This window comes from Epinephelus moara, chromosome 17, assembly GCF_006386435.1.
Source record: "Epinephelus moara isolate mb chromosome 17, YSFRI_EMoa_1.0, whole genome shotgun sequence".
Classification (NCBI taxonomy): Eukaryota; Metazoa; Chordata; class Actinopteri; order Perciformes; family Serranidae; genus Epinephelus; species Epinephelus moara.
The window spans coordinates 22928019-22993581 of NC_065522.1; the positions used below are offsets into that span (position 1 = coordinate 22928019).

General features: G+C 40.9%; 3 protein-coding genes across 4 annotated transcripts; 1 reads left to right on the top strand and 2 right to left on the bottom strand.

Annotated features, from left to right (window-relative positions):
- Window positions 1-13844: 13844 nt before the first annotated feature.
- si:dkey-185m8.2 (trichohyalin) lies at window positions 13845-22415 on the bottom strand. Of its 2 annotated transcripts, none has more exons than XM_050066688.1 (3): window positions 22194-22415; window positions 21062-21838; window positions 13845-19782 (listed from the first exon to the last, which is right to left on the bottom strand). In XM_050066688.1, exons 1-3 carry the CDS (start codon window positions 22234-22236, stop codon window positions 14123-14125), a joined length of 6480 nt encoding a protein of 2159 aa, XP_049922645.1. In that variant the 5' UTR covers window positions 22237-22415; the 3' UTR covers window positions 13845-14122. The 2 variants fall into 2 exon arrangements, with proteins under 2 accessions (XP_049922645.1, XP_049922644.1); XM_050066687.1 differs by having other exon boundaries at window positions 21062-21886.
- A 7889-nt stretch (window positions 22416-30304) lies between these two features.
- f13a1b (coagulation factor XIII, A1 polypeptide b) lies at window positions 30305-46733 on the top strand. The gene is made up of 15 exons (XM_050066690.1): window positions 30305-30424; window positions 35076-35318; window positions 37429-37617; window positions 37725-37973; window positions 38062-38180; window positions 38259-38366; window positions 38615-38789; window positions 38954-39092; window positions 39496-39599; window positions 39797-39885; window positions 39971-40124; window positions 41639-41914; window positions 42153-42313; window positions 42583-42719; window positions 44772-46733. The coding sequence occupies exons 2-15, from the start codon at window positions 35102-35104 to the stop codon at window positions 44911-44913; spliced, it is 2259 nt and encodes a 752-aa protein (XP_049922647.1). The 5' UTR covers window positions 30305-30424; window positions 35076-35101; the 3' UTR covers window positions 44914-46733.
- A 119-nt stretch (window positions 46734-46852) lies between these two features.
- LOC126404713 (protein mono-ADP-ribosyltransferase PARP14-like) lies at window positions 46853-60535 on the bottom strand. The gene is made up of 14 exons (XM_050068088.1): window positions 60296-60535; window positions 60075-60199; window positions 58289-59824; window positions 57964-58200; window positions 56356-56580; window positions 56203-56257; window positions 55883-56029; window positions 52623-52685; window positions 52353-52529; window positions 51083-51265; window positions 50344-50970; window positions 49905-50041; window positions 49558-49738; window positions 46853-47554 (listed from the first exon to the last, which is right to left on the bottom strand). Exons 1-14 carry the CDS (start codon window positions 60465-60467, stop codon window positions 47262-47264), a joined length of 4158 nt encoding a protein of 1385 aa, XP_049924045.1. The 5' UTR covers window positions 60468-60535; the 3' UTR covers window positions 46853-47261.
- Window positions 60536-65563: the final 5028 nt, after the last annotated feature.

Genomic DNA, 65563 nt, shown 5'->3' on the forward strand with positions numbered 1-65563 from the left:
GGGATAAAGCACTTTATACTTGTGTTGTATTTTACATTTTCTTAAAGCAGGATGGTTGACTACTTAAAGCACATAATGTAAATACATTAAATAGTTAACATACAAAAAGACATTTCTGTCTGTACTTTGCACCTGTTTAATTTGCGGTATGAAATCCAGGTGACCAGAGTAAAACTGAGCTGAAGTGAGCTGCTAAAACATCAATTCTAAATGCTGCATTCATGTGCTTTAGAGGCAGGATGGGTGTGTAAAGATCCACCCGTTAACCTCCCCAGTTGAGAAAAGCAGAAAATACAGGGCAGGCCATGCGCCTTTCAGTTTAAACTTAGAGGTTCAGGGATTTGTGTTTGAAATTTTTTGAGCTCATGAAGAGGAGCAACACGATAAAAGACCCTAGCTGCTGCAAAGATTGAAGCAGTGATATTGCCATTAAAGGATTGCAACTTTAATCATGAGGTCATCTTACTAATTGTGTTAAAAGTGGCATTTTTTTTGCCCTCCAAACAGTAGCCTTGTCCTGGGTACGGATCCAAATGGGAAGGAAGAGTGTGATTCAAAATTAGATGGAGATTGTTTGATTAAAAGTGTCATTGGCTCTAAAATGTTTTTGTGCCATCAAATTGTGTTAGTTTCTGTCAGGTCAAGGGAGGGTTTATGCTGATTTGTAGACTACAAAGTGAGGCATGCATTTTTTTTTAACTGAGAAATTAGAGAATCAAAGGAGTAATAGAAACTACCCTAAAAACAAACTAACAATAAGCCTGCGATAAAGACTAAGGTCACTGCTTTCCCCCCAGAACTGCTTCAATCCTACTTGGAATGTTGTAATTCAAGTCATGAACTGTGTGTAGTTGAACATTGGACCTTTCCTCCAGAAGAAAAGCCTCCTGGTCTTTGAGGAACAAATAAAACTGATGTCATTTTCTGTTGCTTTCAGATAAGTGTAAAGTCTGGTGACTGCTGAGGCCGTGGAAGATGGTTCACTTTATTCTGGTGTTTTGGCAGCATGTACTGAGGCCTCAAAATCTTGAACTGTAGCAACAACACGAGCAAAAGAGGCGTACAGAAATTATCTGACCCGAAGGCATCCTTTGGTTCTCTGCAGATGTAACCTGGTGTTGATGTGGGATACAATGATGACAAACAAGTAATGAGATCATGTTTCTTTATTTTCAGTGCGCAGAGATGTCAGGTTTTGCTACCCAGCGAAGGTTGTGATTCAGGCTATGAGTCCTTGTGGCACAGGGGTGGCAGCACAGCGCTATGGTTAATCTTGTGAGTACAGTCAATTGATGGTATCTGTGTCTGTCGACTTGTGTATCGTGTTTGTTTGTTTGGCACTGGTCATGCACTGCAGAAACACCTTCATGTCTTAAAGTAAGTTTTAGATGTTCAGCCAGAAAGATTATTACCTTTGCTTGGCGTAAGCCTGGAGGAGATCATGCTTGAGTGTATGTATTTGTCTGTCCACAGCTAATCTCCTAAACTACTGGACCAATCAGCCTAATATTTTGTGCGCACACTTAAAACTGAATGCTTGAGGACCTCTCGTAGTTATGGTGATTCACAATTTTTGAAAGGCAAGTTTTATTGACTGTATTATACTGTTATTGATTGCAAGTTTTCTAGAAATCGGCTCGTCTAAAAGCAGCAAACCTTACTGTCTGTTACAGGCCACATTTTAGCCTTCGTTGTGGCTCAAAAGCAGACATCCAAAGAAAGGTTTAAGTTATGAATAACATGGATCAAAGATTTGGGTCTGTGTTAGTTAAAAAAAAAAAAAAAAAAAAAAAAGTATTCTGAATCTGAATCTGAAATCTGAAAATACATTTAATCTTCATAATTCTATTGTATCTATATTTCACATACAGTGGCTGTTAGCACGGGAACGTGATAAAAGTGCCATGGATTCGTCAAAAATAGACAAAGCTTCCTCTCACAAGTTGAAAGTACTTCATCAACAAGGAAGATCTTTTCACATGTTCTCTTTTCTTTCTTTCTTTGTTTCCTTTTTTATTTTCTGTCTTTCTTTTCTTTCCTTTCCCACCTTTGACACTATAGTCCTTTCCATTTTTACACAAAACCAAACTACGGCTGCATCATGCCACTCCTGTGTCATATTTTAGACTGCATGCCGACATGTAAAACAACAGTGTCGGCCTCTAGTGTCATGTATAACATTTGTGTTTGCAGTGCTTTACAAACAATAACAATGGCATTAACGTGGCACAGACAATCATTGACCATCCCTGTAATACGGCAGCTGATTTTGTCCTCTGCCTGGAGGATAAGGAGCTCCTGAACCTCATTGTTTCCCCAATTTGCAGTTTTAGTTTAGTTCTTCTTCGAGTTAGCTGCTAACTGCTGCTAGCTTTTTGAATCTCCCAGGGATGGGTCACACACATAACACATTGTTGCAACATCACACCTGTCCCATCTATGGCACCATCTTGGTGACTGTCCCTTTTACACAGATGTCAATTCAGTGCTGTTGCTACCTTCAAGGGCCAGTGTGTAAAATGGGTTGAAAACAGTGACATCAGTGGTCAAATTCTAGATTGCAGGGCTCACTCGCTCACCCCTCCCGTCGGGTAAATGACGGTGGCCTCGTATGGACAAAAAGCCTTGTGCACGACTTTTTCAGGAGTAGGTCTATCTAGCGACGAGGTGAATGTTTATTTAGAAATCTAAACCATGTTACGATATTGTAATGAATCCCTCACGAGCAGGAGACCAAAGGAGCGTTCGGGAAAAAGGCCCGTTTATTTGAGCACTCCAGAAACTCCGGTAACACTCCACTCTGTCCCAAACTCTGACTCTTCTAGCGTAACAGACACACTTCATAACTTTACACACATACTCGTTTACCATACTGAGTGGGGACCCCCCTCCCCTCTCTGCTCCGCCAATCTCCAGCCTGCACACTGACTGACAGCGTAGCCGTAAACAGAGCTCAGCTGTTTATTTAGCCTAGCGATATCTCCGGACTATAGTAGCTGCAATGGATGACTTTGAACGCGATTTTGTTTTGTTTTTGTTTCTTGTAGCCGACACAGACCCAGAGCCATACCTGTTTGAGCCGGAGCATACAGATGAGGAACTCCATGTGTTTGATGCTTCCGCTGTCTTCGTTGGTTCATTTATACACGCGAAACGCGTTCTCTGGCTGGCTGGATTGTCCGCTCGGTCTGCCGTACATACATGGTGGCGCAAGATGGCGACCTCTCTAAAGCAAGGCCCTTGCTATATATATATATAAAAGCATAATTATAAGGCTACGAAAACCAAACGAATTTTATTTTATAGCGATCATACACTTGTATAAACATATTAATGGGTAGAATATTCAGATTCAGATTCAGATTGACAATAAACCATGCCAAATATTACACACTGGCCCTTTCACTGCTGGCTTAAAGACGAGAAAGCTCTATCCCCCCCATTCCATGATTGTACCTTTTACAGAGATTGGCAAGCTGCAATAATGGCAAATTCATGCCTTCAGCAGGCAGTGTAAAAGGGGCCTATGTCATGCCTCTTTTATACTAAAAGAATTAGAACCGATTTTCTTGTCCTTTTTCATATGGTGTTCTTGTTATTTTGGCTTCCCCCTGTATGTATTTATTTCTCCAGACAGCACACAGGCTACAAACATAGCCATTCAAACATGTGTACACACATACACACTCTTGACCTAAGCAGCAGAATAATAGTCCTCCCAAGATTAACTTCATTATACTCACACAATTAATCTTTAATCTGCTCCTCACCTCCATCCAGAGCTGTGGCTCCCACTCTCTGCCGGCCTATCAAACTTTCATAAGGGTAATCGAGATAAACCTGAAGTGGAATAACCGCACCTTCCATATAATCCCAGAGGAAAGGTGAAAGAAAACGTTTTCAAGGTGTTACAAGGTGCCAGACAGCTCTCTGAATTAGCCTTTTCCACCCAAAGGTGCAGCTCGGATGGCCATTGGATGGTATTCAGTTTAAGTGTTTTCTGATTGAATATTCTACAGTGTTTGTGTGTGTGTCCTTGTGTGTGCGTAATAAGTTTGCATGGTCATGTAATCCCCTGCCAAGCTCTGTCAAGTGAATCTCTTTTTTTTTTTTTCACATAAAAAGCATAAACAGTAGGGGAAAAAACATACATGGACAAAACATCAAAGCATTATGCACATACAGGAAAATAAACATTGCCCAAGGGTGTGAAATCATGTATGCATGCAGCTGTACACATCTGCATGCATTAAATAATGAGCAAAACAGCATAGAGTACATACTGTGCAGATGACAAAGCACATGCTGTGTTGTATTTTGTTCACCACTAGAGAGCGCTCATCTTCTGTGAACTTTTGACCCCGGCTGCTGGGCATTTAGAACACATCACATCTGTTAGTACGTGATCTAGCTTTAATTAATTAGGCGAATATGATGGTACGTACTGACTCTATGACTGTCCAAATGAGGACAGAGTCGACGCCGGACATTTAAAGGGGTAAAGCAAACAGGACGTGTGAAGTGATGGAAATTGACGAACTAGGAAACAGAGGAGAAAGAGAGAGATGGGAACGTGGGAGGAGAAGAAAGAGAGGAGCTGACAGGAGTGGTCATAGATGCGAGTGTGTTCTGCTCGATGCAGTTCTACACTCAAAGACATGTTGCTGCACGGATGGGTGTGGATTAAAGTACACAGCACAGCTGCCCCACAGGTCTACACATCTATCATACCCTCTGCCGCGTCAGGCTTTTCCTCTATTATCCCTATCTGCCGTAGATGGGATAATGAACGGGCTTTGTGGCCATCAAGTGGTTGATTTTGAAATCAAATGGTCATCAAAAGAGACACAAAACGACCACAAATAGACTAGAAAGTACCACAGAGACTCAAAATGGCCACAAAGGGATACAATTACAAAGAGATGCAAAATGATCACAGACATGCAAAACATTTACAAAGAGATGCAAAATTACCACAAAGAGACGTGAAACAATTACAAATAGATGCAAAATGACCACAAAGAGATGCAAAATGACCACAAAGAGATGTGAAACAATTGCAAAGAGATGTGAAACAATTGCAAAGAGATGCAAAATGACCACAAAGAGATTGTGAAACAATTGCAAAGAGATGCAAAATGACCACAAAGAGATGCAAAGCAATTACAAAGAGATGCAAAATGGCCACAAAGAGATGCGAAACAATTACAAAGAGACACCAAATGACCACAAAGAGATGTGAAACAATTACAAAGAGATGCCAAATGACCACAAAGAGATGCAAAATGGCCACAAAGAGATGCGAAACAATTACAAAGAGATGCAAAATGACTACAAAGAGATGCTAGACAATTACAGAGATGTAAAATGACTACAAAGAGATGCTAGACAATTACAGAGATGCAAAATGACTACAAAGAGATGCTAGACAATTACAGAGATGCAAAATGACCACAAAGACATGAAAAACATTACAAAGAGATGCAAAATGACCACAAAGAATCATAAAATGACATAAATAACCTCAAAAGTGTGAATAAAGACACTCAAATTGTAAACAGAGACACATAATTACCACAAAAACATCAAACAACTACAAAGGGATGCAAAAATTTAACACAGACAAAACTACCACAAAGACAAACATGATGACTATGAGGAGACGCAACATGACTACAAACATCATTGGTAGTTATTTTGTTGTTTTAGTTTGTGTGTCTGGCTCCTATGTAGGAGGGTTGGGGCTGAGGCCTTTTACATGTCTGCGCCCAGGGACCCGTTGTCTTAGAATTCATCCATGTTTTCCACTCCGCTTTCCGAGGTCACATCTCCGATTTCCTCCATCTCTGCATTTCCCTCCTGGTTGTAGGCATACCCTCTTCATCCTCCCACTGCTCTCTTTTTTTTTCTCCTCCTGTTCTTCCGCCTTCAGGCATCTGCCACCATGAGCTGATCACAGGACGCTCACTTACAACCAGAAATGTTCATCATCCCCTCCTCTTGTGTCCTGACCTTCATCTGAACTCGCCTCACAGCTCCGCGGAGGCCACTGAGACAGAGAAGCAAAATGTCAAAGATGGGGTGAAAAAGCAGCAGGTCCGACTTTTTCACATCCTTTGCTGGTCTGTATTACTTTTCTGATGTCTTGAACTTGCCTTGCACCTCTTCGTTTTGTATTCCTGCGGGCAGTATACTGTAATATTTCCCTATCATGGATAGTACATTCTCAACACTGGTCAAGGCTCGTGAAGATGTTCCTCTTTGCACCAAACGTCCAGAGTGTGTTACGGCCAGTTTATCCCAGGCAAAGTGGAAGTAAAAATATTTGTAGGACATTCCAGATGAGAGGTTCTGCCTTTTGCTCGTAGTAAGAAATACAATATTTTATTCATGTTGGAAGATACACAACATGTCGCTTTCATTGTCAAAGGCCCTCCGCAGATATCTCACTGAATAAATAAAATCTATAGGTATATTCAGCGAGTGGAAGTAAGCCCTCACATCTGGAGTATGTGTTTCACTTCAATGGGACCTTGAAAAAAGAGTGAATTACAGCCCCTGAAAAATGATTCGCTTTGGAGGCATCGTAACTCATTCAGCCATAAGAGGGAAGCATAAAATATCAAATACAGTAAAGCAGCTGTAGATACAGAGTTAAATATGCTGCGTGAAATTGCTTTAGATACAGGATGACTAAAGATTTTGCCACTGGAAATTTTAAAAAATTATGGCCCCAGCATTTGGAAATAAACCACATTCCCCTCAGATACACCACCTGAAAATATGTTTAAAAAATATGTGTTGAAGAGATTAAAGTAAAGGGGAAATTCCAAATATTTAACCTTTAGTTTTTATAATTTTGCAAACCCAAAATGTTAGCCTGAGTATACATTTCACTCCGCTCATTTAACTTCTTTACTGTGTGCCATGCTGGATAAGAACACTATGAATTTTGACTTGCAACACGCTCTGACAGCTGCTTGCACAAGATTCGATCAGCCAATCGCCTCGGCCGCCGCCAGCCTCTCAGCCAATAGGACGACACAGGCCCCTCTGGGGGGTGTGTCTCATTAGCTAGATTCCAGGACCTGGCTCTGGCCCACTGGACGCACTCAGTCGGAAATGATGCAGTCCAGAGGGGGATTCATCATCTGCAGCATCGTCTCCTTGTCCTCGCTCTTTCTCCCCTCCATTTTCGGGAAAGGAGTGGGCACGGCGGCGAGAAAGTTTTAAACAAACAGAGGAGCACAAAAATGCCAGGATTGATTTGGGGTTTTTTTTCTCCTATTTTTTGTTGAAAAAAAAACTCGGTTATTTAAAAATTTCCTTATTTCACATATCCAACATCAGCCGCAGTTTCAAGCGTCTGTTCTCGCAGACATCTGGCCACCTCTTTACCTCAGCAGGAACATTTTGTGCCCCCCTCCCATCCTCCTCCCCTTGTGCTACAACTATTTTGGGCACAGATTCCAGAGGGCCTGTGCGGGACCATGGGTGGTTTATGTAACTGGTCGAAAGGAGCTATCCAAATCTAAAAAGGCTAACGTTATCTAAATATACGCCCCGGGAGGTTGTCGAGGTGGGGGGGCAGATCTGGAACTCCTCATGGTCCATCAGATCTAATTTAAATCCTTGTCCTTGAGGGACCAGCGTTGACCTTTACAGCCACGATCATGTAAATACAGTACCTACCTGTCCACCACAACGGACACCACTGCGGCCTTTGCCTGCTATTTCTTAAGCAATGACGTCTGCAGAAAAAAGGAATAATTGAAGTTAATGTCCCGAATTCATGGACATAGACTGTTTGACCACATCTGAACAAAAATCCCTTTATATAATCAACCTAATAACACAAACTTTTGGATTTTTACAGCCTGGCAGCCCAAACGTTGTTCTTGTTAATGTCTTAAAACTGATCCGTAAAGCTTAAGTAAATGAATTATTAACCACTAATAAAGGCATCAGTTACAGCTTATAAATTGTGCTGTTATTAATGGAAACAATAAAGAAATGTACATGCTTTGAGGCAAAATTGAAACAGCAGGTTGTCTTTTGTGAACAGCCATAAAAGAATAAGAAAAAGAATTTAAGATTAAACCAACACAGTGATGAAAATGAACCGTTTCATCCAAAGCCAGATACACTTTGATCGAAGCGTTCTCAAAATGACAACTCACATGTAAGAAAATCAGATTTTGTGTGACAGTGAGTCATCCTTAAACGCAGTGAGCAAAATAATAATATTGTGTTTAACGACAAAATCATTTTTATGTTTCAAAAACACTGATTTCTAGGTTTTCTTTCCTCGCAAAAGCTATATTTTTTTTTGTTGTAATGAGACCCCTAGTTTTTTCCACCAGCATCCAAACGCACAATCAGAACATGATTTATCATAAACTAGCGGCAGACTGCCATGCTAATTATGGTGAGTCAGAAATAAACCTGGAGTATTAAAGCCACTTGAATATTAATGGAGGTGTTAAAGCGGAATCACATTTATTTCCCTCCTGGGTCAAGTACTGAAAAGAAAAAACATTGTTGGAAGCACCATTATTCAAATGAGAGTGCACAGACCTTAATAGAAATCAGCCCAACCATTAACTTCTGTTTTAACACAGCCCAGTAATTTTGTTTCCAACATTTGTAGACATGATTGACTGCGCTGTTCCTGTCTATTGTAGAGCATGTAAATGTGGCCCCATCCATATTTCCCAAAAAGCCTCATTCAGGACCTTAAAAGGCTCCAAATAAAGATAAATTAGGGTTACTGTGTTGCCTTAATCTGAACTAATGCCGGCTAAAACCCAAATGAGTGCCCAAGAGTGGTTTCATCATTCGCTGTTTGCTGATATGGAGCAAGGATTCACTTTTGAACTCACGGATATAGTGGTGATTTTTGTTTCCTGAATTACCTTGGATGGAAAGAAGGAGTAGCGTGATGTGCCGTTGGGATCAAAGTTCACTTAAAAAACACATTTTGCATGCTGATACCGTCGTTCCTAAACCTCTCTGACCTTGGTGTTAAGAAACTTTTGGATCGTCAGTTCATTAAGTGAAGGTTAAGGAATGTGTTTTTGTAAAAGAGACATGGCAATGCAGTGTTTTGGATCTTAAGGTTCTTAGAAAAACACACCAAACAACCAATATATTAAAATATTTAGACACCATGTATTTTTAGTACTGCATACACCATATGAAAGTTCTGTATCCTAGATTACTAATGCATCACTTTAAAGAGATAGACATTTGGGGAAACATGCTTATTCACTTTCTTCACGAGAGTTATGCTGCATTAATGTGCCCGTCGCATTAGTTGGGAAGTATAGAGCTTCAGGTCGTAATGTGGAAACAACATAGCTGCTACAAAGATTTGTTTTATTGGGTTGCTCAGAGCATGTAAGCAACACGTTGATAACAGTTTGAAGCTTTATATTAAAAGGGACTTGTCCAGGACTTGTTGTTATACCAGTGCATCCCCAAAAACTACTTAAGTATTGCTTTACCCGACTAATGCTAATAAATAACTTAGTAACTTCTTATCTAGGTCACACTACGTGGACAGCAACTAATGTTACAACTTACAACATGCGAGCAAAAAATTCACTTGCAATATGTGAATTAATAAAAAGTTAATTGCATCAACCGAACTTTCATCCGCCCTGTTTCTTCATATATGACGTCAACTCGGCAACTCATGTATCAAAACTTGCGCCGACTTTCCAGTTGTTGTTCCAACTTGACGGGGCTTTCCCATGTAACTAATTTTTACAATTATTCCGACAGCACATGAATGCAAGGTTAGATGAGGGCACTGATAACGCTCTCATGTTTGTGTGTTAAGTCAAAATGAAGCTACAGCTAGCATCAATTTAGCTTATTTTAGCAACCTGTAAAACCACAAGTTGTTGCAGAAAAAACAAGATATATATGTTAATAAGTGCTCCCTTGAGTTGTAGGTGTGTTGTTGTTTTTTTTTGTTTTAGCACAAATCGTGCTGACTGTTTCCCTCTGTTTTAATGGTTATGCTAGGCTAAGCTAACTAGCCTTATAGCTTCATATTTAGCTAACTCTCAGGAAAAATCAAATTAGTTAGTTTATTTCCTAAATGTTGAACTTTACTATTCACAGCCTTTTTAGTTCCTGAATCAGGTTATATACCACTCATAAGTTTGTGCATTAGCAAAATATTAATGTAGCTTAGCACAACAACTGAAAACGGGGAAAAACAGCTGTCTTTGCTCTGTCTGAAGGTTACAAAATCTGCCTACAAGCACCTCTAAAGTTCAGAAATTAACATCTATATCCTGATTACTTAACCTGTACACAAAACAGCAATTTGTGGTTTTACGATGGGTCATTTGCCAAAGTCATCTTGCTACGCTATGCTAATCTATTGCTGGCTGTAACTTATACTGTACAGACATGAGAGATAAGCATAAGCTAGATGAACATATTTCCCAAAATATTTAAGAATTCATATTCACATCCTTTTAAGTTCCTGAATTAAGTTTGACACTACTCTCATATCTGCATTAGCTAAATACGAAGCTACAGCCAGCAGCTGATTAGCTTAGCATAGCACAAAGACTGGAAACAGGGGAAAACAGCAAGCCTGGCTCTGTCCAAAGGTAACAAAATCTGCCTGTTAGCACCTATAAAGCTCACTAATAAGGATATATCTTGGTTGTTTAATCTGTACAGAAATCAAAGTGTAAAAACAACAATTTGTGGTTTTACGGTGGGTTATTTGCCAGAGTTACTTTGCTAAGCTACGCTAACCTGCTGCTGGCTGTAGATATTGACCATACAGACATGAGAGAAAAGCATAAGCTAGATAGACATATTTCCTGAAATGTCGAATTATTCCTTTTAACACATTTTCTCCAAATTTAGCATATAAGATGTTTGACATTTCTGATAACATTGTACTCTTATCTAAAATTCGGAATAAAGCTTCACTCGATGCTGTAGTGTGTGTCAGGACTATCTATCTGTCCTTCTATCTGTCTGTCTGTCTCTCTGTGGTTGTTCGGCTGTGCAACATGCATTTTTAATGATGTACTCAAAAGTTTTTGTCTTGCAGCGTTGACGAAGTTAAAACTTCAAACAGCCTTTAAACTAAACCACTAATAACCATGCCTTTGAATTTCTGCAGAAACCCATCATGCACTCTGTAATCAATCCAAGCTTATAATCAATAAATCAAGTGTTGTGATACGATAAATGAGCCATGTGATGGCAAATCTAAGGATTTAGAAATGAAAACGGCGTCGCTTATGACATATTATGGCTTGAGTTTGTGTTGGATACCTGATATGTTTAAAACATTATGCTAAAATGTATGAAAATTATGTCTGCATCAACTGCAATTTGACAACTTTTTTTCTTTCTTAATTTCACCCCCAGACGCTTTGAAAACAGTCACACCCTGCAGGGATGATCAAAGAAGCAGGGATCCATCTTGACACAACACCCTCTCATCTCGCCTCTAAAGGCAGCTCACATTGAATGGACAGATTAAAAAACATTGCTGCCATGGTAGATACAGACCAGCACTCACACTCCATAATTATTAGCCTGATGATTGCACACGAGTGTTTTTGGCTGTTACATCTGGCTCCGCCGATGATGGAAGTTGTTGTATGTATCCACCCGCATTTTCCTGGCTGTCAAAAATTGCATTCTGAGAAAGCCGTACTCCTCTCATCAAGAGTCATAATTTACTTGTCAAAGCAGGGGTCCTCTCAGCGTGCGGGAGGCTCCCTGGGGTTATAATTGCGAGACGGTTTGGTTCTCCTGAAATGCCTCCAGTCAAGATGGAGCACAGGCCTGCGAGTCGGGCTTTGTGTACTCTTTCCTTTTAAAAGTAGCCATTTACACAGAAAATTGTAAACCACGTTTAAAAAAAAATATTTGACTAGCTTCACTATACTTTCACCATCAACTCCTTGTCATCAGTGACTTTCAACACTGATTACTTTGGTGCTCAGGGAGTCATCTCTACGCTGACACAAGGTCCCCATCTTGTGGAGAGAGTGTGAAAGTCTTTCTGTCATGGGGGGAGACGGTGCAGGTCAGCTCAAGTTCATCTGAGAAATCGTGTTGGATTTGCAGCACATTCAGAATTTTATATGAGTTTTAAAAGCAATTAATTAGTAGTGAATATTTATTTGAGTCATTTAGAAAGCAGGATGTTAAATTCAGTCATTCTTACGTACTGTATTCAAGAACAATTTTGTAGTTCAATGGAAACCATCTTATAGTGATCTCGTCTGTCTGGGTCAAATTGATCACTATAAACTGTTTGTTTTCTGTGTTTCTCATTCAAATTACAAGCTAATTGACACTTGTATACTGATTACATGAATATAAAGTAATGAAATGGACAGCTTCTTTATTTACTGAACCTTATTGACTGTTTCAAAATACAGTAGCTGTGTCTTACGTTGGCATTAAGGGGAAATTACGTGACCGGACATTATCAATCTACTTGACAACCACATGTGCTTTCCTCTTTCCTCGCATTCCTTTTCTGTTTCAGTCACTAATAGCCATGGTTTTTTCTCATTGTTTGTGTAGACTTCACACATTTCAAGGGTTGCCCTTGACTAAAAATGTTCCTAGTCGACCAATAGTCGTCATTTAGGGCCATTAGTCGACTAGTCGCCAGCATGTTATATTAATATAATTATTAATTGATATATTTTGGGCGGGGCAACACAATGGTTTGAGTTGAAGGTATGAGAAAGAACAGTATCATTAACATTGTTAACACTGTGCTACATTACAGAGAAATACAAAACCGTACTAATGAACCTTCATTAATATAGGCCTATATTTTATCTACAAGTGCACGTCACACACTGAGCGAGCCGCCTGTTAATGACGCTGTGGGCTAATGGGCATGTAGCTACTTCCATGTTTCAGATGATACGTCATGTTTGTAGTCGACCAATGAAGATGAGTTTACATATCACCTTGGGTTCGTCCTTCACCTTCTCAAAATGATCCCACACTTTGGATTTCCTGCCCGACATGTTATTAACTAGCCTGTGGAATAACCGCAGGTACCAGCCCTGGAAATGAATGTGACTCCTGTCTGACTGCTGAGCGTGGACACTTCCTGCATGGTCCAGTCATATAGGTTTTGTTTTTTTTCGACATGGTGCAGTTTCTAATAAAGTCTTTTTTTTTCTATGACCAAGCAGCCAGTGAAATCTTGCCAGCGAATGACCTTTCTGTTCAACTAACGTTTGGTCTACTCTTAGGGGCGTAGCGCTACATGTTTCACTGCTGCATCTCGTTTGCTTGTTTGCGTCAGTTTGTCTTAAGCTTCAAAGAGACTACGTTTCTCATCGAGAGACTTTCGTTTCCCTATCATGATTCAAATGTGCATGCAGAAGCAGCCTCAGGTAGACAGCTGGAAGCAGATACTGCGGGGCAAAGTATCATAGCAGTAAAGTAAAAAAATATATCTAGAATTACCATAGCTTTAAAATTGCTCTCTGTATGATGTCATGTATAAAAGACCTTTTCTGTGGCTTTATACTTCCACTGCACTACAGTTCACAGGGAATTATTCTCTACTAAATTAATCTGACAGCTGTAATAACTGGTTTGTTTTAGATTAAGATTTCACATAAAAGAACACAATACACTTATAAAATACAATGAATGTCTTGTTCAAGATTAAACCAGAGGTTGTTAATCATTCTGGCTACAATAAAGCAGCTTTAGTTTGGGCCTTTTTGTTACATAGGAGTGGTTTCCCTTCAGGCCCAAAGTAGTAAAATGAGCAAGTAGTTCAATAAAAAAAAGCAAAGCTCAGGGAAATGTCCAAAAAATAATAGAGATTTGTGAAGCAGGAGTTAAATTTTTTCTTCTTTCCTGCCCTGTTAGTCATCTCACGACCCCTCAGATTTATCTTGTGCCCCTTTAGAGCAGGACAGACCACACGTCGGCCCCCACCAGGCTAAAGTTACTTTATGATAATGAGATGTTGACTTACACTAAATAAAGAATCTGAGTACCTCTTCCACTACTTTGTACATTTATTCAGAGATATTCACATAAGATTAAAATAAACACTGTTTTTACATGAGGTTTTCACACAGTGGCATCACAGTTCTCCACTGTTGGAAGCCACCATATCCTCCATCTTCTCAAACAGTCCCTCAATCATAGAGTTGTCCTTGCTCAGCACATGATACCTGCCCCCACATCTCTCCACGAGCCCCATCAGCTCCCCGTTCCTTAGGATGTGCTGCTCAGCGCTCTCCCCTAACATCTCCCCCCATGTGAACAGCACCAGTGTGAGCCGCCAAACGTCTTCCCCGAGCAAACTCATGTGCTCCTCCACTGCTCTCCTGCACTTCTGTGTGCAGGTCAGGAAGGCGGGCATGAGCAGGAGGACGACGTGAGGTCCTGGGTGACACCAGGAGATGCTGTCCAGAATGCTCTTCCTTTGCATTGTGTCGGTCGGATCCGGTCCGTCTCTCCACCTCAGACCTAGTGGTTCGGCAACAGCAAGGTGACGTCCGGCAACCTGACCTCTCCAGGGCCTGAATGTAGACCCGACGTGCTTGAATGCCTCTCCGCACAGGATGGTGACTCCAGCTGGGGAGCGAGAGGACCAGGACTCCCCTAGCACCACCACCCTTAAATCTGACACAGGAAGGTCTTTGTTGTTTGAGCGTCTGCGACCAGGACTTGCAGATAAAAACCTAAAATCTCTAACGACCTTTGCCCTCTCCACTTCCTCCCTGCCTTTTTTCTTCCTTGTCTCCTCTCCTCTACCTCTCATCCCTTCCTGTTCCTCAGCAATCTCTATCTCTTTTAGTGTTTCAAGGTGACAGTTATTGCTCTCTATAGCTGACGATGCTGTTTCCATCCTCTGATCCTTTTCTCCTCTATCTGATTCCCTTCCCTTTTCCTGTCTCTCGCTGACCTCTCTGTACATTAAATGTAAGTCATGTTCTGAGCTCTCAACTGCAGCTGTCAGATCAAAACAATCCGTCTCATCAACACTACCATCAGCCTCGTTTTGTCTACTCCCTCTTTTGCCCAACTGTTCCTCCCGTTCTTTAAGATTCTGCTCCCACTTTCCTAATTTCTTAAGCGACTCCTTAAATTTTTTCTCTTTGTTGTGAAGCTCCTCCTTCAGCAAAGCCAAGTCTCTCCCCATCTCGTCTAGCTGCTGCGTTTTCGAGTTCACCTGCTCGTTCTGCATCTGCAGCTCTGACTTCCAGTTGAGCAACTCCTGCTCTTCGTTTCTTAAGTAGTACTCCTTATCTTTCAGGCCCTTCCCGTGATCTTTAATCCCCTTCACCTTCTCCTGGAGATTTTGACCGTGACAGTTCAGCTCCCTCTGTTTGCCCTCCAGAGCTCCAAGCAAGCTGTCCAGCTCCCTTTCCTTTCTCTCGATAGTTTTCACCCTCACATTCACATCTTTGTCTCTTTTCAGTTGCTCTTTATGTTTTCTTTCTAGACTCTCTTCCCGTTCACTAAGCTCTTGTTCCTTACTTTCTAACTTCACCTCCTTCTCAGCAAGCTCCTTATCTTTTGCGTCTAGTTCATGTCCTCTTTTGCTCAACTCCTCTTCGTTTCTACTCAAAACTTCCTTTTTGCTTTTCAGAAATTCTTCATCCTTCTGGAAATGCTCTCTCATTACATTCATCTTCCTCTCTGCCTCTCCTTCTCTCTCTTTCATCCTCTCTATCTCTACTTGCAGTTTGTCATTTGCCTCCTTTAATCCCTCGACCTCCACTTCTCTGTTGTGTATCTCTGCTTCTTTGCTCTTCACCTGCTGTTCATAACCCCTAACATCTTCTTCGCTCTCCTTCTTCAGCTCCTCGCACTTTATTTTGAGGTTGTTCGCCTCTTTTCTCATCTTCTCGTTTTGCTCCTGCAGCTCCTCAGCTGTCCTCCGACTTTCCTCGTAGCTCTCTGTGACTTCCTCTAAGCGACTGATAGCGTGATCCTTCTCCTTCGCGATGGATTCTATGCTCTCGTTCCTTCTTGCGATCTCCTTTTCATAATTCTGAATCATGCTCGTCATCTCCTTCTCCATTTTGTTGGTGAGCTCCTTCAGCTCGGACTTCGTCTGCTCGATTGTCAGCCTCAGTTGGACGACCTCCTTCTCGTTGTCTCTGTCCCTCTGCCTCAGTTCTTCTTCCTTCTCCTGAAGTTTTTCCATCATTTCAGCGTCTTTCTTCCTCTCCGTCTCTGCATGATGCTGCTGTATATCCATAATACTTGACATTTGGATTTTGTTGCTTTCTTTCAGCTCTTCGATTTCTTTTAAGTAGTTTGCACGTGACTTTTTTGCTTCGTCAATCTCGCTGTCTCTCTCCGCAAGAAGACATTGTGTTTGTGTTAGTTCATTTGTTTTCTGCTTTATGATTTCTAACAGTCGGTTCAGCTCGTTTTCTGCTTTCTCGTCCTTCTTCTTCTGCTCTTCCCTCCATCTCGTCTCCCTGGAGTCGGCTTGTTGTTTGAGACTTTCAATTTCGGTTTGCTTGTCTTTTAGTTTTCTTTCCATGTCGTTTGACAGCTGCAATTTCATCTCCTCCATCTCTCGTTCTCTGTCTTGCAGTCGCTGCTCTGCCTCTTTCTTTTGACTGAGAATGATTTCTCCTCTCTCTTCTTCTTTCCTCTGCAGGATTTCGTCTATATCCTGTATATGCTGGTTCAATTTTTCTATCGTTCTTTTATTTTCTTGGAGTTTTTGCTCCATCTGTGTCTTGTAATTTAAGCGATCTCTTTCTCTTTCGTCCTCTGTCTGATGCAGTTGTTGCTCAACTTCTTTTAACTGTTCTTTTATCACCTTTGTTTCTCTTTCTCTTTCCTCCAGCCTTTGCTCCATCTCTTTCTTGTAATTTAAATGATCAGTTTCTTCCTCTTCCTTTTGTTGCAGCTTTTCTTTCATTTCTTTGACATCCACTTTGATCTCCTCTATCTCTTTTTCCTTTTCCTCCACCCTTTGCTGCATCTCCATCTTGAGATTCAGAGCAAGCCTTTGCTTTTGCTCATCACTTTCCCGCATTTTTTCTTTGATTTCATTAAAATGCTGCCGTTTTAACTCCTCTATTAGTCCGTCTCTCTCTTGCATTTGCTGCATGATATACTTCTCATGATTTTCATTCATCATTTCCTTCTCCTTTTCATGTTCTAGCACCTTTTCTTCTAGTTGGGTGGCATGCTTTTGCTCCAGCTCTCTTATCTCTCTTTGTCTTTCCTGCAATTGTTTCTCAACTTCTTCAAACTGTCGTTTCAGCTCTGTAATCTGTCCTTGTCTTTCTTGCTCTATGTCTCTTATTTTATCATTGTACTGCTGTTGGACTCTTTCAACACCTTCCTCCTTCTCTTTCACTTTTCTGTCTATTTCCTCCCTGTGTTCAGCTCCCCTCGCCTCCATTAGTTTTTCAATTTCGTTCACTTTTCTTGCCATTTCTTCTTGATGCTGCAGTTTTAAGACTTCCACCGCTTCTTCTTTCTCTTGCATCCTCTGTGCTAAGTCATTTTTGTGACTAAGATGAATCATTTCCTTCTCCTTTTCACCCTCTAGTGTTTTTTGTTCTATTTGAAGAAGGTATCTTTGTTCTAACTCTGCTATCTCTCTCTTTTTAGCTTGCAGTTGTTCCTCTGTTTCTCTAGCAAACTGCTCTTTAAGCTCTGCGATCTCTCTTTGTTTTTCTTCCTGCGTGTCTCTTATTTCATTTTCATGCTGGTGTTTGACCCTTTCCACGTCTTCCTCCTTCTCTTTCACTTTTCTGTCTATTTCCTCTTTGTGCTCAGCTCCCCTTGCCTCCATTAGTTTTTCCATTTCATTCACTTTTCTTGCCATTTCTTCTTGATGCTGTGTTTTTAACACTTCTACCTCTTTTTCTTTCTCCTCCATCCTCTGCGCCAAGTCTTTTTTGTGATTAAGATGAATCATCTCCTTCTCCTTTTCATTTTCCAGCATTTTTTCCTCTATTTGAACAAGATACTTTTGTTCTAACTCTGCTATCTCTCTCCTTTTTGCATGATTTTGTTCCTCTCTTTCTTTTGCAAACTGTTCTTTCAGCTCTGCGATCTCTCTTTGCTGTTCCTGCTGTCTGTCCCTTATTTCATTGTCAAGCTGTTGTTTGACCCTTTCTATGTCTTTGGCCTTGTCATTCAGCATTTGATCAATTTCTTTTTGGTGCTGACCTTTAATTGTGTCCATCATTTTTTCTATTTCACTGATTTTCCTGGCCATCTCTTCCTGATGTTGCAGTTTAATGCCATCTATCTCTATCTCTTTCTCGTGCATTTTTCTCTCTATCTCTTTCTTATGTTGTGATTTCATTTCTTCAGCTTTCCTCTCCATATCCTCTAACACTTTCTTCCTCTGCTCTTCCTGCTCTTTGTTCTTTATTTCCATCTCTTTTTTAAGTTTTTCTTCTGTCTCTGCCACCTCCCTGTTTTTTTCTTGCTCCTTTCTCTCTAGAATATCATCATGTTGTCTTTTAGTCTCGTCCATTTCGGCTTTTAAAGAATCAACTTTTTGCATCCACTCTGCGTTCTCTTTCTTCTGCAGCTCTATGTTTTCTTCCAATTTCTTAACCTGACTCAGCCACTCTTGTTTCTTTGCTCTTATGGTGTCCTCTCTCTGTTTTCTCTCATGTTCGTTTTCGACAGCGGCACATTCAAGGTCGAGCAGCTTCAGTTGCTGCTCGTCAATTCTTTCTTTCAGCTCCTCGATCTCTCTGTCTTTCAGCTCCAGGTTGAGCATGGCGTCATCCCTTTCTTTGCTGCTCTGGTTTAGCGATGCGCGGATTCTCTGATTTTCTATGCTCAGATCCTGATGTTCTCTCTCCTTATCCTCAGTCAGCCATCGCATCCTCTCTTCCAGCTCTCCAATATCATTCTTCCTTTCGTCCATCCTCCTCTCCTCTTCCTCTTCTTCCCTCTGAATGTCGGCCTTTCCAGGTGATTTCACCTTTTTCTTCCTGTCAAAAAACCACCTGATTCTTTTCATCTCCCTCTCCCTCATATTTTTCAATTCATCCTCCTGACGAAGCATCTTGTCTGCCATCTCTTTCAGGCGCTGGTTGAACTTCTCGTTCCTCTGCCGGCTCATATCCCTGACTTCCTGAACGAGGCCAGAGAACGCCTCACACCTGTTCATAGCGGCCATTTTTTCCACCTTCTGCAGGAGCTCTGTCATCTTACTGGAGCTGTCGTTTCCTCTTCCTCCTCCATCTGTGCTGCTAATGACGTGGTACCTGCTCCTGCACTTCTCCATCAGCCACTGGAGGTCCCTGCCCCCACCCTGGATGTGCTGCTTGATATCCACCCCCTCTCGAAGCTGATCCCCATGTGTGAACAGCAGTATCGTGTGTCTCCACACACCCTCGCCCAGAAGCTCCAGATGTTCCCTCACATGTGCCGCCCTCACCAGAGTATCCACCCTCAGAGTCAGCAGGAGCGCGTGGGGCCCCGGAGGACACAAGGACACGCTGCTGATAATCTCCCTCTTCACCCTCTCAGGTGTGGCACCGGCAACGCCTCCCTCCCAGCCCGGAGTGTCCACTACTGTCACAAGCCGCATGGCTGACTCCGCTTGCTGACGGATGCACTCCTCAGTTACTGCACCAGCTTGGAAGAAGCCCATTTTGCCCAGGATGGTGTTGCCAGCAGAACTCTTTCCTGTTTCACGCTCGCCCAGGAGAATCAGTCTGACCTCTGGTAAACGTCGCGGAGCCTTGGAGAACGACTGGTGGGCGTCTAGCTCAGAGCCCTGAAGATCTTCACCTGGAAGGGAGAAAGGTAAACGTATTTTTTAATTGGTGTGTGATCATACAGAGTTGATGTTAAAGCTAGAGAAATCCATTTTGACAACTAGGGGCCAGAAAAAAAGACAAGCCAACAGACACACAGTCACTGCTAGCTTGTTGGCTTGCAGTGCTGGTCTTTTTGTGCCCATCCACTGTAGCTGACATGCGAGACCTACAGTAAGCACCTAAACAAGACTAGTTCGAACATTCATTATGGTACAGCTTTTGAACTATGTTCTTTCTTTCTTCTCTCCTCTTCTCTGTCTTTCTCTTTCTCTTTCTCTTTCTCCTCTTTCATTCTTTTTCCTCACCAAAGGACCAATAAAGATTGTCACAAATTCATAAACAATACTCAGAAACAAATAGTTTGGCTGGACCGCAGCAGCCATATACTTTGGTTTGGCCTAGTCTTGGTTCCATACTTTTCAAACTCAGATATTCGTAATAGTCAGGCCCCTGTGCATTAGAGATTCATAATTATGCTAGTTATTTCTCTCAGCTGTGAATAGATGTTTTCCTTTTGTTTAACACAGTTAATCAGTGGAATTTTTGGTCTTTCTTTGGGATCTGTGTTTTAAAACAAGTGTGTGAAACCAATAAAAAAGTGTTAATGCATCTGGAAGAGACGACCTCTGCTGTGCTAAGAAGGTGATGATGAAGATCAAGTGAATCCCAGTTTCATTGAGAGTGTCATAGCAATCAAGAAAAGCTGTAATAATTGTTATTGCTAATGTGTTAGCAAACATGTTGCTTACACATGCATTTTAAACTTCATATTAATGGCCACCTGATGTTTTCAAATCTAATATTCACTCTTCTTTTAGCTTTTGGTCTCCACCATTTCTTGAAGGAAATATCTGTCTCTTTAGTTGCTAAGTGCTCCACATGTTCATCAGCTGGTGGCTAACTTTGCCTGTCTGTCTTTTGGTGCAAGGCAGGTAGTGTACAGTGGGTATATTATAGTTTTTTGGGGCTGAAAACAGCTGCCTGCTGCTTCTGGAAATGACACCAACAGCAGTTTCTGGCTTAAAAGCCAAGATAATGAATTAAAAGACCCTTACACACTTTATAAAGCTCAAGGGAACTGCAGAGCCACATGATAATTCTTTATGGGTTTGACACTATGTGCATAGGATTTTCTGTTAATATAAAATATAGATTAGTGTAGCTTTAAGCACTCATTTATATCTGTGCCCAATTGTGATGTGATTTCATGTATTTGAAATTGTTTTACAAATCGAACACACTAAACTCACTCATTAGAGCAGCCTTGATGGTCCCTCTCTGCAACTGCGCCTCCATCTGCCTCTGCTTCTTCCTCCTCTCCCTCGCTCTCCTCTTCCCGTCTGCCTCCAGACCCACCAGGACTGTGTTATCCATCTCTAAGTAACTGCATCCACCCTTCTTCATCGCCACCATCTCCTCCAGCTTTCTTATCAGCTCTTTAACTTGTGTCCCATCTCCTTTACTCCGGTTATCCACTACATGGTATCTGTTCCCACACTTCTGGAGGAGTTTTTGGAGTCCTAGGCCGCTCGTCAGGATCCTTTGCTCCATGGACACCAGGCCCAGTTCGTCCCCCCTGGTGAACAACAGCATGGTGTGCTCCCAGACTCCTTTCCCCAGCGGCTCCAGGTGCTCCTCTATCTCATTGATGTAGTCATCTGTTACCGAGGCGCAGGCTCGCACCACCAGAAGCACAGCGTGAGGTCCAGATGGGCAAAGCGACACACTCCGTAGAGTCTCTCTCCTCACCCAGTTCGGGGTGCTGTTGAGCGGGTAGTACCACTCCCACCCCGGAGTGTCCACCACTGTGACTTTCCTCCCCGCCACATCGCCTCGCCTTTTCACACACTCCTCCGTGGGCTTCCCACTCTCAAAGCCTCCTGCTGCTCCCAGGATGGTGTTGCCTGCGGCACTTTTCCCTGCTCCTTTCCTGCCCAGGAGGACCAGTCTAAGCTCTGAGAGAGCAGGAGGCGCGCTGTGGGAGGCAGGAGGGTGATGTGAGTCCATGGCGGCCTGCACACTCTCATCTGTGAAGAAAGGGAGAAGTACTTCTTCAGTGCACCGCACCGGATAAGCTGAATGACACAGAACACAGAAATATAACAGTAATCAGTCATTGAGTCTCTGCTTTACACTTTATCACACATTTTTTACACACAATATATATACTTCTACTACTATATACTTCAAGAACCATAAGTGGATTGTTTACTTGCAAAATAATATAATTATCATACAATAAATAAACATTAAACTACATTTTCCATCATAAAGTACATACTGTACTCTTCACTTCACACACTGAGCTTAGTCTAACAAGCTTATTTCAAATTTATAATCCTTGAATAACCCAAGAAAGCACAAGCTCTACAATAAACTCACCACCATTCGTGACGATGACCGGACTGTCATCTGTCGTGTCCATCACCTCTCCGTCCGCTTTCGTCCTCTTGTCCTTCCTCTTCCTCTTTTTGGTTCCTGCGTGTTCTTTCACAGGAGGAGTTTCTTCACAATCATTGTGAAAGAAACACAAACACTGTTGTCGTGAATCGATTGAAAATGAAGATTTGTGCCGCACAAACTGAGCGCCGACAGCGTAGGACTTGTCGCGTCACGTGACCAACCTGTGGTTTTCTAACGTGCACTTGTTCAAGACGACAGGAAGTTGAACAATGGCACGGTGAGCTTAACTGACACTTTAATGTGAACATGCTTGCAAAACACACATGTGCATGCAGCACACAGTTGCAAAGATTCATCCGTGTGTGCACATAGAGAACACGTATATACATGTTGAAGCACACATGCAGGCGTCATGATGAGAGCTGCAGACGCTGTCCTGTGGTAAACGTGTGGCACTTCTGTTTCCTTTACCCACAAGTTAAATGTTACAGAGCTAAATTGGCCTGTGGTAACAAGTTCCTGCCTTGAATGCTGCTGTCAGATGACTGTAAAGGACAGACAGGAGTTAGCTTCATACAAAGTGCAACTTATAAAATGCCGCAGTAATATTTGTTTTAACTAGATCTTTAGTTTCAGCATGCAGAACTAATTTTAGGATCAGAATGTCACGTAGTACACAAACTGAAAGTAACAGCAACAAATGAGGAAGAGCACCTTTCTTTAAGTTTGTCAGACATAAAAATTAGCTGTGTGTTCCTCAATTCAATCACAGTTTAGATTCACAGTAAATTAAAGAGTGCTGTTTCTCCTGCAGTGCTCACCTCCCTGTATTTACATCACACATATTTTAAGTTTAAAAGTTCATTCTTGACCTTGGAAACAGGAGTAGTAAAAATTGTAATCATCTAAAATATGTCCTCACAGCAGAAGTTAATTGTTGACAGATGATGTACATTAATCCAATAGTTTAAAATGTCCTTATATCTGCTTACACCCACATCATAGTGTCCCAAGTCCTCAGCTTTAAGTTTAGAGTCTTAAACAAGTCATACTGTGCTCTTCAGCTATTATAATGCCATTTTAACTATGGACTGATAACATTATAAGCAATAGCCCTCTAACTATGTTAATGTTAGCCTGGACTTACCGTTCTTGTGCATCTTGAATGTTACACAAAGTTGTCACAGCAAACTGTGTTTTGTTGAACACCGCATAGTTTTTGTACACAAACAAACTTGTCTTTGGGATCATTTTTTCTAACTGGTGCTCAGTAACGTAACAAAAGTTCTAAATTCTTCTGTCCTACAACTTGACCAGAAGTTTTGACTTGCTGGGAATTAATTGTGTTAATGTTATTTCAAGAATGAAGTAAAGATAATATTTAATACAGAATAGAGTGTACAGATTAACAGATGATTTGTGCTGATTAGATTTAAGCTTTGGATTCAGAATCAGAATTGGTTTTATTGCCAAGTAGGTTTTCACATACAAGGAATAGCAGTAAGATGAGAGGCTGACATAGAATGTGTGTTGCTGTGCTATTGGTTGATTGTGAATCAACTGATGACTCAGTTGACCTTCCCAGACAATCACATCTAGAAACAGTGAGTGAGCTTATGTGCAAGGTGTGAATGGCAGGGTGAGAAAGAATCTTACAGCCTGAGCATGAAAAGTGTTGTCTTCCTGACTGAACTTTCACTGGAGCTTGAATTAATGAAGGGAAATGAATGGATTCATGACACACTTTTTAAATAACATACCTTTTAATCTTTGGGCTTTGGGGAAGGTATCAGGTGTTTTCAAGTTAAAAGGCTCAAGTCCAAGTGAAGTCACCAGTCACTGGTTTTAAAGGGGCAAAAAGCGAAATCGTTTCACTGCTAGGTTCGCTGTTGTGCACTGCCTGTAGACCAAAACAAAGTGTGTCATGAGCCACAACTCCCTCTACCTCTGCTGTCCAACACCCCCCCCCCACTTGCCTCGTCTAGCAGTTACCGATGTCTCGGTCTCTGCTGTGTTTAGCTATTCCCCTGCCTGCTTCAATGATGATGGTACCTGTAATAAATGTAATATATTTTCTGAGATGGAGGCGAGGCTCAGTGACTAGAGGAGCTGGTAGAAGCGCTCCATNACTCCTCCCTCTACCTCTGCTCTCCACCCCCCACCCCACTCGCCTCATCTGTGCAGCCGAGGATGCAGCCTCTCCACGGACTATTACATCCAGACGGTCCCGGTGTTTCTTCCACAGGCTCCACTTCACTCAGCTGCCCGATATACCCGCTGCTTCTNTAGAGCCATCGCCGGATCCCGGCTAGTGCTAACACCGGGAGCTAACAGTAATGTTCCTACTCTTCTCCGTGAGTGAGAACGATGTTTTAGCCTAGCGGGCAGCTGGCTTGTGGGCTGCTCAAGCTCCGGACATTAACCCATCCCGGTGTTTCCTCCGCAGCCTCCACTTCACCCAGCTTCACTCAGCTGCCCGATATACCCGCTGCTTCTTCCCACATTAACCTGAATAACAAACCAGGGCTTGGTGCTCTGGTTGGATCCAAACGGAGAGCTGCTAGCTGGGAAGCTAGCGGAGGCTAACTGGCTGTGCTGGNGAGCCGGGGCTAGTTGGGAAGCTAGCGGAGGTTAACCGGCTGTGCTTCCCTCCGGTCATGCTGCGGCTAACGCCTCGCCAGCCGCTCCCAGCTACTCCGGTTTGTTATTGAGGTTAGATTCACATGAACGCGCAGCCAGACCGGCTTGTAAACAATGGGCTGGAGATCAACACAGAGAGAGGGTGTGTGAGGTCATGCTATACTCCAGATGAAATTACACCTCTAGTTCTTCACATAGCAATTTTTTAATTCCTTCAATCTAGAAATGATGAATTTCGCTTATGGCTTCTATGGCTCCAAGTTGTAGCTTGGTCTCAGCCCATGTAGGGCTTTGTATACAAGGAGGAAGAGCTTAAAATCAACTCTAAATTTAACAGGAAGTCTGATGTGCTCTCTCCTCTTGGTTGAGAGCAGAGTTTTGAATGAGCTGAAGTGTCTCAGTGGTGTTTTTGGGGAGGCCAGTAAAAAGTGCGTTAAAGTAGTTGAGTCGGCTTGAAATAAAGGCATCAATCAACTTCTCTGCATCTTTTTAATTAAGAAATGGTCATACCTTAGTGATGTTTTTGTTTCTGAGGTAGAAAAGTGATGTTTCTGTCACCTTGTTGATGTGGGACTGGAAGCTTAGGTTTGAATCAAGGATCACACCAAGACTTGTAACTTCAGATTTAATCCAGGGAGTTAAATCCCCCAGATTATTAAGCAGCAGTTCTCTTTTTGTTTTAGGGCTGACAAGCAGGATTTCAGTTTTGTCTTCATTTAACTTTAAGAAATTATTGTTCATCCATTTATTTATTGCCAAGAGACAGATAGTGATGGAGTCCACATCTCCGTTTGACTCGAGTCCACACCTCTGGCAACGATATTTTCATAATGGACGATTACTTTCTTGATTAATCGATCAGTTGTTTGGTCTTTAAAATGTCAGAAAATAATGAAAATGTCAATCAAGGTTTCCCAAAGCCCAAGATGACATGTTTAAATTTCTTGTTTTGTCCACAACCCAAAGATACTCGGTTTACTGTCATCAAGAGGAAGAAAGAAACCAGAAAATATTCACATTTAAGAAGCTGGATTTTCCCCTTAAAAAATTGCTCAAACCAATAAATCGATTATTTAACTAGTTAGCGATGACTTTTAATAGTTGACAACCAATCGATTATAGATAAAATGTTGCAGCTCTAGTTAGAAACTATCATAAATGCTAAATAGGAGGTTAAAGTGAAGTTGCACTCATCACTTTTGTTTTTCAGCTCTGCATCTCCTTCACAGTTTCTGTTTCTATGAAAACATTAGATATTTATTTCCCCTCTAAGTATCAGGGAGCCTAAATCAACACTGCCAGCCAGCGATTGATGAGTTTCTCAACATGATACATTTATTTTTGAACAGTCGTTATATTGTGTGAAGAGCCAGTATCCTTTCATCATGCCTGCCTGTTGTCACTGCAGCTCGGCCATGTGGTGTTCCCCTGGCTGCATACATGGTACATGTTCTCATGTCCAGTCCCAGTCAGACCCATGAAAACACACACACACGCACAACAGCACATTAGATCATGCCCTTTATGATTCACCCTTTCCTTCAGCACCAGTCAGGGTTAATAAAAACAAACCCTGTTTATGGAAAGGACTGAATCAGCCGTATTGATTTGGCGCCATTAACCCGAGCAGAGTTGTTTTTGAGGTCTGTTAAGTGTTCGGTGAATATTACCATGATGGATGCCTTTTCACATGTGTGCTGCTTTTTGTAAATGTCAAATGAATTACTTTTTATTGGACTCCCTGCAGCAGCAGCAGCAGCAGCAGCACTTCCCTCCAAATGTGAGGCTGCCTGGCATCTAAAAGACTCCATATCATGAATAAAAAACAGCCCCCCAAAAATTCCACCATCAGCGCCCAAGCTCACAGTTGTTCTTTTTAATGTAACATGGAAATTTGCATCGGCATTCGCTGATTAGTTTGCCCCTGAAATTAAGAAGGTAAGTGGTGGAAATGGGAGACACAGAAACATACAGCACAGTGTTTCCTCTAATTTTATTCTGCCGTGGAGCTCGTCGGTATTTTACGCTTCCACATCAGTCGCTGACTTTGAATCCTTTTTAAAGTAAAGCTTGTACATCCAGTCATTTCAGAACATTAGAGGCATACATCTTTCCACTTTAGATGGAAATGAAACTGTATTTTATGTTCATGTTTTGGATGGAAAATCTTCCTCGTGGTGGCAGTGGGTGATAAAATGAATGACTGAGAAGGACATGTTGTGAGCACGCCATGTGGTGGCTCATGTCTTCGTCTTTATTACCCTTCAACACGGTGTTAGTGCCAGTATGGAAAACAAAACTGTGTGTGTGTGTGTGTGTGTGTGTGTGTGTGTGTGTGTGTGTGTGTGTGTGTGTGTGAATGCATTCAGTGGTCTTGGTAGTTCAGTAGTTGTATAAGAGGAAGTAGTGTAGGGGTAATAATAGCAACAGGGAAGTAGTTGCAGCTGTGGGAGCAAAAATGTTTGTAATATTATATAGAGTAGTGTTGTAACAGCAGCAGTATACGTAGTAATTGTAGGGGTGGAAAAATCAATAGGATACCATATCAAAGTATTTTGCACCGCAATATTGTATCAATACATGGATGCCTATTATCATTTTTTCCACCAAGTAGTACGGTACAGTTAGTTCGGTACGCTTTTTTTCTGTTTCCACTGTAAAAAGTTGTGGATGGTACCAATGGAACCGTTCCGTGCCGTCCCCATTTTTGGTCCCCCCTCTGTTGGGGTACCTAGCACACAGATCTGTTACTAAAAGGTGGAGCTGTGAACACTGCAGTCTGATTGGTCAGTAGGGGATGGTCATTCTGCTCAGGGCTGAGTGGTGGCTGCTTTTGAGGCTCATGTAACCACTGTTCATACTGTGGAGAGTTTTATTAGTAAACTGTAACTATAAAATTAAAGCATGTTTTGCCGCCTCTCGCAGCAGCCGGAGAAAAAAGAACTTCATTCACTGGGTCGACTGCCGGCAACTTTTAATGTGGAACGTAAACTTGTAATGTTACTCAATGAGTTGACTTTAACAACTTAAATTAAATTTGACTTAAACAACTTTGACCATCACTTTAGTTTTTATATGACATACACTTTTAGTGATGAGTGGATCTTCAAGCGTTTATATATATTGATTCAACCAGGACGGCATATATCCCAATCCTCACTCAAAGATAAAAAGCATTGTGGAGCGTTCTTCCTGTGGGGTCCGGCAACACTAAACCCCTGAGCTTGCCTGAGGAGGACTAAATGCACAAACCTGCTATTTTTAAATATCCCATGGAGAGAGACTCTCACTGCAGCCTGTTTTGTTTTGTTCTGAAAATGTCGGCGTGCAGCCTCGTTCTGTGGACGATAAACGAGGTGCACTGATAAAGGAGGAAATACAGTGAGTGCTGGACGGAGCAGTGAGTGACAACAACCCCTCCCACATGCTGGACGGAGCAGTGAGTGACAACAACCCCTCCCACATTTAAGGGTACTGTTTGCAGTGGAAACGCTAGGGTCTAGGTACCATGTCTGAAGGGTTACTTCTGGTTCCAAAGGTACCATAGCGAAACGGGGCCAAGAAATGTAGCAAAGCACCAACAAGGCAGTGAGGAAGAGGAGTGCTAGCAAGCAAACATGGATGTTAAAAAAGACAGTTTTAAATTCTTCCAAAAACTGTCTTCGCAGATGTTATATATTTGTCATAATATATTCAATACTTTTTTAAGGCCTGTGTTAAAATAGTGGGGTTTTTTTGGAAGTCAGCATATTTTTTAAAAGAAGAAGAAGAAGAAGATAAACTTTATTAATCCCAGAGGGGAAATTCAATTTTTTTTCTCACACTGTTGTCATGTACACACAGGCCCAAAACACACACACATGCACAAACAGGACCTATAAATGCATTAAATGGAGAGATGTCAGAACGAGAGGGCTTCCCTGAGCAGTTGGAGGTTCAGTTTCTTGCTCAAGGGCACCTCAGCAGTGCCCAGGAGGTGAACTGGCACCTCTCCAGCTACCAGTCCACGCTCCATGCTTGAACCCAAGCCAAGTCCCTGTGGACTGAGCTTCTGCCGGCCCAGTTGGGACTTCAGTTGTTGCTGACAAGGAGAAAGTATATATGGCCGCCTAAAGAAAACAGTGCCACGGTCAGCGTTTTTTGGGCAGCCGTTCTGAGCGCCTTTTCTTTTCAGAAAGGCAGTGGTGTCGTCACTGACGCTGCTTTAGCTACTGTCTATCCTGAGCTGTATGACATGTCAGTCAGAAACTATCACATAAAGAAACAGAAAAGCCCACTTGTGGGAGCAGACTGTCGATCGGACACAGAATGTTGCTGTTGCGTGTTGTGCTTTTATAACTGTACGTGTTGTAAGCTTGTTGTTAACAGTGTAGCTAACTGTGCAGTCAAACTCTCTGTTAACCAAGGATTACATTAGCGACCTAGCTAACGTTAATGTGAAGATATTTCCACTGGAGTGCCCTGCCACTGGTGTGTGGATACACAGACCCCTGAGCCTCAATAAGTGCGTCTCCATCCACATGTCTGGTGGATTGTTCAAAAAGACTAGACTATATTTGGAAGGAAACTTGGCAAATGATGCACACAATGTGTTTTGTAAGTTTTGTGAATGTACACATGATTTTGTACCATTTTGGATGCCACAGGCCAGATTTGGGTTGGTCATCACCTGAATCAGACCAGTACACTTGAGTCTATTCTGATCAGTCTTCACAAGTTGGGCATGAGTCCAGTCAGGTGTTTATTAGTGAAACTCCAATTATAAGTAGCCTACCAGGAATTACCACCTGAAGTAGCCTCAATAAAGAAACCACAACAGTCAGTGTGGCTCAACTTCCAGAACTCATGCCCTCTTTATTTAGAAAAGAGACCCAAAAACAGTTGGAGAGGACATGACATGCCACTGGCGGGGCAGTGGGAGTACCTTACCTGTGTAAAGATATCACAAACCCAAAACCAACACCTGAAATAAAAGCACCACGCTTGTAAATAAGCCACCACAAACCATCAAAAGTGCGGGGACTTCCAGAACACCGACCACACCTGTGACTGCAGGCCACCACGACCTGCACGACTGGGAACAAGAGGGACAGAGTTAAAATGATATTCCAATCAACCCTGAAATGTGCTCGATAAACAGCTTTAAAATAGACATCAGTCAGAGCTTTTCCTGTCAGCAAACAGCGTCACAACCTGGGTGGTAGACCAATTATTAGCAACACTAAATTAAGACATTATGACCTTATGCAAAGTGCAAACAATTACCTTTCCTAAGCTTCCCACAGACTGACTTTATCTGTGTGAGCTGCATCCAGCTGTGGCTTTTACAGAGATGGTAGATTCCACATCCTGCTCCTAAGTTGGACTGACCAGTTGCACCCACAACAACACAATTTCCCTACAAAGGTCTGACACACACATTCACACACTCAAGGACAGCTCTTCCTCTCCCCTGCAGGGTATATAATCAGGAGCAGAAGTCCCCCAAGACGGAGCAGCAGCAGCAGCAGCAGCAGCAGCAGCAGACCGACTCCAACCAGCAGCAGCTTCTCTCTCCAACTTCACCTGAGGTGCGTCCACTCTACATTTAAACCTACTCTTAAACCTACTTCACATATACGAAGTTTGCTTTCATTACTAACAACCCAGCTTTGGTGCAACAGTTTTATTGCAGCAGAATTCCTAAACAGTTTGGTAACTTTTTGTTTTGTTTAAAACCTTCCAGATGTAAAGATGCAAATGAGTGATGATACATCTGATCGTCATTTAAAACATTCCATTGTTGTTGTGCAATCTTTGAAACAGTTTTGATGAAACAAAAGACTCAGACAAAGCTTATTGCACATTGCAAGGAATATTTCCTCCATCTGAATTTGATGAAACAGCTGCATTGCATCCTAATAATCCACTATAATCACCCCCTGAGCATTAGCAGTAATAACTTAGACAGTGGACTTAAGCATCCACGGGTTATTACCTGAATATCACTGTAGTGGTGACAGTAATAACAGAGCAGAAAACTGGGGTTCAAACATTTTGCTAAACTGTTCCACTTCACTTACATGCAAAACTTGCTCCAGTTAACTAGAGTTTTTGCCGGGTAACGTACAGTCTTGGCAGAGACTTTTATGGTGATGACAACCCCCCCCCCTCAGAGAGCACATAAAGGCTCGGCTCTGCTGGTTAACATGTGGAGGTTTCCTCTGTGTCAGCATTTGCCAAAGTTGTGTTAAAAACAGGTCTGTACATGTGCTGTATGTAACAAGTGTGTCAGAGCAAAGTTTTAGGTCACTAATATGAGATTGTGTGAAGTAACTACATGGATCTACTGTAGGACAGTTCTGACATACTTGTACTTTACTTGAGTATTTCCATTTATTCTACTCAAGATTTCATAATAAACTGTACTTTTGAAAGGATATTAACCGAATATTTGTTCCACCAGTGCCCACACACGATAAGTATGACGATAATATGAATCTTGTAGGTTATTTAAGACTTGCATTTTACTCTGAAGAACTTTCTTTGTCATTACATGAGCAAGCATACAATGAAATTGCAAACTCCCTGTGGTGCACAATATGTGTAAATAAATAACTTACCAATTAGTCACTAAGTAAGACAAGGCACTACAATAATGAAGTAAACACAATCTTACTAAAATAATGCAATATAAAGGGCGACAATGTGGTAGGGTGATTTTGCTCTGGATCACATGATTGTGTAGTGACCGATACTCAGAAATCAGCACAACAAACAACTTTTTATAGGATTTATCATATGCTGTCACATTGGTGGAAGACGTTTTTTGTTACTTTCCTTTTGCTAAAGTAAAAGTAACCATACAATAATGTAAAAAATACTAGAGGTCCTGCATTCAGATTTTTACTGAAGTCAAAATACAGAAGTATTGACATCAAAATGTAGTTACAGTATCACAGGTAAAAGAGAAATGGCACCTGTGGCTGATATATTATCACATTACTGATGTATTAACTCTTAAGTTACATTTGACTTTTGTAGCTGTTTGAGGCATAGCTAGCCTAACTACTTTACATACAGTTAGACTGTAGTCCACTGGTTCCCAACCTCTGGGTTGAACCCCTCCAGAGGTTTTAGGAGGATGAAAGAAGAACTAAGGAATACTTTGCACATCTATTTTCAAACAGGTGCGTAGGAGACAGACGAGAAAAATAAAACTTGTAGAAAAGGCTCCTGCACACTGTCTAACTTGCAAAAATAATGGTTTTAATGCCGCAAACGCTGCAGCATTGAAATCATTCCAAGAGGAAAGAAGGGGAAAAAAATAAAGAAAAAATTAAGAGTTTTACGCCTTTTCTATTTAATGAAACTATCCAATAACTTAAGAGTTGAAATAATTCTTAAGTGGAACTGCAGACAACTCACAGACACCTGAAACTTGACAAGGAGCCCAAACTACACGCTGCTTTTTAGAAAGCTAGCCAGTCTTGAGCCAAAGGAAGCACTGGTTTAACAGTATATTAATCTCCTTTATTGTCAGTTTTGACATATAGAAGATTGAAATGCCATATATGCAAGTATTGAAACTAAAAAAAACAACAAGGGTTTAGAAATACTAGGATAAAAAAAACATACAAGAAACATTTAAGTATTTAGCACTTAAGAAATGGGGGTCATGGCTCAAGGACAAAAAGCTATTACAATAACAAATATAGTGCAAGTAGAGAGGAAAAGACATCAAATAATGTGTGATTAGCAGTAGTTGTTAAAAATTTATATTACATTTTAGTATAAGCTTATCATATGTTTTTAAGGTAAAGTCTTAATCTGAAGAATAACCATTAAGTAAAGCTGTCAGGTAAATGTTGTGGAGTTGAAGTATAAAGTCGAATAGAACAGAAATATTCACGTATAGTGCCTCAAATTTGTACTTAAATACAGTAATAAATATATATTTATTTGTACCACTGTCCTGCCATCTGTCTTTCTACCCACCTGTCCCTCCGCCAGTCTGCAGAAGGTAAGCACGTCTATCTGTGCCACTGGTAGTTAAGGTGAAAACAGAGCTCTCACTGTGTTACGCGATGACTCATGCAGCCACACATCGTCCTAAACTTCTCTCCCCTCGTCCAGCACACGCCCACATTATGCAACAGTGAGCCTCATTCTCAGGCAGGTGCTTGTACCTCAAACCTGACGTACTGCGCGCCCTGCGAGCACCTTATGAAAACAGCTGTTGTGTGTTTAACGGTTAAATCGGCCTTACCACAGTCTTACATCATCTTCACGGCTGTAACTTCATGTCCCACTGTCGCAGTGAGACCCCATGTGGGCTGAAGGGTCGACATAACTTTAGTTGGGTTTCATGTTTTGTGGATTTAGTGAGTCATTCTGAAAACACTGACGGTCTTTGTTTACAGCAGTCTGATGTGTTTACACCCAAGTTTGAATGTGCTAGTGGTCAGCTTTGGTTTTTGTTTTAACCTTTATAGACTCTAAGGGTTTTTTAATCACTTTGGTTTACCATGAGTAGAAATAAGACTTTATAACAAAGTCTTATTGTAGAAGTACTACGAATTCACAACCATGTTTCTGTGTGGAACTAGACGGCACCCAACTTCTGGTGCAGCAATGTCTCTTTCCAGAAATCATGACCTGGTTACTCAAGATAATCCACAGACCTTGTTGTGAGCAGTTTCATGTAGGAACTATTTTCTTTCTACCGAACTACACCTGCCAACTGCATCGCTGTGCAGAAGGAAGTGTGCATCTACTGCTAGCTCAGCTAGCACCTCCTGTCCATGAGTAGATGCACACTTCCTTCTGCTGTGATGCAGTTGGCAGGTGTAGCTCAGTAGAGAGAAAATAGTTCCTACATGAAACTGCTCACAACAAGGTCTGTGGATTATCTTGAGTAACCAGGTCATGATTTCTGGAAAGAGACATTGCTGTTGAGATTTTCAAATGTATTTTTTCAGCACTTTGAGCACCACAAGCCGAGTGCCATCTAGTTCTATTATATTGGAGAGAAGGGAGACATCTCTACGGCCAATATCTCCAACACTCAGCAACTCAGAGCAAAACAATCTACACAGATTAATAGCACGACAGGGAAGAGAAGGAAAGTCAAAGTCTTCGGTTTCCTTGTTTTGTCCAATAACAAGCCCCAAACCCCAAATATATTCCGGTTATCATCGTAAAGAGAATAAAAATATACATACACATACTGTTCTCTCCCCACCACCACTAATAATACAACTTCTATTGTCGCTAGTGATACTTTTAATTGTGCTTCCTGTACTGCTACTACTACATCATTCCTTTTCTCACTCACTTCCTTTCCTCTCCTTTCCTCATTTCCGATTGGCTTTTGTTTTCACCTTTTGTCACTCCTCGTTTCGCTGATTGAGTTCACCTGGTCACTCCTTATTTAAAGCTGCACTCCCTCTCACCAAGTTATGTGTTCTTTAGTTCTGTCCTATGTGCATGTTAGTTTACTAATAACCTTATTTCTTCTAGATGGACATGTAACCTTATTTCACTTATTATAATATAACTTTCTAAGTTTTAATCTTATTTTTGCTTTCTTCCAGATTCACCACCCATGTGTGTTTTTGTACCCTTTGTTGAATATATCACTTAAATTCAGTCAAACTTTCTGAAAATAAACCTATGTTTGAAGATTCAATTCCTGGAGTTACGCTGGCTGTTATGTCTGCATAACATTCATAACAACATGATTTCACACAGACACAGTAAGTCTCACTGTGGCTTCCCTCCGTGACTCTTTTAAAAGACATGATTAATCTCTCCGTAACCCGAAAAATATACAAATGCAATATTTGCAAAGTAAAAATAAATTACCAAACACTAAAAGTGTCTTTTGTACAGGAAGGGGAGTGACTGCAAACTCCTCTCCACCCCAACCCACAAACACACACATGGGGAACCACTTGTGATATAATAGAGACAAGGACACACTCTCTTACACACACACACTCACACACACTCATACACACAGGCATGTTTTTGGTTTTTACACAGATGTAAAGCAGATGGGTTTGAAACACTTCACCCTCTGTGAAGTAATGAACAGAGCATGATGGGAATTCAGTTTTAAACAGCTGCACAGAAACCACAGAGGTTGCTCACGTCTTCTAACAATGTTATTTCAAATAGACAAAAGAGTAAATAAAATAAGTGTTTTCCATTTTCTCTCCTCCTCCACTCCTGTGTCAGATCATCCACCCTGATCTATCACCACCATGTCTGATCAAGATGCCACCCCACAACCACAACCACAACCACAACCACAACCACAACCCTCTCCTGCCCCTCCTCCTCCCTCTGGACCTCCTCCCAAGATCACAAACCGCGGCCGCACCGCAGTTCCCATGTCCACCTCCAACTCTGACACAACGGACATCCCTGAGTTTGAGCCCTTTGGTATGCCAGGCCCAAGAGGATTCCCACCTTTGACTGGTGAGGGGGTACATTTTAAAACATTAAATGGGAATGTTCCACTCATTCAGGTGTGTTTTGGGTTTTCTCCTGTTAACACACTTTAATGGTCAAAAATCACTTTATTTTCCTCGTACTGTCTGTGGTAGAAAAGCTGTATTCACCCTCTGTCTGAAACAATCAATTACAGCGCCTGTCTCTTTAAACCGTCCTCCAAAAAATGTCCAGTCTGCTCTGACTGGTTAATGTTTCTGGGTTTTCCGGAGAGTAGCAGGACTTCCTAATGTAAAAAATCACCAATCAAAGCTTCTAAACACAACTGGAAATGTTTCAGCAGGGAAATGATCCGAAATCAGGGAGAGATTAACATTAGCTATGAAGATAGCTGACGATAGATGTTTCCCTGATGTTAGCATGTAGCTACATGTAGCAGTGTACTTGCAGCTAGTAAATTACTGCGTATAGCATCACTTTCTCCAATTACAAATCACCAATCAAAGCTTCTAAACGCAACTGGACATGTTCCAACACGACTATGATCTGAAAGCAGGGAAAAATTAGTGACATCAGCAGCCAAGATTACATGTTTCCCTGATGTTAGCATGTAGCTACATGTAGCAGTATTCTTGGAGCTAGTGAATGACTGTGTATAGCATCACTTTCTCCTGTTAAAAATTACCAAGAAAAGCTTCTAAACACAACTGGACATGTTTCAGTAGGAATATGATCCGAAATCAGGGAGGAATTAACGGAGAATTAACATCATTAGCCGAGATTACATGTTTCCCTGGTGTTAGCATGTAGCTACATGTAGCAGTGTACTTGCAGCTTGTAAATAACTGTGTATAGCAGCACTTTCTCCTGTTCAAAATTACCAATAAAAGCCTCTAAACACAACTGGATATGTTCTAGCAGGAATACAATCCAAAATCAGGGAGAAATTTCCAGCGTAGGCAACCAAGTTTACATGTTTTCCTGACAGTAGCATGTAGCTACATGTAGCAATGTAGGCTATGTAAGTAAACACTTGTAGTTGCGTGGCTGAAGCAGATGACGATGTAAAGAAATTAATCGCAAGCTGATGTCTGCTTGTCGCAAAAATAGGGAAAATTGTTAGAGTATTCAGAACGGTCTGTAGCCTGAAGTATTTGCTCACACTGAATTTCTTTAACATAGATTTACCTTATTATTTAAACTTTGGCCACGTGTAATATCGAGAACCGACATTGTAACATTATGTGTATATATAGCAGAAATTAGGGAAAAGCATAATAGGTCCCCTTAAAGGAAATTTGTGGACTTAATAAGATGAATATGTGAGTTTTATAAGTCCATGTCAAGTCTAATCCTCTCAGCAACAAGCTCTTACTCATACAGACGTATGTTTCTCCGAAAAAAGCAGAGTTGAAGGGTAGAAGACAGATGTCACTTCTTAGTTGGAGAAGATAAAGTCTTTTTCCTGACAGTGACACAGTTTCCAGTAGCTTTCACACATGACTGACACATGACTGACGTCCAAATCGGATAAATTCTGCTCTCTTCCTGCAGCTTGTCGCTGCACTCCACCTCGTGTTGCTGTCACAGAGCTGCACAGTGACAGATATCCAGATGTGACAGGACTTTATGAATGCAGTCGCTGGAATCTTTGTGGCACATTAGAGAAGAGCATGAAGATGATGGCAAACAGCCACGAATGAGTGGTTGTGGGGATGACTTAGACACACATCACTGAGGTTTTGGAGAAGTGTTGACATGTTCAGAGAGCATTGGGCTCCACCACTGAACAATTCTCCAGCTAGACTTCACTTAATGTTTCAGTCTGTTTGATTTCAGATTGCAAGTATCTAATAGCATTTGATGTTGAGCCTCTTTTCTACTGCAGAGCAAACAGCTGATGGTTAAGGGAGGTGGTAATGTGAGCGGACTCTCTACAGGGAGAGAGGGGCTAATATGAACAAGGTTTAAGAACACAAGTACTGAAACTGAATGTGAGCACAATTACAACGTCAGATGATCACCAAATGGCTCTGCTGCTGTCTGTCCATCAAATCTTACTAAAACCCATCCTCATGTTTTTGAGACATCCTGCTCTCTCACACCTCTCTATTTCTTTTTTTCACTCTCCATTCAGAGTATCTTGACATCTGGGACGTGGACATGGTGAGGAGGCCAGATGAGGTCAACAAGAAGGAGCACCACACCGAGTTGTACCACTCTGACCATCTCATCGTCCGTCGAGGTCAAGAGTTCCAGGTCAAGGTCACCTTCAACCGTCCCTACAAACCTGATTCAGACAAGTTCGCTCTGGAGTTTGTCATCGGTGAGCCGGTCTTAGAAGTCATATTTTCCATCCTGCAGTTAAGAAAAGATCTCAGTTTTGTGATGTCTTGTCATTTACATAAATCTGCTGCCACTCTGTTCATTCAGGTTCCAGCCCTGAGTTCAGCAAGGGCACCTACATCCCTGTCTTTGCCAACAAGGAGCGTCCGAGCCCCTGGGAAGGCCGCATCACAAACACCACAGACAACATTGTCACAGTGGGCATCACTCCTGCAGCAAACTGCATTGTGGGGAAGTACTACATGTATGTGGCAGTGGCGACGCCGTTTGGGATCCGCAGGACCAGGCGGGACGACAGCCGCAGCCTCTACATCCTCTTCAATCCATGGGCGTCAGGTCGGTTTAAGCTCCGTGACCACAAGTTGTCTTTTGTCCCACTTTCATGTCCGTAAACATCCACATGACCTGTTGTGTCTTTCCTCAGCTGATGCCGTGTTTCTGGATGATGAGAAAGAGAGGGAGGAGTGTGTGATGACTGAGATGGGGATCATCTACCACGGCGCCTTCGACGACGTGGCTGAGAGAAACTGGAACTATGGACAGGTAGACGATAAAACAATCAAGGACTTCAGGACTGATTTTCCTAAATATTACTTTTGACTCAAGCTTTTTTCCTCCTAGTTTAACTATGGAGTCCTGGACGCCTGTCTGTACATCATGGACCGGTCTGACATGCCCATCACCAACAGAGGAGACCCCATCAGGGTGACCAGAAAGGCCTCTGCTATGGTGAGAAAAGATTCATGGACATCCTCTCAAACACTCAAAACTGCTTCACAGATACATAAGATATTCAGTTAAATGATGCCTCAGTACATACAGAACAGTATTGTGCTGTAAAGTGTACAATATTGCAAGTGTTTCGAAGGAAAAAAGGAAAATCAGGCCTCTTAAAGAAAAAAACTTTATCTAAGAAATAGTGATCGTCAAGTGGACCTTTCCATAAATGTCTAAAATCTACTCTTTGTCGCACTCAGCTGAACTCCCGTGACGATGATGGTGTGCTGGTGGGGAACTGGAGCGGCGACTACACCTACGGTGTGTCGCCCACTTCCTGGACTGGCAGCACGGACATCCTGCTCACCTATGCCAGCAGCAAGATGCCCGTCTGCTATGCTCAGTGCTGGGTCTACGCCGCCGTCTTCAACACCTGTAAGATCTTTACTGAGTATTTTTCCTTTCCAAACCTGTACTAGATTTTTCTTTGAGTGGAGAAGGTCATGAGGAGATAGGAGAACTCGTCAAGGTGGCGTCTCTTCTAGTCCGTTCACTCTTTGATTTTTATCTGTGATTGTCATTGGATGTTTGTCCTCCAGTCCTGCGTTGCCTGGGCATCCCATCGCGGGTCGTCACCAACTACTACTCTGCTCACGACAACGATGGAAACCTGAAGACCGACATCATCCTGGACGAGAACGGCAAGATCGACCGTAACCGCACCAGAGACTCTATCTGGTAACACATCTTCTAATTAGCCTGCCAAAACACAAAGATCCCGAGTTTTTCATTTCTGGTTTGCTTCAGTGTGTCCAAATCTTTGGTGACGCTGCTATGAAACAGTATGAATATTCATGGTCCCCAGAGGATCAGTCCTAATATATTTTTGGGACTTTGACTTTTCTTTAACATTACCATCAGGCCAAAATTTCAACTTGTTCACAGAGAATGTCAAACTCTAATCAGCTGTTTGATGTGAAATTTATTGAGCCCTTTCACGCTCCTCAGAGGATGAACTCTTTACATTTGAACCTTCATCCAGTGCCATCTGTAGACCCAAACCTGAGATTTAGATAACAACAAAACAGGACTTTTATCACATCGATATCTCCAATGATATTTGAAATAATGTTTCTATCAGGAACTACCACTGCTGGAACGAGTGCTACATGTCCAGACCAGACCTCCCAGCTGGCTTTGGAGGCTGGCAGGTTGTGGATGCAACACCACAGGAGACCAGCGATGGTAAATAACAGGACTATAATTGCTGGCTTTATAATAACAGGTTATGGCTTTTTAAGAGCTCTAATTAATTGCTACTCCAGTTATTTACAGAGACAAAAGAAACAAATGTTTTCTTGTTAATTATTGCGACGTAATGGATGCACCATTGTTAGTATTTAAAGTTCAGTATTTAATCTTTCTCTTTTTCACTTACAAAGGCATGTACAGATGTGGCCCTGCATCAGTCCAGGCCATCAAACATGGGCAGACATGCTTCCCATTTGATGCTGCCTTTGTGTTTGCTGAAGTGAGTTTAAACAACAATATTTTAGTGTCATTTTGTGAGGAAAGTTTCTACTTTTTTCTGTAATACTCTGTCTATCTCCTCACAGGTCAACAGTGACGTGGTGTTTTATTCCCGGAGCAAAGACGGGACCATGGAGCCAGTCAAAGTGAACCGCACTCATGTAGGCCGCATGGTGTTGACCAAGTCTCCAGGAGACATGACCCGCCGTGACGTCAGCGATCAGTACAAGTTTCCTGAAGGTCAGAGACTGTCCAGTGCAAATTACAGTGTTTTCAAAGGGGGTGGAACCAATTTCTGACTAACACTCAAATTAATCAGCCATCACAACTAAAATGATTAAATGTCACCAGCATGAATGCGTTTTTCCTGGACACAGTGTCATAATGAAAATCTAAAACGCAGTGTGACGCTTCATGTTTACTGTGATGGATTATCTCCTCTTAAATAGTCTCTGAGTCATTGTTAAGTCAGTTTGTTTTCCATACTGTGCAGAAGTGAACCAAGTTAATTTGGGATGATGGTGGCTTAGTGTTGGCACAGTTGGTTGTGTTCTGGCACCAGACGATCAGCAATGTGTCCCTCTGTGGCTGCCAGATTTGGCACAGGTTTTAGCATGTGGCCTTGATCTGGAAATCAGCTCCAGTTGGCATCGTCCTGGCTTGGTTGTGGCCAGAGTTGGCACCCAGAAAAGGACCAGATACTTGGGGCCAATTCTGGTGATTCATTCACCACAAATTTCGACAGAATTTGGCAACAGCTCTTCTACTCCACGCCTCACTACAATAGAGTAATTTTTGTCTTTTTTAGGGGCCAAGGGGGATTTTTAGGGAGAGATAGCAGGTCAGCAGTGTACACCACATAGAAGTCATAAATCTGTAACAAACATTGTGTTTTGGTTAAGCACATATTCCAGCTTTGAAAGTTTATAATATATAAGACAGAGATGCCCAAAATTCTTCCCTTGAAGGGCCAAAACTGAAACCTAATGGTGGGCCAGGGGCCAAAAGCAAACACATATTGTGTTGTGCCTTTAAGATATAAACTGGTACTAGGATGTTAAGTTTCCTTAATTGAAATACCTATCGCCTGTGTGCCACTGTCTCTGCTTCCACATTTTTTTCTTACCTCACTCACACCAGACTGACTTCCTGCACAAAGTTGCACTCTGTCTGCACATTGTTCGGGATCCTGTGAATTTAAAGAACATTTTGTATTTTCCTTTTTTTTTTTAAATTATTATTATAACTTTTATTATTACTTTTATTATTATTATTACTTTTATTTTATTTTATATTTTTATTTTCATTTATTTTCTTTCATTTTATTTATTTATTTATTTATTTATGTATTTTTTTTTTTTTTTTTTTTTGGTTTGTTTTATTTTATTTTATTTTTATTCATTTATTTCAGCCAAATTCAACCTTATGGCTGAGCATTAAACTTTTATGGAAATGCCCTGAGTTCAGTCAGTGGGCCAGAAGGATACAAACATATATAAAAGCAATCGCAATAAAGATGAAAAAAGTCCATAAAAACAAATAAGCAGCAGCAGTGTCTATCAGGAAGTATAAACAGCAATAAAAAAAGAAGTCAAGCTTTAGCCATTTTGTTCCTGTAGAACCTAATATCTCTGAACATGCTGACTTTGTGCAGATAATCTGAAAGGCAAACCTGTCAACACAAAACATTAATACTATCTTTTTTAAATGACAGAAAGGTTCAGATACTAATATGTCTCAATCATCCGATCTAGGCAGTGCAGAGGAGCGCACCGTCCTGGAGAAAGCAGAGGAGTACGGCTGTCAGCGAGATAAGTCCGAGCTTCCTGTGGCCGATGTGGAGGTGGTCCTGCCCACCCTGGAGGTCAGCGTAGGCAACGACTTTGACCTGACCTTGGAGTTCAAAAACAGCAGCGATCAGCGCCGCACCGTGGACGCCTACATCAGTGGGACCGTGGTGTTTTACACCGGAGTCCCCAGCTCCGAGTTCCTGTTCAGGAACCCCACGGTGACAATTGGCCCCAACGAAAGTGAGAAAGCATTAACGCACTTATGTCAGAAGTTTTTCTTTTTCTTTTTCAATGAGAACTGCATCATCAAGAATATGTAAGGTGTAAAACTGCGATAATTTTACAAATGAATGTCGTCCACCTCAGATCTTAAATATTTTGAACGAGCTCTGGATTGTAAAAGTTTTGGCTCTAAAAGAAAAAGCACATGAAATTAAAATAAAAGGTGAATGCAGAGTTGTATTTTTGTGTTGTGCAGGTGTGAAGGAAACTGTGACGGTTGAGTCAAAGGCGTATATGAAGAATCTGGTGGAACAGGCCAACCTCAACTTCATCACCAGTGGGAAGGTCAAGGAGACCGGGCAGATCGTCACCGCCATGAAAGTCGTCACCTTGCACAATCCCGAACTCACTGTCACGGTCTGAATTTTGCTTGTATTTTGACTTTTCATTGAACAAATCTGTTATGTTTGAATCAGCTTTTTGTTACAGGATGTGCAAAAACTTATTTCTATAACTTCCTTTTTCCAATTTTCTTTTTCTATAATCCAGTCACACTCATGCAGCTGATAAATTCAAGAACTTGAACTTAAGTCCTTGTAACACGCTGACAAGCACTGAGTTTATGAAAAGAGCTTTTGGTAAGTGGATTTTTAATTTATTTTATGTATGTCCTTTGTGTGCTTCAGGTGTCCGACGGCTGCAAAGTGAATGAAGAGACGATGGCGACTGTGGAGTTCACAAACCCCTTCTCCTTCGGCCTGGAGGGCGTCTATATTCGCATGGAAGGACCTGGGCTCATGCTGCCCAAGTTCAAGTATTACAGGTGGGTTCAGCACAGAGGAAAGTGTTAGACTGTGTTTCAGTGAGATGTTGGGCCGATCTTTGTTTAGGTTAGACATCATTTTATAAACTATAACTAGTCCCTTTTCATAACCACACAAACCTTCAGTTGTAGTTAAAATCACTCAGGTTTTAACATAAAAGCACCATTTTTCATTCATTCCTGTGTGCAGGCTGTGTAACACAAAATTCTTGTGACAGTCTGCAGAGATTTTTACAAAGTTAACATTTTAAAAGAAATCCACTGCATGAATAATATAATAATAAAGTTTATTTTTATAGTGCTTCTCTAAACCCGAGTTACAAAGGAAAAACCAAGGACATTGGCAGCCATCCAAATCCATTTTGCTGCACACCATTTCTGTACTCGCATTAAATTTATCACTAGAAACAGTGGCGCCGGCAGGATTATATTTCATAGTACGCACAGGAACCGCCGGCCCACTTGTAGGGTACCTTAACCAGCCTTGATGTACGCAGTCCACTCAGTGAGCGAGCAAGAGATTAACATTAACGTCACCGACACAACACCACCATAAAACTCTTATTAACCTACCACATGCATCTCAAAGACAAGCCGACAGACCTGACGACAACAGCCAGCAAAATAATAGAATACAATATAATACACTGAATAAAGCCCAGAGAAATCTACAGACATTTAGCAGACAAATCATTCACTCATTTTGCAGCAGCATCACAACTTCAACAGTTAGGTATAAAAAAATATAAGCAATAATATGTAAGACGAAGCCCAACCTAAGCTGCTATATTAAACAACAAAAAGGCCAGATGAGGAAATTAAGAAGTATTTCTACCTCTAACTCCTGCGGAACAGCCTCCGCATCAATTCCAATATCGTGATGATCCCAGGGCTCATCGCTTTGTAAGGCAGGTGGATCCTGGACATGTAGCCGGCTGCTAGCCTCTGTCGTTGTAATGTTAATGCTAGCAGCAGTAACGTTAGCAGACTCCATACTCTTCACTGCTGAAGCTTATTTGCTTTCTTATTGTAAAAGCCTGAAAAATGCTCAGTTGTTTTCGTTTGCTCATTTCCAACTACTTTTTCTCGCTAGCACACAAGATAAGTAATACAATGTTGCTGGCATCTAGGGCTGACCCAAAAAATTCGAAGCTTCGAAGCTTCGTTCGATGACACGGGATTCGATTGTGAAAAAAAAAATTAGAAGCTTCGGCGCTTTTTAGTGATCAATCAAAAGTTAAACACTGCTTATCACTGACTATTAGCGTTTTTTCGTCGAATGCTACGAATTAAATTCGTTCTGAGCTCCGAAGCTTCGAATGTCCATAAATGGATTCGAAGGTCAGCCCTACTGGCATCACAATAGAACAGCAGAAATGTCTATCGTACACTGACCTGGCCCGTGACATGTGCACCAGTCGTCGGCATCCAAATGGCAATTTGCTAGGATTAAGCTAGGATGAAAAATTATTGAGAAATCCTGACCCAACAGTGTTGCTATGGAAACACTTCTTCCCACTCTCCAGTTTCCCCATGGGTCTCCCCAGTGAGTAAGCATCGCAGTCTTTAGCTGCACACCCCCTTTAGCATTGTTAGCTCTGTTATCACTGTTAGCTCTGTTGGCACCGTTAGCTGCTATCTGTTAGCAGTGTCAGCATGGCTAATATGGCTAACATAGTTAACAATGCTAAAGGGGTTTTGTGGCTCAAACTGAAGCCACATACTCACCGGGGCTGCCTGGGAGGAGACGGGAGGTTGGACATCATGTTTTCAAAGCATTACCATTACTAGCAGTGATAGCAGAAGAAGCGGTGCAGCTAGCTAGCCTTGTACTGTACTGTGGTGTGCAGTGCAGAGCAGCCAAGCCTAACATTAGCTAACCAGTGACGACTGTAAGGTGGCCAGTGAGAGCTATGTTTCCACAGATCAACACGGCTAGCCAGCTGTCTGGAGCGCTGGACTTGTACCTTTAGTATAAGTGTTGCTGCTTGTTGATTCAGTATCTTTGTCTTTGATTATTTGCCGTCTAACGTCTAACACTGTTGCTTTCAGTCTGATCCCAGCAAGCTCCTCCCTGACCTGGACCGAGTACTTCACCCCGCAGAGGGCCGGCAACAGCAGAGTGATCGCGTCTCTGGACTGTGCCGCTCTCAGGCAGGTCTATGGCCAGGCGTCTGTCACCATCGCGCCCTGAGGATCAGCGTAGGATCACTGACGCCAGACATCACTCAGCTCACTAACACACTATAAGCCTTTATCGTAGTTATCTAACGGCAGGCTCACAGCAGTTTAACAGGTGTCGCTTCAGCTTTATGATAACAGTGGTGCTAGCTTTAGTCAAAGAAAAGAGAGATCAGTCGTTTTTAGAAGTGAAATTTGGTTAAAAAAAAGAGGTTATTCAACACATTTTTGAAACGTTAACAGTTTAAGGGCTGCACCATTATGGCCAAAATGATAGTCATGATTATTTTGATCAATATTAAGATTATTTTTCACGATTTTTCATTGTTTTTGGGGACAAAATATTTTCATTACACTTTCACATTTTAGTAAATGCTAGTAAATGCTTCCTGCTAATGTGGTCATCTTTGCATTAAAATAAGACTTAAAATGAGGTGCTTCTTCACCTGACATCAGTGCGTCTGACGTGTCTGCCGCAACATTAATTCTTCCCGGCCTTCATACAATCATCATACTGCAGACAGTGTTTATTTCAGGTGGTTTAACAAGTTAGTTGTGTTGCTTTGCCGTGCAGACAAGTCTCACACACTCTTTGCACGTTATTTGTTCACTCATGAATCCAAAATACTTCAAAACAAAGGCAGATGACGGGTGATTTGCATTTTGCCCGTCTGCATTTGCAACATTCAGGAAAGTTCGTCACAGGCTGCACACGTAGCGGCATGACAGGTCTTTAAACTTGCAGGCTGGCTGTTAATTCAGGAGGCGCTTGATTTTAATGTGCAGCAGAGTTTCCTACGAGCAGAGCACGCATTTAAAACATCAACATTGCAGTGGAGCATAGTCATTTGATTGTGTGAAGCCAAAATCGTGATTGTAAACAGTATTGAATTAATTGTGCAGCCCTGGCGAAAAAACAACTGATATTCTCTTTTTTATAGGATGAGCAAGTACACTTTAGGAAAATCTTTGATTGCTACCTTCCTTCTTACTTTAAAAAAGTTACTTTCACTTAAAAGTTACAGTTACTTTTAACTTAGAAATACACAAGTACAGAGTGAGTGTGGCTGCCTCATTCAATCCTTCACTTCTTCCAATATATCAAGACACAATATAACATTTTACTCAATAGTTTTGAGAGTAGTATGTAGGGCAGAGTTCAGACACTCAAATAAAAGGGCTCAAACTAAATATAGGGCAGTGGAGAGTAAATAGCTTCGGATTTCAAGCAGAGTCTATGCTGTTATTGTAACTTTAAAACTGCATTAATCCATTTTGGCCATAAGGGGGCAGAATTACACAAAAGCAAGCTGACGAACACAGTTGACATGTCACAAACACAGCCCCCCTACAAGTCTTACGGACACAGAGCAGCATTATTAACCCAGCAGAGTTGTTTTCTGGTTCCCTGATGCATTAAAGTTGAATATTTACTCTTCTTTTAACTGAGTTTAAGTCTTCACCGACTCCTGAGGAAATGATCTGGGTCATTATTTGACGTGTGAGCAGGTCGTGCACAGTGGATTTATCAGAGCTGGGTTTTCTACAGCTGCTGGACACAGTGAAACAAAACAAACAGTAACTGTGCCATAAAACCAAAACAATGAGCTAAGAGAGGCTAAACGGCTCCAGAAAATATCAGTTAATGCAGCTTTAATTTTTGAAATGCACTCCCACTTCGCAGCCACAGTTATTAAACTTCAGCATCAGTGTCTCTACTTGAGAGCTCCTTCCACCGTTTTATATCGAACTATAACATCTGTTTCTTCGCATTTTTCTGTGTACAAGAATAAATGCAAATATCAGCCAAATAAAAGATTGACAACTGAACAATTCTGTGACGATATGTTCTCTCCAAGTGTGTGTGTGTGTGTGTGTGTGTGTGTGTGTGTTAGTGGTGATGACTGGTTTCATCATGGTGTCTTTACTTCATGAGCAACAGAGACAGCATCAATGATTTGACACTTTTTATTATGAATTAGATTGGCAGTAAAGATACAAGACAAATAAATCAAAAGCCACTTACAGTACATCTTGTAATCTAAAAAACAAAAGTGCAGCAGTAAAGTTAATTCCTGGAGGAGTTGCTTCGCAGGTACCCACGCAGCTCAAGTTTAATTTGTGCCGAAAACTTTGGATGTAAACTGGAGAATAATCCTGAGATCCTTAATAAACATTAAATACTAAACATTTACATGTATATATGATCAAAACTTAATTTTACTAACTCTTAAAAATACTGTCTAACTATAACTTTAAGTTAAACCCCCCCCAAATATAACTAAGAATCTAAAGCTGATCTTTATTCTTAATACACTTATCTACAGTAACTTGCACAGTGTTAAGTACGTAGTGTTCCCCTCATTGTCGCTTGAACGTGATGATGTAGTCCGGGTACGCCTGGTTGTCGTGGAACACAACATACATGTTGGGATGGTCCATTCTGTCCACCACACTGTCATAGCGGTCGTGAGGTCCCAGGTCTCTGCGAGGAGGAGGGACCCTCATGTCGCTGTGGCCCACAGTGTAGACGCCGGTCAGGACTCGGACCACAAACATTAACTGGGAGCCATCGGCAGCTGGTTTGGAGTAGGTGGGGAGGGCCGAGTAGCTGGCGTTCACCGCAAAGTAGGTTCCATGACCAAATGAAGTTGCTGAGGATAAGAGGAGAGAGGAAATTAACAAGACCTTATATGATGAAAATGATCCATATGTTACAAAAGCTACACATAAGAGTGTTTCTCATCTAAAACTTACGTGTGTTTTACCATGATAAATCACTGTTTGTTTAAATCGAGTCTGGTGGGTTTGTTGGTAGAGATTTTGGGGTGGTTAAAGGTCTATCTCTGTAGGGATCCTTTCAGTAATCTTGTCAGACACTAATAACAATCTGAGCCTGTCAGTGGCAAAAACAAACACTTTCAGTTAAAGGTGCGAACATGCCCTGAGTGTTTACATCGTAGTCTGGCCACTGCTCTCGCTCGATACTGGACCAATTCTAAAAAGGTTGTTCCCATTATCAGACACAAAAACATGGCACAATAGGGTCCAGGTTAAAAAATACCCTTTAACTTTGGATTTTTAAGTTTATTTGACGTGCAGAAAGCCACACGTTAACTCTTTAGCATGGTAGCATAGCTTTGTTTTCACTCTCAGCCTAACAGGATAGGACGGTTTGTGGGTGTTCCCCTAGATACCGACTGGGGCATGTTCAATCCATAGACTGTAAAAATAATGGATGTAGCCACCGTGACGTCACCCACTGGTTTGTTGACTCCTGTTTTGAAGCCTCAAGTTTGGCATTACAGCCGTCGACATCTTGGTTATTTGGAGCCAGAAGCGAGCGCTTCTCTCTGACTGAGAGCCAGAGGGCACTATTGGCAGACAGCCTGTCACTCAAAGCGGCCCACCTTAATTATGCATAACTCCAAACCTTAATAAAATGTAAACATGAAATAAAAATTCACTTACAGCTGTAATGAACGTTGAAATTAGCTACAGAGACCGAAACTGTTTTTGTACCAGGCTGTAAACATGTTTGTTTCTGCTGTGAAGTCATGCATGTTAACATGGAGGTCTATTGGGAGTGACTGTCTTCCATTGCTAGCCTCAAGTAGCTATTTAAAGACCTGCTGCTTTAGTGCCGCCTTCATTTTCCAGCCCAGGCGATTGCTGCTTGGTTCAATCCGACAACAGTGTGCACCCTTTTGCTGCGGTTTCTGGGTTGAACGACATGTTCGTGTGTGCAAAGGGCTTTGAGGTTTCTCATATTGTGTGTGCGACATCTATATCAACCAAAATCCAGTAGATCTTTGCTTACTGTACGTACAATTTGTCTTTATTTCACACTTGATTTGGCAGTGTAAACATGTTTCCTGGACCAATAAAGCCCCTTTGACTTGAACTGAATCAAACCATTTAAACCCCGACGTATTTAAAGGCAGTACAGGGAGTTCAGTGCACCACTGTCTTAGTTTAAATAAACCTCTTCCTTCATTTTGTCATGGCTGAACGCAGCCTGTTTCACTCAGAAATACGTCACAAGACTGAATCTAGATAGTCGAAATGCTGTTTCATCTGGAGTCTAAGCAACTACTTGGTTAGAGACCATTTTCATGGTTTAAGAAGCTGTTGGGAGACAAGGTGCATTTTGTCCTCTAAAGCTTTGGCGATTGATGGTCAGGAAAAAATAAACACGGTCATATTAAGTCTTAAAACAAATGGTCAATACTGTGATTTTTTTCCAGTGAGGACAATCTCTGAATGGCAGTCTCAGAGGAGAAGTTTTACTCAGAAGTAAATGTAAGCATAGTAGCTTTCAATTGAATTGAATTGAATTTGAATTGAATTGGTATTTCCCTACCTGACAGGACTATTTGTACAATGTAAAACCCAGGTTCTCAGTGCTGCTATGACCCTGCGCTCTATCATGTACTAATAGGTTCGTAGGTTAACAAACATTTTCTCCTCTAAACTCCAATAATCAGGTTCTTCCCTTCATACAGGAGGACGTGATGCTTTCTAAATCAGAGGCAACAGATGTGATTTGTTCTGAATGAATAGAAGAAAGTGTTGGAAATAAAAGCAGCACCGTCTGATCCTACGCTGTGGAAACAATGACTACTTATGACTGCGAACTGGTGTTAAAGATCTTTACCGTTCTGTCCAGAAAAGCGCCTGTTGAACCCCGTCTTCATGATGGAGTCACAGTTGTCTTGCGTGGTCCCGTGGTACAGATTCTTCTCACCTGCTCCGCCCTGCTCTTTGTTCCTGTCAGAGATGTGCTTCTTCTGGGCTTCGTAGGCGCGTCGCAGATGGATGTTCTGCACGCGCTCGATCTGTCAAGAAACAAAACAAGTCCAACACAGATATTACGCAAAAAATACTAAATGTACATGCAACACTCTCATGAAAAAAGTTCCGTCCATGTAGATGAAAGCTGTTAAACTATCAGCCTGAATGTCTGCCGATACTGAAACGTCTCGTCCAGTGAATGTTGCCCACCTTCAGCACAGCCTTGGAGATAGTTCGTTTGAAGTCCCTCTTCACTGCACAGTACTCTGCGGAGGACGGCTGCAGTGGAACCAGCTTCAAAGCTTCATCAGTGGCCATGTTGTCCCAGTACAGAGGCAGAGTGAAGTCTGAAAGGAGTTAGAGGACAAAATGGAGAAGGTCCCTGGTTTTAGATCCCTGGGAAACCACATCAGCGAGGACCTCAAGTGGACTGTAAAGACTACTCTTCCTTGGGACGCTGAGGAGGACAAACCTCTCTGCAAAATTACTTGACTCTTTCTACCACTGCTCAGTGGAGAGCACTCTGATAATGGCGCGTATGATGATCATTTTGATCTATATCATCCTCAAGTATCAATACTGTGATTGGTCTTACTCTCCAGTATCTGTCTGTCTCTTTTTGTAACATAAAATAAAACGATCTTCTCACCTGGCAGATGCTGAAGTCGCTTCAGCTTCACCGTCTGTCCACTCACCAGTCTCGTGGCCTCCATCCTCGGCAGGTCCACGAACCACTGGATGCTCTGTGCGTCCACTATCCCTCCCGCTACTTCCTTATTCTCCAGGTTGTAATTGGCTGTCTTGGGGACCCTTTCCCAGTTGCCGCTGTGTCCCAGGATGCACCAGGCCACACGGGCGTACAGCTCCTCCTCCTCCCTTGCTCTCTTTTCTCTTCTGAGGCAGCCCTGCAGGGAGGCGTTGATCAGCTGCATCACCTTGTTGGCTCCGTCTTTGAGCCCGCTCACCGTTAAGGCGCCCTGGCCTGACTGGTCCTTCTGCACGTACAGACCCTCTGTCTCCACCAGCTGCTTCAGATTCCTCATGTCGTCCTGGGTGAGACCTGCCAGCTCCTCCTTTGTGAAGGTTAGAGTGGAGCACTGACCCTGGTACAGTTCCTCCAGCTTGGCCTTGGCCTTGTCTACATCCTGTCTGGAGAGACCCAGAAACAGAAAGACGGACTGCTGGCTTGAGGAGTTGGTACAGAAGAGGCTTAAGTCTGTGCTCACTGACGAAGGTGGCGGCTGTTGTTGTACAAGAGGTAACTGAGGTGCTGGCACTGCAGGGAAGGTCAAAGGAAACACTCACTGACAATATCTATGAAAATAATTCTGATGAAAAGAGACGGATCTCTGAGCAGCTATGAGAGAAGAAGGCTGCTTGTGAATCACCTCTGTGGATCACTGCAGTGGAAAACCTCTGCATCGCCTCCTCTTTGAAGGCCAAGAAGACATTGATCTTGAACAGGACGAGGCGGATGTCGGTGAGAGAGTTAAGAGGAGTGGACGACGTAGCAGTCTCGACCCCGCGGAGGATGGCACCTGCCACGACACCGGGCTCCAACCCACCGATTCCTGCACAAACATGGACGTACAATGAGACACTGGTCCCCTGGGCACAAACATGCAGAATGCCACACCACCTCCTCTACATGAGAGCAAGACACACAGACTTTGAGCTGGTTTACCTTGTTTTATGTCTTTTTGTGGTAATCTTGTGTTTCTTTGAAATCTTTCTGTGTCTTTTTGAGGCCATTTTGTGTCTCCTAAGGGTATATTTGTGCCTTTTTTGTTCATTTTGTTTCTCTTTGTAGTTTATTTGCATCTATTTGTTGTAATTGTGTGTCTCTTTAAAGATATTTTGTGTCTATTTGGTCATTTTGTGCCTCTCTGACAGAAATTTGTATTTTTTTGGGGGGTCATTTTGTGTCTCTTCAATGTGTATTTGGGTCTCTTTGTAGTCATTTTGTGTCTCTTTGTAGTTCCTTAGTGTCTTTGTTGTCGTTATGTGTCTTTAAAGGTCAGTTTGTGTCTCTTAGGGGTATATTTGTGTCTTTTTTGAACACTTTGTTTCTCTCTGTGGTAATTTTGTGTCTCTTTGTGGTAATTTTGTGTCTCTTTGTAGTTGTTTTGTTTCTCTTTGTGGTTGTTTTGTTTTTCTTTGTTGTTATTTTGTGTCTCTTTGTGAATATTTGTATCTGTTTTTGGTCATTTTATGTCCCATTGATGTATTTTTTTTCTCTTTGTAGTTCCTTAGTGTCTCTGTCGTCATTTTGTGTCTCTTTGTAGTTGTTTTGTTTCTCTTTGTTGTTATTTTGTGTCTCTTTAAAGGTCAATTTGTATCTCTTAAGGGTGTATTTGTGTCTTTTGGACGTTTTGTTTCTCATTGTAGTCATTTTGTGTCTCTTTGTAGTTCCTTTGCGTGTGTTTGTTGTCATTTTGTGTCCCTTGATGTATATTTTTGTCTTCTTGGTGTCATTTTGTGTCTTTTTAAAGGTTTATTTGTTCCTGGTAGGCCCGTCCAGTGATCCATCCACATGCTTAAACAATTCAAATGTTTTACTGGCAGAGTTAAAACCAACACTGACTTGAACTTACAAAACTGACATTAAGCTGTGTGTGTGTGTCTTTAAACATCAAGGATGTCCCACAAAATACCTACCAGCATTAATAGCAGGAATGGCGACAGACTCATACATATATGATTCACAGCGTTCAATGATGCGACACACCAGTTGTTCAGTGAGGACTGGATCCTTTTTGCCACAGACATGAAAAATGGCCCCACAGGGGAAAGATCCAGGTTGAGTTACAACAACGTCTCCATCGTTAGGTTGTGCTACACACGACACAAAAAGGACAAGATGAGTAAGAAGCTGTCGGTGTGTGTGTGTTGCTCTAAAATGTCTAGCTGGTCCTCTTTTCTTCTCACCTGCTTTAAGTTCGGCTTCCACCTCTGGTCCAGCTACAGTTAAGATGTCTTTGCACACACCGTCTGTGAAATAAAGATTACATTTATAATAGAACAAAACCAAGAGTCTTCATCCATCAGTATCTGAAAGTAACTGAGTACATTTACTCAAACACTGTAGGCCTACTGAAGTACAATTTGTACAGTGTACTTGAGATGAGTTTTTCCATTTTATACTTCTTTGTACTTTAACTTGACTATGACTTTTGGGAAGATACTGTACTTTTTACTCCACCACATAGATTATTTGCAGATTCAGATTTTTCATACAAAACAGGAGTCAACTAATACATTTTGATGTGATTTTTTGATTAAGATACACAGCAGTATATACAGAAAAGTAGTTATCACTAGCTCCACCTTTCCCACACTCTACAAAATAACCCATTGGTTCAACTTGAAAAAAATCAAGGTAACAATTTGAGTCCTATAATCCCACAAACTCAATTATATTATTATTATGACCAACATGATTTGCTTTGACCTCGAAAAATTCAATTAAGTTGGACCAACTTAACATTTATCCAAAAGTTGAGGTGATATTTATAGGTCATATTATTTTATTTAACATATTTATTTTAATTTTATCCTACTCAAAATGTCTAAAAACTTGATTTTGACCAGCTTCTTAAAATAAGTTGTCAACTGATTACATTTTTTTTTTTAATTTTAAGCTTTATCCACAAACCCCACGAGTAATTTCTTAGTGTGCAGATCCAACATTAAAGTGGTGTACACAATAATGCATTGAATATTATTAAATGTTGTTATTATGCATTAATGTAATATGCTATATATGATTCTGAAATTTGCCATTCTGCATGAGTACTTTTATTTTTGGTATTTTTTATTATATTTTGTTACTAACAATTTTTTACACTGTGAGATTGCTACTTTGTAAAATACAGTTCTTAAATACGACGTATCTGTGAGGTTGTATTTTGACCATGCTTACAATCTTAGTTTCATCTTAGCTGGCTAACATAGCTAGCATGTTAGCTGGCTTTACTACTTAGCAATAAACGCAAAGTAAAGTTGTCTTTATACATCCGTGACAGTAAAGCAGAGGCTAATGAAAATGTAATTGTAACCAAAGCAGGTGCGGCGGCAGGGGGCGCTCCAGCTCCCCCCAAAAAATGCCCGGCCTAGCACCCTTCTTATTTATTTATTTTTTATTTATTTCCTATTTATTAAATCAAACCTTTGTATAAAAGCGAATACAACAAGAGTATTTAAATGTGAATAATTGATTTATTTTAATTTAATATAAAATCGACCCCGGTTGACCCCGTCCTCTGATTGGTTGCTGAAAGCTCATACGTCAGAGAGATGGTTCTGCTGCTAGCCAAGTTTGGTTGACCAGCCAACGGTTAGCCAAAGCCGAAGATGTAGCTGCTAGCTCCGTTTTAGCCACATTAGCCGTTTAAAAATAAGTTAATACGCATTTTGGTATGTTATAATATCGTTTGTTGTTTCGCTAAAACGATTAACGGTTGAATTTCGTTGTAATGAAAAAAAAGTCATAACTTTGAGGAGTAAGAGACGATAATAATCTGATAAACTTCGTCTGTCAAAGACTGGATGAAAAACAAACGGAAGCGTTAGTGACGCAGTTGTGTTATTAAGGCTGTATCAGGATGCTTTCCTGGACATATTCAGTCTGTTTTTGTGACTCTCTTTGACATGACTGTCAGAGTTTATCGTGCTTTATGTTGAAGAGTAAAGACACACCTGAGGAGAACAAGCTAACGTTACCTGGCTGTGCTGGCTGTCAGCTCCATGACAACTAAGTTACTGAGGATGTGACTGTTCTTCTGTAACAGGTGAGTTTCATATTTCCTAAAATGGACTTTTAGCTGCCACTAAGGACTTCAGTATTCCTGTAGGACAATGTGTGCAATGTGTCATCCAATGTGAGTGCTAACCACGGTGTCTAAAGGTCCTTTTAAAGTCTCACAATGTCTTAAATTCAATTTTATAAATATTAGGCTTTTGAAGCTGGTGTGTAGTGTAAGCAGGTGGTGATTACATACAATACACAGACAAACAGCATCAGTCCATTATCACAAAATCAGAAAAAATAAGCAGACAGAAACTAAAACAATGTACCTCACACAACACAGGGACAAGAAATGTCATATTGGCATAGCAATATTCCAAACTAGCTCAACCACGACAAGTAGAAGATGAAGAAGTCTGCATCATGTGGGAACCATAGCCGTCGGGTAGGGGTGTGCCATATCACCGCATTCACTATAACACCGTTATATATTTTTTTAAATCATATGAACAGCTCATACCATGATACTGGTCATATTTCGGCTTGCTGACATATGATGTCATACTGTTACCTATGGCAACAACAAGCATGGCTGAAAGCGAAATTATTACCGACTCTGCATTGGTTCCAGAAAGAGGAGCAGCTTCAGTAGTGTGGGATAAACGTGGCGTCCTGAATGTTTTATGAACAGCCCCGGACTTCTCAGACTCTTGTAGTGACTTACTGCTCAGAGGGAACTCATTCAGCGGCTCCTCTGGCAGCAGCACAGCGTCTCTCCCTCTCCTCTCTCGTCTTAAAGTGATTTTGGCATAAACCTTTGGTAATGTAAACCTACATGATGCTCGCAGTTTTAAAAACACTACATATGTGAATGTGCGATAGTTGTGGTATCATAACAGCCTGTCACAGGCTACAGCATGATAATTAGAGGATGAATGGCAGAGCATAAAGGTCCAGGTGGAAAAAACAACTCAATCATTTAGGATTTTACGAAAAGAAGGAAATCACCTGTTGATTTACATATATAGATCCCTGGGGACATTTTTTTGTATTTGTAGCTGTTTAAATGTGTAATTTGTGATAGATCTTAGTTACTGCTGTTGTTGTTCACAGACTAACGAAATGAGAGAACATTTTAAGTTTTACTGAATATGTGAAGGCAAACTGTAAAACCATATCACTTATTTTGTTGCAGTTCTATGCTCTTAATAATATATGGGTTTTTTTTTCTAATTTGTCATATTGTCAAGAATGTCGTTATTGCAAAAATACCCTGAAATAGCATCATATTTTAGGCCCATATCGCCCACCCCTACTATCGCGTAGATGTTGAGATATTTTAATGAATAAGTGAAACTTCGCCCTGCTGGTGACACTAGATGAAAAGTCACCAAAGTCATTAGGCTCCTGCCTTTTTGAAGCATCCTCAGCGCTCACTCACCAATGCCATAATTTGTGAAGTCGGTACTGTTCACCACAACGTCTGTAGTCTCGTTAGTGATGTCACCAAACACCAGCTGCAGTTTCACCCCGCCTCCCACTGTCATTGTGATGTTGTCAAGGTCACTGGTGAGGGATCTGAAGATTGCTGAGAGGAAAAGCACCACGACATGTTTCATTTTTGTCTGATCTTTAATATGATAGCTGAAAATGAAATTTATTAAATTGAACTTCTAATGAATGAATACTTAAAAACATGTTTTAAGTGTTGCACATTAATGGCTGTGTTTGTAATTAATAGTGGTAGTGTAAGCAGTTCACCTTGGCCTCCCTGGGTCATATTTGAGCTGAGATGCCTGTAGGTGTCATGGTAGCACTGTAAATAAAAGCACCAGCATTAAACACTTCCTTATCTTTATATCATGCAGGCACACATCTGACAAACAAGTTTCAGTTACAAGTGGTGACAGTCACCTGCTCAGAGTCAGGATAACCTGATTTAATGACGATGTGGATGGTGGTGAGGGACCCAGAGGATGCTGACAATCCAAACTGGCGGATGCTCTCAGTCAGCACTTGAATGGCTTCTCCCAGTGGGTACTTTAAAACGATTCCTGGTCCAATAACTGGAAAGGCCACCGAGCTCAAGCCATTCTGTACACACAGGTCCAAACACCTCCTGAGCCCGTTACTGAGCGCCTGCGAAACAAAAAATCACACATTTTATGAAGTGTTAAATGTTACCCCTGCATTTAACATAGCTCTCTAAAATGTGTGAAGTAAGTTAATATAGAGTAGATTGGAATTTTGTAAAGATAAACTTACAGTAAAAGAGAAAATTCTCACTGAAGTCATATGAAAAAAAGACTGAGGAGAAACTTCAAACTTTTGCCTTTAGACACTGTAGGGTGACACTTTGTATGAACTTGATTGTCTCAAGCATATCCCTGTCTGAAGATCATGAATGTCATAGTCGTTCTGTTTGGATCAAACCACTGATGTTTCAAAAATTCAGCATTAAGAAATAGTTGTATATTTAAATCCTTAATTGCAGTCACCAAGAGTCCTGAAGTTTAAATGCAAAACTTTAAGTTGTGTTGCTTTGAAGTCCAAAAATTTGTTGCCATTTGTTGCCATCCATTGTGCACCCCTAATACTATCTTAGTTTGACATGTATGAAATGTCCCAAAATTAGTCCCTCAGAGTACACCATGATAAAGTCGTCAAATATGTGGTCAAGGTGGACTGACTTATAAATTTGAGTCACGTGCATAATTTGAATTCTACTTGTACTGTACATAATTTTGTTGGGTGCTACCAACTGATGCCTGTGAAATAAGGCCAGTGGGAAAGGAAGAACATTTTATTATGTTTTCCTATGTTTGTAAAAAATTACAAGTAAAAGTGTAAAAAAAAAATTCTATTTCCACTGCTCCATAAATAATATTCCACATTCAATTAATTAATTCATTTATTTATTTTCTCTTGCTTTGGGATCTAATTGGTCAAAGTGTGACTTTAAGACAGTAATAAAAGTGACGTAAAATATTCCCTCAGATAATAGAGATGGCTGTCTTGATGAGAAGTCCAATGGAAGTTGACTTGAATCTTGATGTGTTTTTGAAAATTATTTTTTAATGTTTTTTGTGTGTTTTTTTTTTTTTTTTGGCTTGTCTATTTCTTGAAAGCACCTGATTTTGTTGTGATGAGTAATTGCCAAAACAGGCATAGAGTAAAGTAGTTGTGTTTAACTTAACTTTCTTAGAAAAAAAAAAGTCTCAAAATGATCTCCTTAAATGTGCTGCCTGACCAAATTTTTTGAAATGGCGCATGGGTATTAAAGGATCTGCGGTTTCGGGTTGAGTCGTGCATCTATTGTCGGTGGGTCAGGTCAGGTTGTTGAACTAATAGGTCATATGTGCGAGTGGCTGGCCGGGTGCAGTATTGGCATGTCACGTTTTCGGTTCAGGACAGGTCTTTAAAATCAGCCCCATGCAGGACTCTACTTTGAGCTCATTCTCTGCCCTCACCCATAATGTTTTCTCTCCAACGCTTCTGAATCCACCAAGTATTTCACTTTACCTTCACACTCTGTCCCAGGACTCCATCCCATGGCACGCACTCGATGAAGAAGAGCTTGGAGCAGCCCAGAGTTGGAGGCGCATCAACCAGCAGAACATCACCCGGAACGATGGTACACTTCGCTGCCACCGACTTAAACTTTGAATCGATTGCTTTCCCGGCTTTACTCATCAAGTATTTACCAATTTTAGTAGAGGCCAGCTGCTTGTTGAGCATGGGGACCACCAACACGTTCACCTGTGGAAGTAATGGGAAATAATATCAATGTGAGTGGCTGTACTGCAGCTGTTTTACTTTATGTGAAGGAGAACAGAAATTTTCAAACCTGCTCATCCACCAAACTTCCAATCCTCATCTCCAGACATGTCTTGTTGATCGGCATGCCCCCTGCAGTTTTGCTGCGAGCTCTTGGTGGGGGAGTGGGTCGGGGTGCGGAGTTGCTGAAGACCGGGTTGCTGGTGGTTCGTGGTTTATTGTGGACAACTGCGGAGTACACACTTTGCTGTTCCCTGATAATAACCTGGCAGGAGCTCTCTACCAGCTCCTTGTGCATTCTACCCTCTGCTTGGAAGTACCGCTGAGCCCCCGGACCATCTAGGATCAGAGTGTCTGACATTAAACTAGCTAGAGCTGAGCGCAGTGCATCCTGGGCGTCCTTGACCTGATGCCGGGGACCGGACACAAGCACACAAGGGTATGGAAAGTGCGAAGCTTTGAAGGTCACCGTCGTGTTCTTCATGCCAGTCAGGTCTGTGATTTTATCAAAACAGTCAAGCAGTTCAGGACGCGGCAGGTTCAGTACTTCGTGTGTGACGACTTGATTCATCTGGAAGTCGTGCAGAACCTCTTTGAGCTTGTTGACATTTTCACTGTAGCCCACCAGTCGTACTTTGCTGCCTGTGGTTCCACTGAGTCCCGGGATGAAGCTGACCTCCACTCTGAGCTCTCGACAGTTTGCTGCATCCTTGGCTCTGTTGAGGATTTCCTTCACTCTGTCCAGATCTGGCAGTACAGCTGCAGCTCCCTGCAGCTGCACGTTGGCCAGAGTAAGGTCTTTCTGCACTGCTGCCTCGGCCTCATTCAGGGCGTCAGAGGATAAACTGGACAGGACAAGGTCTGACCCCAGCTCTAGGAGAACAGGATTTCTGAAGATCTGCTGGAAGCGAGCCTGGTACTTTGTGATGGCACCACTGGATGTTAAAAAGCTTATTAAAGCTGTGCTGAGCTTAACTCTCTTTTCTTTCACCTTTTTGATCAGCTCATCCAGTTTCGTAGCTCCCGCCTTCACGTCCTCATCAGGGCCCTCCAAGATGATCATGGCGCTGCCTATGAAGACTCTGACTTCTGGGTAATGTGCATGCATTTCTCGACTAAACTCATCCTCTACCAGTTTGAACTGCTTCTCCACAATTGGTATTTCCTTCCGTATTGGCATGCTCTTTTCGAGGATGGCAATCCTCTCGTTCACGGCCTCAGCTTCTCCCACAACCACGGCGTAACCGCCCTCTGTGTACACTTTGATATCGTCACTGGCAGCGTAGAGGTCCTGCAGTAATTTTTTGACTTTTTTTGGCTCGACCACATGATAGCAGATGTAGCTCTCAGTGAGACCAATGAAGACGCGATCCACCTGCATTTCCCATTTCTCTGCAGCGCCAAAAGCTCCCCCAGGCCCCTTTTCAATATCCCCCCTAACCACTGCCTCCTCCTCGTCAAAATCTAACTCAAACACGCAGCCGATAGAAGAGAGCTGCTTCTGTAAGACTTTATTTGCTTTAGGGTTGTCTCTCAGGAAATACAGCAGGAAAATGTCCAGTTTGAAAATCTTCTCAAGGCCTTTTGTGTTTGCTTTTGTGAATGTCTGAAGAAGAAAAACAAAAAATAATTTATAGTAATCTTAGTGTATTAGTAACATCCTGTAATCAGTGGATTACAAAAAGATATAAAAACTGTGTCAGGATCATGAGCACTGTTATTATCAGATGTTGAATGTGCTCAGAAATCCCCCTAAACTGGTCCGACCACATCACTTGGTGCAAAGGTTTGTGACGCAGTGTTTACTGTAATTATGAAAGCGTTGAAAAGAAGTCTCTGTGGCAGCGTTCACTCACCTGTGATTGACTTGTCGACGGCTGATCGGTGGTCTGTGACGATTCGGTTCGGCTCACTGTCAGACGTAGTTCCCCGCAAGGAAGGGAGAGGTTGTGGAACTTCCTCTGCAAAACTCTTTCCTGGTCTGTAAGAAAACAACATCATCCAAGTTCCCAGGAAAACCTCACATTTAAACTAAAAACTGCAAAGTATATTCTACCTTCAAGTTATCTGAACTCACCTTCTTTTTCCTTGAAACATATTTTGTAGATGTCGCCTCTAGCCTTTTCAACCGTCCCGCAATCCCCTCCCCCAGAGTCTCGTCTCTTTTGGAAGTGCCTCCTGATTTTCTCCTTCTCTCTGTCTGTCAGATCTCTTGCCTCGAAGAACAGTGGATGCTGGTATTCGTCCATTTTTACTTACAGTCCTTCAAAACTTTAAATAAGGTCAGCACTTCTCAGTATGCCAACATGCCTCTTGAGTGAGCTGTGTTGTCTTAAGTACCTGTGTATACTTTCACTTTCATTTATCTCTTTTTTTTTTTTTTAAACTTCCTTCTCACTGTATTTGCAAATGGGCACTCCCTGTGACATAGCTAGTTCATGCTGAGTGTTTAAGGGCATTTCCCTGGTTTATCCTGTTGGGCAGAAACTATGGTCAGTTACAGTAATGTAGGGATAATCAGTCCTTCCAGGATCTTGCGGCAAAAAAAACTTGAACCCTTGAATTTGCGGCCAATTTTGTCAAAAATTGTGATAAAAATTGCAGCATTTTTATGTGATTTTTTTTGCGGGAAATCGCGGCAAATGACAAAAATTGAGAAAACAAACAGACTTCTACCTCCAAAAAAATAAGTCATGTAATCACTTGCTATGATAATCATACTGAATATTACAAAAATAGCTGCAAATGTTTTTTATGGTTCTCTTCTCTTCTGGACTATTGTAACGGTGTCTTCACAGGCCTGAGTAAAAAATCAATCAGACAACTGCAGCTCGTCCAGAACGCTGCTGCCAGAGTCCTCACCAACACCAAGAGAGTGGAGCACATTACACCAGTGCTTAAATCACTGCACTGGCTTCCTGTGTGTCAAAGGATAGACTTTAAAATCTTGTTACTTGTCTATAAAGCACTAAATGGTCTCGGGCCTAAATACATCTCTGATATACTTGTACGTTATGAAGCATCCAGACCCCTCAGATCATCTGGAACAGGTTTACTCAGTGTTCCCAGGATCAAAACCAAACAAGGTGAAGCAGCCTTTAGTTTCTATGCTCCCCGCCTGTGGAACAAACTTCCAGAATATCTGAGGTCGGCTGAAACTGTCAACTCATTTAAATCAGGGCTTAAAACATTACTATTTACTGCAGCTTACCAGTGAACTAGATATGTAACTTATTGTTAGGATAATCTGTAGCTATTGTTTTTATATTTGTCTGCTGTTGCTTTTGCTTTATGTTTGCTTTTTAAATGCATTTTCTGCACTGTTTTTAACTATTTATTGTCTTGCTTTTAGCTTTTGTTTTTAATGATCTATTGTTCCTTTAATGTTTTATCTTAACGTATTTCTCTTGTAAAGCACATTGAATTGCCTTGTGTATGAATGGTGCTATATAAATAAAATTGCCATTAGTTTCAAAACATGGACAAAAATCCTGAGTGAATATTGTAGCTCTCAAACCAGACAATGTGACTATAAAACAACATGTAAGCTACATCTTCTGTAAACATAACATTTTAATACATTCAACACGTATTGTCTGCATTTAAACAGTGCAAATTCTTATGTCAATACAGGGCATTTCTACATACTGCAATGCCATTAGCGCAAAAAAAAAAATTGCAAGCGCCGCAAATATTGCAGACTTTTGTTGAATTTGTGTTAATTATTGCGATCGCAAGATTGCGATTTTCTGGAGGGACTGGATAATAGTATTATTCATGTTTTTATATACGAGGCTCATATAAGGAAGAGGATTTTAGCAGTTTTGGTTTTGCCAGATAAATCCACCACACAGGAGTTAAAGGTCCAGTGTGTTAGATTTAGGGGGATATGTCAGCAGAAACTGAATATAATATAATAAGTGTGTTTTTTTTAGTTTATAATCACCTGAAAATAAGAATCATTGCGTTTTTGTCATCTTAGATTGAGTCGTTTAAATCTACATAGGGAGCAGGTCCTTATCCACAGAGATCACCATGTTGCACTGCCATGTTTCTACAGTAGCCCAGAACAACAAACCAAACACTGTCTCTAGATAGGACCATTAACGTTTTTGTGTCGGCCATCATAGTTCGCACCCACTCTGCAACGAGCAGCATATAAGAAACACTGATTTTTAATGTGAAACTGCTTCATTCAGTGTTTTTACTAGGGGTGGGGGGAACAATCTTGGTACCATGATATTTTTGTATGGCTATATTTTATCGTCACATGGACGGCAAGTATCCATTTTTTATTGTATAAATTATTTACATTACAAATACAAATTAGACTTTGGTAGTCGAGAAGAATAATCCCATCAGTTGCCTTCTCAGTCTGCTAGATACATTTTGCTGCAATAAAAATAATTAAACTAAGATGAAAACACTGAAAACTTTATTTTATTAGATAATACAGATGTCGACAAAGTTTTCCTTTGGGGACAAAATTTGCAGTTCAAAAAGGGTAATATATCACAATGTATTTTATCGCAATTCTCAGCATATCGCAACATGTTTAGAACCGCAATAATATTGTATTGTGACTTAAGTACCGTGATAATATCGTATCGTGGGGCCTCTGGTGATTCCCAGCCTTATTTTTTATCGGTTTTAATCACCTGGTCTGTTTGTTTTGGAGAGGAAGACACCTCTGTGGATAATTCAGCTTCCGGTAAAAACCTCCTGAACAATGATTGCTTAAGGAAATCTAACCAGGAGATCAAACTTGGCACATGGGAAAAGTTTCAGCTGGTTATAATCTGCTATCACCACTAGATGCCACTAAATCTGACAGTGTGCTATAATAATTAAAAACTCATATTCAGCAGTACATTTGTTTATTAGAGCTTGTTTGAAGAGACCAGCTGCCTGCTGCTGAACATGGGGTTCATTTGAGAAGCAAAACAGTAAATAAACCATAAAACTATACAGGAAAAAGGCCACAAAGCTCCATAGAGCTGCAGAGTTGGGTGATATGTGTTTGCGTGTTCATGTTCGGATTCAGTGTCACATTATACTGTTAACATACAGTAACTGTCAGTTTCTGGAAAGTATGCTCTTATGTTTGATTTTAGCATTTATTTTGTTTTTTCAAACAATATTTTTATTAGGTTTTTCACATATTTCACACATACCAAACAACAAAGTATCTACAGTACCTCACATATTTAAAGAACGAGAAATTAATTAATAAATAACAACAAACAAACAAGCAAAATAAAACAATAAACATATCAGACTAAAAAAAAAATACAATGAAAGACAATAACAACATAAATACACTCTCCACACAGCTGTTTCATAGTGATTGTGTACCTTGATGACCACATTTCTTCAACATTTATTTTGTTAATGTAAAGAGTGCAATAAAAAAACAGTTCCATGTGTATCACCCAGCTCCTCAGTGAAAGGTGAAGTGCTTTAATTTAGTTTCACTTTCATGTACTGAGAGTGGAATTTATTTCCATTTACTTCCCCATATTTACTACACTGGGTGTTCTGTGTATGCAAACATTCCAGACACAGAAGTAGTCCAGCTATAAATACAACATGTCACTGGTTAGGCTCACTGCACATGACGCATGATTTAATGATGATGATGTTGATAAAGTCGATGATGGAGATGAGATTAATGATGTCTTTATATATATTGGTGACATGTAATGATGATGACACCAGTTATTTTGGTTTATGTTTGTTTTGGGCATTGTAGGACTTAAGACGTAGAAAAATGACAGAAAATGAGGAGGGAGAAACAGAGATGGTTTGTGCTGGTTCATGTGTTGTGATTTGAAGACTCAAAAAATAGCACGCACATCCAAAAATAATAAATACTGGATGCTGAACAGAAGAACAAATACAAAAATACAAAAACAGGTCCTCACACCAGAAGCTGCTCCTTTTAGCAATTTTAATCGTATCACCACATGTAACATTTTGGGCACCAGCCCTTCATCAGACATGGACAAAATAAGGAGACACACCTCTATATGTACAACCAATGGTGGTCGCCCAACAGATCATGTGATAACACGTGTAGCTACACAGAAACCAAATGCAGCACACTGCAAAAGCAGTACAAAATTACACCACAGGAACACAATACATTTACAAAAAAATAGATTTACAGAAAAAATATATTTACAAAAATACATTTACAAAAAACATTCACAAAAATATATATTTACAAAAATATCAATTTACAGAAATATTCTCAAAAAATGTATTTACAAAAAATACCTTAAAAAATATATTCAAAAATTATGTACAAAAACATATTTACAAAAATATATATTTACAATAGTATATTTAGAAAAAATACATTTACAAAAATATATATTTACAATAGTATATTTAAAAAATACATTTTTTTTTTTACAAGAAATACATTTACAAAACACATATTTACAAAAAATACATTTTCAAAAAATACATTTACAAAATATATATTTACAAGAATATAATTACAAAAAATATATTCACAAAAAATATGTTTACAAAAAACACATTTTCAAAAAAGACATTGACAAATAACATATTTACGAAAATAAATATTTACAGAAATATTCTCACAAAAAATGTATTTACAAAAAATACCTTACAAAAATATATATTCACAAAATTTTTTTTTTTACAAAAATACATTCACAAAAAACATATTCACAAAAATATATATTTACAATAGTATATTTAAAGAAATACATTTACAAAAAATATTTACAATAAATACATTTACAAATAACATTTACAAAAAAAATACATTAAAAAAAACATTTACAAAAACTACATTTGCAAAACACATATTTACAAAATACATTTACAAAAATATATATTTACAAAAATATAATTACAAATAATATGTTTACAAAAAACATTTACAAAAAATACATTCATAAACAAATTATTTACAATAAACATATTTACAAAAAATCATTTACAAAAAGCATATTTACAAAAAATATATTTACCAAAAATACACTGACAAAAAGGCCAGCAGTGCCTACTAGTGTTGCTTTCATCAACGAAAAGCATGACTAAATATCGTCGTCAACGAACCTTTATCAAGTGACGAAAACGAGACGAGACGCAACGTAAATGGTGGTCATGTGACGATAACTATAATTAAATATATAATGCAATATTGTTGACGAATAAAAACAAGACTAAATGTGGTTTACAAAATAAAACCTCTGCTAAAATGTCTCTTCATTTTCGTTGACCAAAACGAGATGAAATAACATTATAATGTTTAGTCCCGTTATTATTATTATTTTGCAGTATTTCTGTTTCCTAGGCTGTGCGTCGC

Bases quoted from the DNA above. Each gene is read 5' to 3' on its own strand.
- si:dkey-185m8.2 (XM_050066687.1), bottom strand. From the start codon at position 22,236: ATGGACACGACAGATGACAGTCCGGTCATCGTCACGAATGGTG. The intron at 21,887-22,193 runs GTGAGTTTATTG...TGTGTCATTCAG, and splicing joins GGTCATCGTCACGAATGGTG to CTTATCCGGTGCGGTGCACT. The intron at 19,783-21,061 runs GTGAGTTTAGTG...TCTCCCTTCCAG, and splicing joins CATCAAGGCTGCTCTAATGA to GTGAAGATCTTCAGGGCTCT.
- f13a1b (XM_050066690.1), top strand. From the start codon at position 35,102: ATGTCTGATCAAGATGCCACCCCACAACCACAACCACAACCACAACCA. The intron at 35,319-37,428 runs GTGAGGGGGTAC...CTCTCCATTCAG, and splicing joins AGGATTCCCACCTTTGACTG to AGTATCTTGACATCTGGGAC. The intron at 37,618-37,724 runs GTGAGCCGGTCT...CTGTTCATTCAG, and splicing joins CGCTCTGGAGTTTGTCATCG to GTTCCAGCCCTGAGTTCAGC.
- LOC126404713 (XM_050068088.1), bottom strand. From the start codon at position 60,467: ATGGACGAATACCAGCATCCACTGTTCTTCGAGGCAAGAGATCTGACA. The intron at 58,201-58,288 runs GTTTGAAAATTT...TTACTTCCACAG, and splicing joins GAAGTTTGGTGGATGAGCAG to GTGAACGTGTTGGTGGTCCC. The intron at 50,971-51,082 runs GTGATTCACAAG...CCTTCCCTGCAG, and splicing joins CACTGCAGTGATCCACAGAG to TGCCAGCACCTCAGTTACCT.